The sequence below is a fragment of the Rutidosis leptorrhynchoides genome, chromosome 4 (assembly GCF_046630445.1).
Source record: "Rutidosis leptorrhynchoides isolate AG116_Rl617_1_P2 chromosome 4, CSIRO_AGI_Rlap_v1, whole genome shotgun sequence".
Classification (NCBI taxonomy): Eukaryota; Viridiplantae; Streptophyta; class Magnoliopsida; order Asterales; family Asteraceae; genus Rutidosis; species Rutidosis leptorrhynchoides.
This window is the reverse complement of record NC_092336.1, coordinates 289,410,892-289,482,980: the sequence shown is the minus strand read 5'-3', so window position 1 is coordinate 289,482,980 and position 72,089 is coordinate 289,410,892. Positions and strand designations below refer to the sequence as shown.

Sequence of the window (72,089 nt, the reverse complement as noted above, 5' to 3'; positions counted from 1 at the left end):
GGGATTTCAGGTTGTTAGAGTAGACCTGATAGTTTTTGATGCTCAGCTTTGACTTTAGAACAAGTCAAACATGCTCCTACATATATGGCTATATCGGCCTTCATTCCTGGCCACCAAAAGTTTCTCTTGAGGTCTTGGTACATTTTCCCTGCTCCGAGATGTATTGAATATCTGGTTTTATGTGCTTTATCTAGTACCACTTTCCTCATATCTTCATTATTTGGTACCCAAATTCTTTCAGCTAAATACCTGGTTCCGTCTTCCCAAATATTAAGCTGTTTTTCTAATCCTTTGGGTATTTCCCTTCCAAAAATTCCTTCCTTCAAAACCTCCTGTTGTGCCTCTTTTATTCGACTAGTAATATTAGTATGAATAATCATGTTCATAGCTTTTACTCGAATAGGTTCTCTTTCCTTTTGACTCAAGGCATCGGCTACCACATTTGCTTTCCCTGGGTGGTAACGGATTTCACAATCATAATCATTTAGCAGCTCAACCCACCTACGCTGCCTCATATTTAGTTGCTTTTGATTTAAAATATGTTGGAGACTTTTATGGTCAGTGTATATGATGAACTTGGCCCCATATAGATAATGTCTCCACATCTTTAATGCAAAAACAATGGCGCCCAATTCCAGATCGTGTGTGGCGTAGTTTTGTTCATGAATTTTGAGTTGTCGGGAAGCATATGCAATCACCTTCTTCCGTTGCATAAGAACACACCCAAAACCCATTCTTGATGCGGCGCAGTAGATATCAAAATCTTCCATTCCGTCAGGTAACGATAAAATAGGTGCCGTAGTCAACTTCTTTTTCAACAATTAGAAGGCACCCTCTTGTTCGGAAGTCCATTCACACTTCTTCCCCTTATGTGTCAATGCGATTGAAGGTTTGGCTACTCGGGAGAAATCTTGAATAAATCTCCTATAATAACCGGCTAAACCCAAAAATTGACATATTTGAGTTGGAGTTTTTGGGGTCTCCCAATTTTTGATAGCTTCAATCTTGGCGGGATCAACTTTGATTCCATTACTACTGACTACGTGGCCAAGAAATTGTACTTCATTTAACCAAAAAGCACATTTAGAGAACTTAGCATAAAGTTATTCTTTTCTTAACAACTCTAACACAAGTCTCAAATGTTGTTCGTGTTCTTGGTTATTCTTCAAATAGATAAGGATGTCATCAATAAAGACAATAACAAACTTATCTAAATATGGACTACATACTCGGTGCATGAGGTTCATGAAAACTGCGGATGCATTGGTTAGACCGAATGGCATAACCATGAATTCGTAATGGCCATAACGAGTTCTAAAGGCTGTTTTTGGTATATCGGCTTCTTTAACCCTCAGTTGATGATAACCCGACCTTAAGTCGATTTTGGAGTATACGCTCGAACCTTGGAGTTGATCAAATAGATCGTCGATTCGGGGTAAAGGGTATCGGTTTTTGATGGTTACTTTGTTCAGCTCACGGTAATCGATACACATGCGAAAAGACCCATCTTTCTTTTTAACGAACACAATTGGAGCTCCCCATGGTGACGTACTCGGTCGGATAAAACCACGTTCTAATAATTCTTGTAGCTGACTTTGTAATTCTTTCATTTCGGTGGGCGCAAGTCTATATGGAGCACGAGCTATTGGTGCAGCTCCTGGTACAAGATCTATTTAGAATTCAACGTATCGGTGTGGAGGTAGTCCCGGTAATTCGTCCGGAAACACCTCCGGAAATTCTCTTGCAACGGGAACGTCATCGATTTCCTTTTCTTCTTTTTCAACCTTCTCGATGTGTGCTAGTAAGGCATAGCAACCTTTTCTTATTAGTTTGCGCGCCTTCAAACTACTAATAAGATTTAATTTTGCATTACCCCTTTCTCCGTACACCATTAAGGGTAATCCGTCTTCTCTCGGAATGCGAATCGCCTTCTCATGACAAACAACTTCGGCTTTCACCTTGGACATCCAGTTCATTCCAATAATTACGTCAAAGCTTCCCAATTCCACCGGTATTAAATCAATTGCAAACGTTTCGCTAACTAAACTAATTTTTTGATTTCGGCAAATTTTATCAACCTTAATTAGTTTACCGTTTGCTACTTCAACTATACACTTTTTATCCAAAGGCGTTAACGGGCAATTTAATTTGGCACAAAATTCTCTACTCATATAACTTCTATCGGCACCCGAATCAAATAAAACATAAGCAGGTGTATTGTTGATAAGAAACGTACCCGTAACAAGTTCCGGGTCTTCCTGTGCTTTCTCCCCATTAATGTTGAAAGCTCTCCCACAGCCTTGCCTATTTCCATTCCGACACTGGTTTATGGTATGGCCCGGTTTTCCACATCCATAGCAAACAACGCCGTTAATATTTGTTCCGGCATTATTTGCTCCTCTATTTCTATTTGGTCCCTAGACTTCACACTTTGCCGCAATATGACCATTCCTATTGCACTTGGTACATAATTCTCTACAAAACCATTCTAGATGAAAGATATCTCACCTTGGACATATAGTCCTTTGCTTTTTGTTGTCGTTGTTGTTGTTGTTGTTGTTAGGGTTATTGTTGTTGAGACATTTGTTGTTGTTATTGTTGTGATTGGGATTGTTGTTGTTATTATTATTGGGATGGTTGTTGCAGTTATTGTTGCGGTTGTTGTTACGATTATTGTTGTTGTTGGGGTGGTTGCGATTGTTGTTGTAATTGTTATTTTGATTGTTGTTGTTGTTATACTGGTGACCCTGATCACCGCTTTCCTCCTACTTTCTTTTCCCCTGTTTCATTATAGCCTCCTCGGCCGCTTCTTTCTTTATCCTTCCTGTAATTTGGCCTATCAATTTGTGGGCTATACGGCTTGCTTTCTGCATTGTTGCAGGGTCATTAGCACCTACATGCTCTTGGATTCGTTCCGGCAACCCTTTTATGAATGCTTCAATTTTTGCTTCTTCGTCCTCAAATGCTCCAGGACACATTAAAGCCAGTTCATTGAAACGTTGCTCGTAGGTAGTGACATCTAACCCTTGGGTTGTCAGTGCTTTAAGCTCTGTCTTGAGCTTGTTGATTTCGGTTCTGGGATGGTACTCTTCCGTCATCATGTGCTTGAAAGCGGACCATGGAAGTGCGTAGGCGGTATTCCGTCCTACGTAATCCATGTAGGTATTCCACCATGTCAAAGCAGTACCCCTGAAAGTATGTGTGGCATACTTAACTTTATCCTCTTTTGCGCAGTTGCTGATTGCGAACACAGCTTCAACCTACTCTGTCCACTGCTTTAGTCCAACGGGTCCTTCGGTTCCTTCAAACTCATTGGGTTTGCAGGCCATAAAAGCTTTGTAGGAACATCCTATCCGATTGCCATTGTTTCCTCCACTGCTGGAACCCGATTGATTATTGTTGTTTATTGCATTCACCACTGCAGCCACATTTGCAGCGAAAGCTTGAAGTTCTTCTGTGTTCAATTGTTGTTGTCTAGTAGCTGGAGGAGCCATTTCCTTCAAAAATAGCCGAATGAGTTAATCATATAGAATTTTTAGAAGTAGCCAAAAAGTATTTTGTAGCTTAATATGAACTTATTATTATAAAAGCCTTTTCTTCATATTAGCGTTTTATAACTGTAATAATGTTCATACTTAGCAGCTAACACACAAATTAACTACTAAAATTCTAATATGAAAAACTATGGTAAGTTATTACGTTACTACGTAATAATAAGTTGTAATAATAATAAACCTTCCATGCTTATTCTTATTATTATACAATCATAAGGAAAAATTACATTGCGGATTTTCTTACAAACTTAAACACACAATATAATACATATTTCACAATGCATGGAATACAGGATAGCTGCCGATGGTTCAAGAACGGCGAGATTTCTTAGATGTTGACGTTGTTTCTTTCTCGACCAAACGTTTGGATTTTCGTTTGGATAGTTCTTTTTCCAATTCCTCCCAATTGGTTCTTTCGGCTAATTGTTTGGGAGCAAAACCAACAGTCGTTATACGAGCGGTCATTTTATAAACTGGTCTCTTAGGTGGTTCAGGTGGATGATCACAAACATTTTGGGTCATAATAGGTTCATCGGGTTTGGGATCGGGTACAACAGCCAAAGATTTTCCCAAATTATGTTGTGGTTCGGTAATTTCCACAACTTCTTCAGGATCCTCTTCTTCGGGTTCCTCTTCGGGATCTTCTTCTGGATCCTCTTCTGGAACCTCTACTGGCAATTGTGAATCTTCCTAATTTTCCCAACAATTTTCCACTTTAATGGTAGCACCAAAAGTTAACTTTTCAGTTGGTTCATAAGTCGTATGCTTTGACTCAGCCTCCGAATCACTTGATAAGTAAATAAAATCTGAATCACTAGAGATGCTTATATGATCGGATGAAGTCATCTATCACATAATAGCAAGCATGTTAAGCGAATGATATATCTTATAATATTTATATGTTAATAATCTTATGTTTCCAACAATTATATTAAGCAATCATTTTTAAAACAATTACGGTCGAAGTCCAGACTCACTAATGCATCAAAAATCAGTTAGACACACTAATGAAAAATTTTCTGATTCTCTAAGACCAATGCTCGGATACCAACTGAAATGCCCTGTTCATATTAATTATAAACGTTTCATATTAATTGGTTACTTTGCGAGGTTTTGACCTCTATGTGAGACGTTTTTCAAATCTTGCATTCGTTTTTAAAAACAACCATAACCTTTATTATTGAATAAAGGTTTTAATGACATAATTTAGATTGTCTAACAAAGACAATCTACTCAAATAAATAAGTTTTTACACAACCCATTACAATATAATCAAATATATTACAACAAACACTCCGAATGCAAGTTTAAACAATATAAACAATTATGCCGACTCCAAATCTTGACCTTGGGTTGGCATACGATAGCGGAAGCGTTTTTAATATTCACCTGAGAATAAACATGCTAAAAATGTCAACAAAAGTGTTGGTAAGTCATAGGTTTAATTTCTATACAATAATCATAATATTTAATAAGCCACAAGATTTCATTTAATTAAATGTGCAGGATCATTACAACTGCAAAAATCATTCATACGATGAGTCACCTGGTAACCGACCTTAACATAGAGCGCTTAAAATATCTGGCATCATACATTCCACTATTCAAATGTATGACAAGAACCCTTCGAAGTACTAAAGCATTTCCACTATTCGAAAATGGGGGTGGTTGGTGCCCGTAGATCTACCTTTAGGATTCGCGTCAATTAGTGTTTTTCACTAATTCTTAGGTTACCAAGCATAATAATAATAATAAGTACAGATATCTAGTATAACAAAACAATCGTAGAATGTAGTTTCATGAACTTGTGCTTATTTTGTAAAACATTTATAAATTTTCATGTATTCTCATCCCAAAATAATTTAGATAATAAAAATGGGACTATAACTCACTTGTGATGATTTTCGAATAGATGGTAATAAGACTTGGCCTTTGACAAATTCACGAACCTAATAATAATATTCTTGTGTCAAGATATATATATATATATATATTGTGATAATTTTAATTGTCCAACGTTCGTAATCCAATAGTTCAATAGTCCAATAGTCCAACAGTATAAATATATGTATAAATATAAATGAGTATATTGTGTTAGAATTCACTAACACTATAATATATTGTCTTAATATAATAAGACACATAATATGTATATTGTCTGAAGCAATCCGCGACCCATTGTATACATGTCTCAGGCTCGATCACAACTCAAAGTATATAATATTTTGGAATCCACTTAGACCCACAGCTAACTCGAGATTACTGCCAATGGTGTCTTATAGTTCGTTCCAATAATATATATAGAAGAAGTCAAAATGATATGTCAAAACTTTGTATACGAATCCACGGTGATCAAGTCATATATATATATATATGGTGCCTTACGATCTTTATTAAGACTATAATATATTGTCGTAGAACTTAATCACGACTATTATAAATTGTATTTCCATAAGTTCGGGAACAAGACATGTATAAATACATGTAGGATACAAGGTGAGTTAGCTAGGATAAGGTTAGCATCCATTTTTATGAATCATGTCCGTAGCTAAAAATTAAGAAAAATATCCAATTTTGTTTTACCCATAATTTCTTCGTTACAAATCCATTTTGAGTGATTCGAGTTGCCATGGTTTCGTATCGAAATCAACATTATTAATCTTAATAGAAAAAGTATAGGTTTATAGTCGAAAATACAGCTTAGGTGTCAAATAAGAGAAGATAGTCATATCCTTCGTAAGAACGACATCTTGATGACCCTTTTGAAAAACATACTTCCACTTAGAGTATAACCATGGATTTTGGATATATTTCATATCCATATAAAATACGATTTTTCACCAAAGGAAATCTTTTAATTCAAAGTTTAAGATAGGTTTTTAAAATTAAACCCAAAACAGCCCCCGTTCGACTAAGACGGCGTATATTCGATTTTATGGTGTTCTTCGTGTTTACAAGTTTTATATCCTTATGTTAGCTTGACATATAGTCATAATACATGTGCTAAAGTATTTTAAAAGTCAAGTTAGAAGGATTAAGTTTATTTGTAAACAAGTTTAGAAATAATCTAAACTATGTTCTTGTTGTTATTAGTTATAACTCAAAATAAGATAGCTATGTGAATATGAATCGAATAAGATTATGAATAAGGCTACTACCTCAAATCAAATGAACAAAGTTTCTGGAAAAATAAGGAGAATATCTTGAGTTCAAAGATACCCTTGATGGCTTGGAATTCTTGAAGTAAAATCATGAAATGAACAAAAGTTCGAATAAGAATTCTATCTTGAAATAAGATAGTTATAAGTATATGAATTGAACTAAAGCTTATATGTGATTCTTACCTTGATTATAAGATGAAAATCTACTGGAAAGAAAATAGAATTAGTGATCCTAAAGAGTTGTTGAGTTAGCTTGAAAGATTAGAAGTAAACTTCTTCATGTTGGAAGGTTATCTTGATATGTTCTTGAATGATTCTTGTTATGATGTTTTAAGCTTGTTCTTGAAGTGGTTTATGAGATATATGATGAAAGGTTGATGAATACTTTGAGTATGTGTTTAAGAGTGAGTTAAAATGAAGATGTAAATGAAATGAGATGTGTATATATACAAATACATACATACGTGAATATAGATATAGATATATGATATGTATAGTTTTGTTTTGTTACAAATAAGTCATGGTTAATGACAAAGGATGGTTCCCACAAGTCTCCATCATGTTTATACATGTCTAACAACTGATTGAGAGCTTCTAAGATCAATGATTTGGTATGTATATACCAATAGTAAATACGTTTAGAAGCTGGGTATGATACAGGTATAAATACCGAATGAATACGAGTAGAATTCTTGATAGAATTGAATGAGATTATGAGTATAGCTATCTTTTTTGAGTATAATTATGTTGATATATGCATTTAAGCCTTTCAAAAGTGTATTAATACATCTTAATACAATACATATACATTTAGTTTAAATTAGGGTTTAAGACGTCGAAAAACGTTACATATATGTATATTGTTTCGAAGTCTTTAAGTTAGTAGTCTCATTTTATATATATAACCAATTTTTAATATACTTGATGAAATACTTAAATATCATTTTAACATGTCATAAATATATATATCTAAATATATATTCTATTTAATGATTATCACAAATTATGACGTTCGTGAATCGTCATACAGACTGGGTGGTCAAACATTTGCATAAAATCCGTTCCAAATATATATATCTTGACAAGTTTGATTTCTTAACATGTTGGAAACATTTACTTATGTAAATATTAATCTTATATATAGTGGAAAAATCCGGGTCGTTACACTGGTGCTATTAAGTCGTAGGACATAGTCTCCGACATTGTACACTGAAGGTTTGACTCGCTTATTGTAGTATTTTTCAATGGTTTTCTTGTAGGCAGCTTCCCGAATCAATTCAGCTTCCCTTCTTTCCTCCATGAGGTCGAGGTTGAGGCGAAGGTTTTCTTCATTTTCTTCGAGGTTTGTGGTTCTGTTAGTCAATACCTGTATCTCAGCGGGCAATACTACCTTGGTAGCATAAACCAAGCTATAGGGGGGTTTCTCCATTACTCCTCTTTGGTGTGGTTCGATGAACCCATAAGACTAGAGGGAGTTCTTCCATCCACCCTTGGTGGCACTTCCCTAACCGCTTTTCTAAACCTTTCAAGAGGTCTCTGTTGGTGACTTCGACCTGTCCATCCCCTTAAGGATGGTATCCGGAGATAAAGGTTTGCTTTATCTGTAATCTTTCACAAAATCTAAGGAAGATACCTTCGGCGAACTGTTTTCCATATTTAGAAACAATTTCTTGGGGAATTCCGAATCGACATATGATGTGTTCCCAAACGAATTTTTCGATATGCTTCCCGATCGTCGTACTTAATGGTTTCGCCTCCGCCCACTTCGTGAAGTAATCTATGGTGACTACCAACTACTTGTAGCCTCCCAATGCTTCAGTTAGTGGTCCAACTATGTCTATACCCCATTTTGAAATAATCCATGTCGAATGAACCGATATTAACTCTTGTTTTGGCTGCTTTTGGACTTTAAAGTGGATTTGACAAGGCTCACAGGTTCACAGGAGTGTGACCGTGTCTTCGTGCATTGTCGGCCAGTAGTATCCCATTCTTAATATCTTTGCTACAATCGACCTTGGTCCGGAATAGAGCCAACATATACCTTCATGCATCTCTTTGATAATCATTGAAGCTTGGTTCGGTCCAACACACCGGAGCCATGGAGTGAGGAAGGATTTTCGGTACAGACCTCCGTTCATTAGCTTGTATGACGGTGCTTTGATTCGAACCTTTTGTGCTTCTTTCTTATCTTCGGGCAAGATACCAAGCTCTAAGTATTCTTTCAGGGGTTTCATCCATGTGTTTTCTTCTTCTATGATGAGGTCATGAACTTCTTTCACCTCATTGGATCTTTTCTCCAAGACCTCAACCAAAACTTCTTTGGCTAGGTGGGCGAAGGTAATGGAGGCAAGTTTTCTTAAAACATCGCCTTTTTATTTTGACTTCTCTGCACATGTTCAATGTTTCTATTAACTTTAGGACTTTTGAAAAGTATAGTTGTATGGTAGGTTGTCTTACTTTAAAGATACCTAGGACCTGATTGGCTACGAGTTGAGAATCCACAAAAGCCTGTAGGATCTCGATTTTCATTTCTTTGGCTATTCTAAGTCCAGCAAGCAAAGCTTCGTATTCAACTTCGTTATTGGTTGTGCTGAATTCAAAGCGGAAGGCATATGTGAACTCTTGCCCTTCAGGATTAGCTAACATTAGCCCTGCTCATGAGCCATCAAAGCTAGAAGCTCCATTGGTGAACAACTTCCATTCCTCTGTTTCAACGGAGGGAGTGATGATTTGTGCGAAGGTAGGGCTACTTTCTTCTCCTGTCCCCGTTGTTTTTTCCATGAAATCCGCTAGTACTTGGGCTATGATTGAATGTCGGGCTTGGAAATCAATGTCATATTCCCCTAGTTCGATGGCCTATTTGGCCATTCATCCCGACTTTTATAGCTTCATGAGTACCTGCCTAATCTATTTGTCAGTTAACACAATAATGGGATGAGCTTGGAAGTACCTTCGTAGTTTCCTGGCGGTATGCACCAAAGCAAGGGTGAGCTTTTCAAGCTCTGGGTAGTTAGTTTCTACTCCTTGAAGGACTCGAATGACAAAATATATGGGGACCTGCATCCTTTCTCGTTCTACCACAAGTATTGCGCTGATACATTCCTTGGATGTTTCCAGGTAAAGATATAGCGTTTCCCATTGCTTTGGGGAAGTAAGAGTTGGAAGATTTGCTATATGCGCCTTCATGTCAGCGAAGGCCTGCTCTGTCCTTCGTCCATATTATCTTCTTTGCCCCCAGACATCCTTTTAACACTTCAAGGAAAAGCAACTGTTTCTCGGTACCCAGGAAGCGACTTAGAGATGATAGCTTCCCATTCAGACTCTACATTTCTTTGACCATGGTGGGTGTCTTGAGTTGTTGAAGCTTATCCACTTTCTCCGGATTCGCTAAGATTCCTTTCTTCGTGATGTAATACCCCAAGAACCTTCCTTCCTCCACCCCGAAGGAGCACTTTTTTGGAGGGAGCTTCATGTTGACTGCCCTAAGTGTATCGAAGGTTTACTGGATATCTTTCAAGAGAGTATTTTCATCAACCTTTTGATTACCATATCAACGACATAGGCTTCCAAGTTTCTCCCGAGCTGCTTGCGGAAGACTTTATCTACGAGCCTTTGGTAGGTAGCTGATAATGCTAAAAATGAGCATATATTTCATAGCATTATCCCTTAAGAAAGACAAGCTTTTAGTTGCAATTGTTCTATTTAAAAGTGATATTCGTTTAAATAATAAAAGGTGAAGACAAAAGACAGATTCGACGAATTGAAGACGCAAACGACCAAAAAGCTCAAAAGTGCAAAATACAATCAAAATGGTTCAAATTATTGATGAGAAACGTCTCAAAATTACAAGAGTACAAGTCGCAAAACGTAAAATACAAGATATTAAATTGTACGCAAGGACGTTCGAAAATCCATAATCGGGACCAAAGTCAACTCTCAACGCTCGACGCAACGGACTAAAAACTATGAGTCAACTATGCACAAGAATATAATATAATATATATAATTTTATATAATTATATAAATATTATATTATATAATAAAAAAATAACGTCGACAAGCAAGAAAACAAAGCAATGTGAGCTGTCCCAGATGGCCATGTGATCGCATGGCCTGGAAGCACGATTCTCATGCGATCGCATGAGCCCAGAATACTGGCACATCTATAAATTGCAACGAATTCGGCCAGAGTTATATATATATATATATATATATATATATATATATATATATAAATATATATATATATCTTTTTCTTTTCTTTTATCCTATGTATCAAATATCACTCCAAATATTAATCTCAATTTGTAATTTTAATTTTAAGTTAGTGATAATAATAAGGTTAGGTTAGTCGAATGTCTTAAGGTTTTGCAAGTTGAAACTCTGTCCGTGTACCACTACGTTATTAATATCCACTGTAAGTTATGTTTAATTTTATTGTTAAATTAATGTCTCGTAGCTAAGTTATTATTATGCTTATTTAAGACGAAGTAATCATGATGTTGGGCTAAAATATTAAAGATTGGGTAATTGGACTTTGTACCATAATTGGGGTTTGGACAAATGAACGACACTTGTGGAAATTAGACTATGGGCTATTAATGGGCTTTATATTTGTTTAACTAAATGATAGTTTGTTAATTTAATATAAAGATTTATAATTGGACGTACCTATAAGTAACCATATACACTCGATCGGACATGATGGGCGGGATATTTATATGTACGAATAATCGTTCATTTTACCGGACACGGGAATGGATTAATAGTTAATAGACTTATTAAAACAGGGGTGAATTATGTACAAGGACACTTGGCATAATTGTTAACAAAGTATTAAAACCTTGGGTTACACGCAGTCGATATCCTGGTGTAATTATTAAACAAAGTATTAAGACCTTGTTACAGTTTAAGTCCCCAATTAGTTGGAATATTTTACTTCGGATATAAGGATAATTTGACGAGGACACTCGCACTTTATATTTATGACTGATGGACTATTGTGGACAAAAACCAGACGGACATATTGAATAATCCAGGACAAAGGACAATTAACCCATGGGAATAAACTAAAATCAACACGTCAAACATCATGATTACGGAAGTTTAAATAAGCATAATTCCTTTATTTCATATTTAATTGCACTTTTAATTATCACACTTTTATTTATTGTCATTGTATTTAATTGCACTTTTAATTATCGTACTTTTTAATTATCGCAATTTTATTTTATCACATTTTTATTTATCGCAATTTCATTATCGTTATTTATTTTACGCTTTAAATTAAGTTATTTTTAATATTTTACATTAGGTTTTAACTGCGACTAAAGTTTTAAAATCGACAAACCGGTCATTAAACGGTAAAAACCCCCTTTTATAATAATTATATTACTTATATATATATATATATATATATATATATATATATATATATATATATATATATATATATATATATATATATATATATATATATATTTGTATTTTTACAATTAAAACTAATATAGCGTTGAACTAGTTTAAGTCTCCCTGTGGAACGAACCGGACTTACTAAAAACTACACTACTGTACGATTAGGTACACTGCCTATAAGTGTTGTAGCAAGGTTTAGGTATATCCATTTTGTAAATAAATAAATAACTTGTGTAAAATTGTATAGTATTTAATAGTATTTTGTAGTAAAAATATAACTATTTTATATACGCCTCTACGCACATCAGTAGCTTCAACATTCTTTAGCCCGAAGGGCATCTTTTTGTAGCAGAAGATACCCTTTCTTGTGAAGAATGATGTCTTTTCTTCCTCTTCCTCGGCCATTTGGATCTGATGGTAACCTTTATAAGCATCAAGGAAACACTTGTACCTATATCCGGTTAAGGACTCTACCTTCCAGTCAATTTCTGATAGGGGATAACAGTCTTTTGGACAAGCTTTATTGATGTTCGTGAAGTCAACACACATTCTCCAACCTCCATCTGATTTTTTGACCATGACAGGATTAGCAACCCCGGTCGGGTACTTTGCTTCCCTGATTATATCGGCTTGAAGTAACTCTTCTACTTCTTTACAAGCTGCTTGCTCCCTTTCCTTAGCAAGGTTTCTTTTCTTCTGATGTATCGGATCTAGATACTTGTATTCGTTACGCCGATATTCTGTGGAGAATGTTGAACCTTCTATGTTGAGCGTTCGAGGGATGGCAGTCATGTCTCCATATTTCCAGGCGAAGATATCAACATTGGCCTGTAGTAGCTTACGAAGCTTTATCTTTACTTCCGGAGGTAAAGAACTTCCGATGGTTACTTGTTTCTCGGGAAACAAAGGATTGATGGAGATCTTTTCTTCCTCTAGGTTTCCCTCATTGGTTTCTAGGATACACTCCCCCGGTCTCTCCTCTGTCTCCTTGATCGCCATGATCACCTTTTCACGATCATAGTGTAGTGACCCGAACTTTTCCATGTTTATATATATTAATTGAGATTGATGTTTACATGATTAAATGTTTCCAACATGTTAAGCAATCAAACTTGTTAAGACTTGATTAATTGAAATAGGTTTCATATAGACAATTGACCACCCAAGTTGACCGGTGATTCACGAACGTTAAAACTTGTAAAAAACTATATGATGACATATATATGGTTATATATATAGTTAACATGATATTATGATAAGTAAACATATCATTAATTATATTAACAATGAACTACATATGTAAAAACAAGACTACTAACTTAATGATTTTGAAACGAGACATATATGTAACGTTTATCGTTGTAACGACATTTAATGTATATATATCATATTAAGAGATATTCGTACATCATAATATCATGATAATATAATAATTTAAAATCTCTTTTGTTATTATAAACATTGGGTTAACAACATTTAACAAGATCGTTAACCTAAAGGTTTCAAAACAACACTTACATGTAACGACTAACGATGACTTAACGACTCAGTTAAAATGTATATACATGTAGTGTTTTAATATGTATTTATACACTTTTGAAAGACTTCAATACACTTATCAAAATACTTCTACTTAACAAAAATGCTTACAATTACATTCTCGTTCAGTTTCATCAACAATTCTACTCGTATGCACCCGTATTCGTACTCGTACAATACACAGCTTTTAGATGTATGTACTATTGGTATATACACTCCAATGATCAGCTCTTAGCAGCCCATGTGAGTCACCTAACACATGTGGGAACCATCATTTGGCAACTAGCATGAAATATCTCATAAGATTACAAAAATATGAGTAATCATTCATGACTTATTTACATGAAAACAAAATTACATATCCTTTATATCTAATCCATACACCAACGACCAAAAACACCTACAAACACTTTCATTCTTCAATTTTCTTCATCTAATTGAACTCTCTCAAGTTCTATCTTCAAGTTCTAAGTGTTCTTCATAAATTCCAAAAGTTCTAGTTTCATAAAATCAAGAATACTTTAAAGTTTGCTAGCTCACTTCCAATCTTGTAAGGTGATCATCCAACCTCAAGAAATCTTTGTTTCTTACAGTAGGTTATCATTCTAATACAAGGTAATAATTATATTCAAACTTTGGTTCAATTTCTATAACTATAACAATCTTATTTCAAGTGATGATCTTACTTGAACTTGTTTTCGTGTCATGATTTTGCTTCAAGAACTTTGAGCCATCCAAGGATCCATTGAAGCTAGATCCATTTTTCTCTTTTCCAGTAGGTTCATCCAAGGAACTTAAGGTAGTAATGATGTTCATAACATCATTTGATTCATACATATAAAGCTATCTTATTCGAAGGTTTAAACTTGTAATCACTAGAACATAGTTTAGTTAATTCTAAACTTGTTCGCAAACAAAAGTTAATCCTTCTAACTTGACTTTTAAAATCAACTAAACACATGTTCTATATCTATATGATATGCTAACTTAATGATTTAAAACCTGGAAACACGAAAAACACCGTAAAACCGGATTTACGCCGTCGTAGTAACACCGCGGGCTGTTTTGGGTTAGTTAATTAAAAACTATGATAAACTTTGATTTAAAAGTTGTTATTCTGAGAAAATGATTTTTATTATGAACATGAAACTATATCCAAAAATTATGGTTAAACTCAAAGTGGAAGTATGTTTTCTAAAATGGTCATCTAGACGTCGTTCTTTCGACTGAAATGACTACCTTTACAAAAACGACTTGTAACTTATTTTTCCGACTAGAAACCTATACTTTTTTTGTTTAGATTCATAAAATAGAGTTCAATATGAAACCATAGCAATTTGATTCACTCAAAACGGATTTAAAATGAAGAATTTATGGGTAAAACAAGATTGGATAATTTTTCTCATTTTAGCTACGTGAAAATTGGTAACAAATCTATTCCAACCATAACTTAATCAACTTGTATTATATATTATGTAATCTTGAGATACCATAGACACGTATACAATGTTTCGACCTATCATGTCGACACATCTATATATATTTCGGAACAACCATAGACACTCTATATGTGAATGTTGGAGTTAGCTATACAGGGTTGAGGTTGATTCCAAAATATATATAGTTTGAGTTGTGATCAATACTGAGATACGTATACACTGGGTCGTGGATTGATTCAAGATAATATTTATTGATTTATTTCTGTACATCTAACTGTGGACAACTAGTTGTAGGTTACTAACGAGGACAGCTGACTTAATAAACTTAAAACATCAAAATATATTAAAAGTGTTGTAAATATATTTTGAACATACTTTGATATATATGTATATATTGTTATAGGTTCGTGAATCAACCAGTGGCCAAGTCTTACTTCCCGACGAAGTAAAAATCTGTGAAAGTGAGTTATAGTCCCACTTTTAAAATCTAATATTTTTGGGATGAGAATACATGCAGGTTTTATAAATGATTTACAAAATAGACACAAGTACGTGAAACTACATTCTATGGTTGAATTATCGAAATCGAATATGCCCCTTTTTATTAAGTCTGGTAATCTAAGAATTAGGGAACAGACACCCTAATTGACGCGAATCCTAAAGATAGATCTATTGGGCCTAACAAACCCCATCCAAAGTACCGGATGCTTTAGTACTTCGAAATTTATATCATATCCGAAGGGTGTCCCGGAATGATGGGGATATTCTTATATATGCATCTTGTTATTGTCGGTTACCAGGTGTTCACCATATGAATGATTTTTATCTCTATGTATGGGATGTGTATTGAAATATGAAATCTTGTGGTCTATTGTTACGATTTGATATATATAGGTTAAACCTATAACTCACCAACATTTTTGTTGACGTTTTAAGCATGTTTATTCTCAGGTGATTATTAAGAGCTTCCGCTGTCGCATACTTAAATAAGGACAAGATTTGGAGTCCATGCTTGTATGATATTGTGTAAAAACTGCATTCAAGAAACTTATTTTGTTGTAACATATTTGTATTGTAAACCATTATGTAATGGTCGTGTGTAAACGGGATATTTTAGATTATCATTATTTGATAATCTACGTAAAGCTTTTTAAACCTTTATTGATGAAATAAAGGTTATGGTTTGTTTAAAAATGAATGCAGTCTTTGAAAAACGTCTCATATAGAGGTCAAAAACTCGCAACGAAATCAATTAATATGGAACGTTTTTAATCAATAAGAACGGGACATTTCAGTTGGTATCCGAGCGTTGGTCTTAGAGAACCAGAAAATTTGCATTAGTGTGTCTTATCGAGTTTGTTAGGATGCATTAGTGAGTCTGGACTTCGACCGTGTTTTCTTTAAAAATGATTGCTTAACATTTTTGTTGGAAACTATATATTTCTAACATATAAATATTATGTGATATATTAATCTCTTAACGTGTTTGATATTATGTGATAGATGTCTACCTCTAGAACAAGTCCCATTGACTCACCTAATAATAATGAAGAGTCAAATGTAAATTGGAATGATTTGTGGACTGATTCACAAGTTCCCGAAGAGGAACCGGAAGAAGAGTCGGAACCGGAAGAAGAATCGGAACCGGAAGAAGAATCGGAACCGGATGAAGAAATAGAACCGGTGGGGGAAATAATAAAACGGTTAAGTAAAAGAAAATCCTCAACCAACCGACCAAAGTTAATTATGGTCAATGGTGTTTCCGCCAAGGAAGCAAAATATTGGGAGGATTACCAATTCTCCGATGAATCGGATTCCGACGAGAATTCCGATGATGTTATAGAAATTACCCCAACTGAATTTAAAAAGGCAAAAGAAAATAATAAGGGAAAGGGCATAAAAATAGAGAAATCTAATTCCAACCCCGATGAACTTTATATGTATCGTCAACCCCCGAAGTCCTTAAGTTGTAACAATGACCCGGGAACCTCTAAACCACCAGGTTTTTCTAAACCAATGTGGACAACGACGGCTCGTATTAGGGGAACATCATATATCCCTAGAAACTTGGCAAAACGAACCAAAACCGAAGAAGAAGAAACGAGCGAGTCGGAATAAGATAGTTGTATTCGTGTGGTGTAATATATGGAATATAGTGTTCTTATGCTTTATGATATATGTAAAAATTGCTTGTATTAATAAGTATTTTTTTATGAATCTAACTCTTGTCTATTTTACAGTTTAAAAACACAAAATGGATAGACAACCCAATATTTTAAGAGACCTACCCGGAGACATGATTGATGAAATCTTGTCTAGAGTCGGCCAGAATTCTTCGGCACAACTATTTAAGGCGAGATCAGTTTGTAAGACATTCGAAGAACGTTCCAAGAATGTCTTGGTTTATAAGAGACTTTCGTTTGAAAGATGGGGGATATCACATTGGGAAACCCATAAGTTACGATGTGTTTACTTTGACGCATATATTGCGGGGAACCCAAATGCTATTTTACGCAACGGGTTAAGAAATTATTTTGACTCAATATATCCGAATATTGGACTTCGTGATTTAGAAAAAGCGGCTAACATGCAACATAAAGAAGCATGTTATGCTTACGGATTAGTAATGTTCGCTTCTCACCAAAGTGAGAACAAGAACATCGGGCTACAACTATTAAACAAAACGTTTCCACAAGTGACGGAGTCGGTAATTGGGGTAAGAAATGAGGTTTTTAGATTATTACGGGACTGTTGGACATTACGTAACCCTCGTCCCTTTGATGACGTTACAACACGCTGTCTTATCAACGGCCATAACGGTTATGTTGCACAAGACCAAGGATGGGAAGTAGTCCTAGTAAAACCAGAATGCATGACTTGTTTCTGGACGTATGAATTACGTGTCTTTATTGCCTTTGCTGAACGACTTGTGTACTAGCTAGAATTGTCTTCACAACTATCTTGTATCAAAGTTATTGTGTGCTATATTTCATACTTTATGTAAAATAAGCGGTATTGTAAGTTTGTAAAATATTGTATAAAAGTTTGAACGCGAAATATTATTATAATCAGTTTTTCATATAGAATTGTAGTAGTTGAATTGTATATTAGCTACTAAGTATGAACTTAACGGGTAGGTACTACCCGAATTTAAACTTATAAAACGCTAATATGAAGAAAAAGCTTTTATAAATGAGTTCATATTATGCTACGAAATACTATTAACTACTCTTAATATTCTGTATGATTAACTTGTTCCATTTAACTATTTTGAAGGAAATGGCACCGACTACTCGACACACCGTGAACATGAATGAAGAGGAATTCCGTACTTTTCTAGCTTCAAACATAGCCGCAGTACAGGCTGCGCTACATACCAACAATAACCTTGGATCTAGCAGTACAGGAAATCGTGTAGGATGCACCTACAAAGAATTCACTGCCTGCAAACCTTTGGAATTTGATGGAACCGAAGGACCGATCGGATTGAAACGGTGGACCGAGAAGGTTGAATCGGTGTTTGCCATAAGTAAGTGTACTGAAGAGGACAAAGTGAAGTACGCTACGCATACCTTCACAGGTTCTGCATTAACATGGTGGAATACCTATCTAGAGCAAGTGGGACAAGATGATGCGTACGCACTACCGTGGTCAGCATTCAAGCACTTGATGAACGAGAAGTACCGTCCCAGAACCGAAGTCAATAAGCTCAAGACAGAACTTAGAGGGTTACGAACCCAAGGATTTGATATTACCACGTACGAAAGACGATTCACAGAATTGTGCCTATTGTGTCCGGGAGCATTCGAAGATGAGGAAGAGAAGATCGACGCATTTGTGAAAGGATTACCGGAAAGAATCCAAGAAGATATAAGTTCACACGAGCCCGCCTCCATACAACAGGCATGTAGAATGGCTCACAAACTAGTGAACCAGATTGAAGAAAGAATTAAAGAACAGACTGCTGAAGAGGCCAATGTGAAGCAAGTCAAAAGAAAGTGGGAGGAAAACGGTGATAAGAATCACCAATACAACAACAACAACAGCAATTACAACAATAATCGCAACAATTATCCCAACAATCGCAACATCAATCGCAACTACAACAAACGGCCCAACAACAACAACAACAACAACAACAACAACAACAGCAACTACAACAATCATCCCAACAACAATAATAACCGCAACAACAACAACAACAACAACAACAATCAGAAGCAACTATGCCAAAGGTGTGAAAAGAATCACTCGGGGTTCTGCACCAAATTTTGCAACAAGTGTAAAAGAAATGGTCATAGCGCGGCGAAGTGTGAGGTCTACGGACCAGGGGTTAATAGAACGAAAGGAACAAATGGTGTCGGAACGAGTAATGGCAGAGCAAGTAGTGTCGGAGCAAGTTATGCCAATGTAGTTTGTTATAAATGTGGAAAACCAGGCCACATTATTAGAAATTGCCCGAACCAGGAGAACACGAATGGACAAGGCCGTGGAAGAGTTTTCAATATTAATGCGGTAGAGGCACAGGAAGACCCGGAGCTTGTTACGGGTACGTTTCTTATTGACAATAAATCTGCTTACGTTTTATTTGATTCGGGTGCGGATAGAAGCTATATGAGTAGAGATTTTTGTGCTAAATTAAGTTGTCCATTGACGCCTTTGGATAGTAAATTTTTACTCGAATTAGCAAATGGTAAATTAATTTCAGCAGATAATATATGTCGGAATCGAGAAATTAAACTGGTTAGCGAAACATTTAAGATTGATTTGATACCAGTAGAGTTAGGGAGTTTTGATGTGATAATCGGTATGGACTGGTTGAAAGAAGTGAAAGCGGAGATCGTTTGTTACAAAAATGCAATTCGCATTATACGAGAAAAAGGAAAACCCTTAATGGTGTACGGAGAAAAGGGCAACACGAAGCTACATCTTATTAGTAATTTGAAGGCACAAAAACTAATAAGAAAAGGTTGCTATGCTGTTCTAGCACACGTCGAGAAAGTACAAACTGAAGAAAAGAGCATCAATGATGTTCCCATTGCAAAAGAATTTCCCGATGTATTTCCGAAAGAATTACCGGGATTACCCCCACATCGATCCGTTGAATTTCAAATAGATCTTGTACCAGGAGCTGCACCAATAGCTCGTGCTCCTTACAGACTCGCACCCAGCGAGATGAAAGAACTGCAAAGCCAATTACAAGAACTTTTAGAGCGTGGTTTCATTCGACCAAGCACATCACCGTGGGGAGCTCCTGTTTTGTTTGTCAAGAAGAAAGATGGTACATTCAGGTTGTGTATCGACTACCGAGAGTTGAACAAACTTACCATCAAGAACCGCTACCCACTACCGAGAATCGACGACTTATTTGATCAACTACAAGGCTCGTCTGTTTATTCAAAGATTGACTTACGTTCCGGGTATCATCAAATGCGGGTGAAAGAAGATGATATTCCAAAGACTGCTTTCAGAACACGTTACGGTCATTACGAGTTTATGGTCATGCCGTTTGGTTTAACTAATGCACCAGCTGTGTTCATGGACCTTATGAACCGAGTGTGTGGACCATACCTTGACAAGTTTGTCATTGTTTTCATTGATGACATACTTATTTACTCAAAGAATGACCAAGAACACGGTGAACATTTGAGAAAGGTGTTAGAAGTATTGAGGAAGGAAGAATTGTACGCTAAGTTTTCAAAGTGTGCATTTTGGTTGGAAGAAGTTCAATTCCTCGGTCACATAGTGAACAAAGAAGGTATTAAGGTGGATCCGGCAAAGATAGAAACTGTTGAAAAGTGGGAAACCCCGAAAACTCCGAAACACATACGCCAGTTTTTAGGACTAGCTGGTTACTACAGAAGGTTCATCCAAGACTTTTCCAGAATAGCAAAACCCTTGACTGCATTAACGCATAAAGGGAAGAAATTTGAATGGAATGATGAACAAGAGAAAGCGTTTCAGTTATTGAAGAAAAAGCTAACTACGGCACCTATATTGTCATTGCCTGAAGGGAATGATGATTTTGTGATTTATTGTGACGCATCAAAGCAAGGTCTCGGTTGTGTATTAATGCAACGAACGAAGGTGATTGCTTATGCGTCTAGACAATTGAAGATTCACGAACAAAATTATACGACGCATGATTTGGAATTAGGCGCGGTTGTTTTTGCATTAAAGACTTGGAGGCACTACTTATATGGGGTCAAAAGTATTATATATACCGACCACAAAAGTCTTCAACACATATTTAATCAGAAACAACTGAATATGAGGCAGCGTAGGTGGATTGAATTATTGAATGATTACGATTTTGAGATTCGTTACCACCCGGGGAAGGCAAATGTGGTAGCCGATGCCTTGAGCAGGAAGGATAGAGAACCCATTCGAGTAAAATCTATGAATATAATGATTCATAATAACATTACTACTCAAATAAAGGAGGCGCAACAAGGAGTTTTAAAAGAGGGAAATTTAAAGGATGAAATACCCAAAGGATCGGAGAAGCATCTTAATATTCGGGAAGACGGAACCCGGTATAGGGCTGAAAGGATTTGGGTACCAAAATTTGGAGATATGAGAGAAATGGTACTTAGAGAAGCTCATAAAACCAGATACTCAATACATCCTGGAACGGGGAAGATGTACAAGGATCTCAAGAAACATTTTTGGTGGCCGGGTATGAAAGCCGATGTTGCTAAATACGTAGGAGAATGTTTGACGTGTTCTAAGGTCAAAGCTGAGCATCAGAAACCATCAGGTCTACTTCAACAACCCGAAATCCCGGAATGGAAATGGGAAAACATTACCATGGATTTCATCACTAAATTGCCAAGGACTGCAAGTGGTTTTGATACTATTTGGGTAATAGTTGATCGTCTCACCAAATCAGCACACTTCCTACCAATAAGAGAAGATGACAAGATGGAGAAGTTAGCACGACTGTATTTGAAGGAAGTCGTCTCCAGACATGGAATACCAATCTCTATTATCTCTGATAGGGATGGCAGATTTATTTCAAGATTCTGGCAGACATTACAGCAAGCATTAGGAACTCGTCTAGACATGAGTACTGCCTATCATCCACAAACTGATGGGCAGAGCGAAAGGACGATACAAACGCTTGAAGACATGCTACGAGCATGTGTTATTGATTTCGGAAACAGTTGGGATCGACATCTACCGTTAGCAGAATTTTCCTACAACAACAGCTACCATTCAAGCATTGAGATGGCGCCGTTTGAAGCACTTTATGGTAGAAAGTGCAGGTCTCCGATTTGTTGGAGTGAGGTGGGGGATAGACAGATTACGGGTCCGGAGATTATACAAGAAACTACCGAGAAGATCATCCAAATTCAACAACGGTTGAAAACCGCCCAAAGTCGACAAAAGAGCTACGCTGACATTAAAAGAAAAGATATAGAATTTGAAATTGGAGAGATGGTCATGCTTAAAGTTTCACCTTGGAAAGGCGTTGTTCGATTTGGTAAACGAGGGAAATTAAATCCAAGGTATATTGGACCATTCAAGATTATTGATCGTGTCGGACCAGTAGCTTACCGACTTGAGTTACCTCAACAACTCGCGGCTGTACATAACACTTTCCACGTCTCGAATTTGAAGAAATGTTTTGCTAAAGAAGATCTCACTATTCCGTTAGATGAAATCCAAATCAACGAAAAACTCCAATTCATCGAAGAACCCGTCGAAATAATGGATCGTGAGGTTAAAAGACTTAAGCAAAACAAGATACCAATTGTTAAGGTTCGATGGAATGCTCGTAGAGGACCCGAGTTCACCTGGGAGCGTGAAGATCAGATGAAGAAGAAATACCCGCATCTATTTCCAGAAGATTCGTCAACACCTTCAACAGCTTAAAATTTCGGGACGAAATTTATTTAACGGGTAGGTACTGTAGTGACCCGAACTTTTCCATGTTTATATATATTAATTGAGATTGATGTTTACATGATTAAATGTTTCCAACATGTTAAGCAATCAAACTTGTTAAGACTTGATTAATTGAAATAGGTTTCATATAGACAATTGACCACCCAAGTTGACCGGTGATTCACGAACGTTAAAACTTGTAAAAAACTATATGATGACATATATATGGTTATATATATAGTTAACATGATATTATGATAAGTAAACATATCATTAATTATATTAACAATGAACTACATATGTAAAAACAAGACTACTAACTTAATGATTTTGAAACGAGACATATATGTAACGTTTATCGTTGTAACGACATTTAATGTATATATATCATATTAAGAGATATTCGTACATCATAATATCATGATAATATAATAATTTAAAATCTCTTTTGTTATTATAAACATTGGGTTAACAACATTTAACAAGATCGTTAACCTAAAGGTTTCAAAACAACACTTACATGTAACGACTAACGATGACTTAACGACTCAGTTAAAATGTATATACATGTAGTGTTTTAATATGTATTTATACACTTTTGAAAGACTTCAATACACTTATCAAAATACTTCTACTTAACAAAAATGCTTACAATTACATTCTCGTTCAGTTTCATCAACAATTCTACTCGTATGCACCCGTATTCGTACTCGTACAATACACAGCTTTTAGATGTATGTACTATTGGTATATACACTCCAATGATCAGCTCTTAGCAGCCCATGTGATTCACCTAACACATGTGGGAACCATCATTTGGCAACTAGCATGAAATATCTCATAAGATTACAAAAATATGAGTAATCATTCATGACTTATTTACATGAAAACAAAATTACATATCCTTTATATCTAATCCATACACCAACGACCAAAAACACCTACAAACACTTTCATTCTTCAATTTTCTTCATCTAATTGAACTCTCTCAAGTTCTATCTTCAAGTTCTAAGTGTTCTTCATAAATTCCAAAAGTTCTAGTTTCATAAAATCAAGAATACTTTAAAGTTTGCTAGCTCACTTCCAATCTTGTAAGGTGATCATCCAACCTCAAGAAATCTTTGTTTCTTACAGTAGGTTATCATTCTAATACAAGGTAATAATTATATTCAAACTTTGGTTCAATTTCTATAACTATAACAATCTTATTTCAAGTGATGATCTTACTTGAACTTGTTTTCGTGTCATGATTTTGCTTCAAGAACTTTGAGCCATCCAAGGATCCATTGAAGCTAGATCCATTTTTCTCTTTTCCAGTAGGTTCATCCAAGGAACTTAAGGTAGTAATGATGTTCATAACATCATTTGATTCATACATATAAAGCTATCTTATTCGAAGGTTTAAACTTGTAATCACTAGAACATAGTTTAGTTAATTCTAAACTTGTTCGCAAACAAAAGTTAATCCTTCTAACTTGACTTTTAAAATCAACTAAACACATGTTCTATATCTATATGATATGCTAACTTAATGATTTAAAACCTGGAAACACGAAAAACACCGTAAAACCGGATTTACGCCGTCGTAGTAACACCGCGGGCTGTTTTGGGTTAGTTAATTAAAAACTATGATAAACTTTGATTTAAAAGTTGTTATTCTGAGAAAATGATTTTTATTATGAACATGAAACTATATCCAAAAATTATGGTTAAACTCAAAGTGGAAGTATGTTTTCTAAAATGGTCATCTAGACGTCGTTCTTTCGACTGAAATGACTACCTTTACAAAAACGACTTGTAACTTATTTTTCCGACTAGAAACCTATACTTTTTTTGTTTAGATTCATAAAATAGAGTTCAATATGAAACCATAGCAATTTGATTCACTCAAAACGGATTTAAAATGAAGAATTTATGGGTAAAACAAGATTGGATAATTTTTCTCATTTTAGCTACGTGAAAATTGGTAACAAATCTATTCCAACCATAACTTAATCAACTTGTATTATATATTATGTAATCTTGAGATACCATAGACACGTATACAATGTTTCGACCTATCATGTCGACACATCTATATATATTTCGGAACAACCATAGACACTCTATATGTGAATGTTGGAGTTAGCTATACAGGGTTGAGGTTGATTCCAAAATATATATAGTTTGAGTTGTGATCAATACTGAGATACGTATACACTGGGTCGTGGATTGATTCAAGATAATATTTATTGATTTATTTCTGTACATCTAACTGTGGACAACTAGTTGTAGGTTACTAACGAGGACAGCTGACTTAATAAACTTAAAACATCAAAATATATTAAAAGTGTTGTAAATATATTTTGAACATACTTTGATATATATGTATATATTGTTATAGGTTCGTGAATCAACCAGTGGCCAAGTCTTACTTCCCGACGAAGTAAAAATCTGTGAAAGTGAGTTATAGTCCCACTTTTAAAATCTAATATTTTTGGGATGAGAATACATGCAGGTTTTATAAATGATTTACAAAATAGACACAAGTACGTGAAACTACATTCTATGGTTGAATTATCGAAATCGAATATGCCCCTTTTTATTAAGTCTGGTAATCTAAGAATTAGGGAACAGACACCCTAATTGACGCGAATCCTAAAGATAGATCTATTGGGCCTAACAAACCCCATCCAAAGTACCGGATGCTTTAGTACTTCGAAATTTATATCATATCCGAAGGGTGTCCCGGAATGATGGGGATATTCTTATATATGCATCTTGTTATTGTCGGTTACCAGGTGTTCACCATATGAATGATTTTTATCTCTATGTATGGGATGTGTATTGAAATATGAAATCTTGTGGTCTATTGTTACGATTTGATATATATAGGTTAAACCTATAACTCACCAACATTTTTGTTGACGTTTTAAGCATGTTTATTCTCAGGTGATTATTAAGAGCTTCCGTTGTCGCATACTTAAATAAGGACAAGATTTGGAGTCCATGCTTGTATGATATTGTGTAAAAACTGCATTCAAGAAACTTATTTTGTTGTAACATATTTGTATTGTAAACCATTATGTAATGGTCGTGTGTAAACGGGATATTTTAGATTATCATTATTTGATAATCTACGTAAAGCTTTTTAAACCTTTATTGATGAAATAAAGGTTATGGTTTGTTTAAAAATGAATGCAGTCTTTGAAAAACGTCTCATATAGAGGTCAAAAACTCGCAACGAAATCAATTAATATGGAACGTTTTTAATCAATAAGAACGGGACATTTCACATAGGTTGAAGCTAGAGTTCCAATTCCTTCAGGAGTGTGAAACTTTACCAGTTGATGTACAGTCGATACAATTATCCCCATCTTCATCATGGCTACTCTCCCTAGCAGAATATTGTGTGGTGAGGTGGACCGGAATACTATGAAATCAAGTGTCTCCGTTCTTGACAAAAGTGGTTCTCCGATGGTAAAATCAAGATCTATTTTTCCGATGGGCCAACACCTTTCTCCGGAGAATCCAACCAGAGGTACCCTTGGAGGGCTTAAACGAGCTTTGATGGAAGGACTGAGCTGATCGAAGCAATGTTCATACATGATATCACATGCACTCCCATTATCTAGGTATACTCGATGTACATTTCTTTCGAAGATTCGGCCATTGAATGTGACATGTTTATCAGAAGGTATGATCGTGTCTAATGTTGGGAAGGAGATTTCTTCCCAATCCATTACTCCGTAGGTTCTCTCCCTCTTGTAATTTCTCCAGGACTCAATGGCAAAACAATCAGTTACCGATAGTATGGCGTTCTCGGCGTTCGGCTTTTTCTCCTCAGGCTTGACTTCTTGTTTGGGTACCTTCGGGTTACGTATACCCTTCACTAGGTGTGATAGCTTCCCGGATCGCACGGCCTCTTCGATGGCCTACCTTAGCTGTATATAATCATCTGTTTTATGCCCGTAGTCGTTGTGGATGTCACAGAATTTGCTTGTATCCCTCGGCTTACCCTTTGCTAGCTTCGACGGAGCTTTGAAAGCTTGGGCACCTCTTTCGGTAGTGAGGATTTCTTTGGGTGATTTTATCAGGGTCCCGAGGATACCGGAGGTAGACTCTCGTCTATATGGAGAGAATCTTTTCCTCCCATTCTTCTTTCTGGATTTATCTTCTCGATGACTTGATTTTTCTTTTCGTTTGAAGCTTTGTGCTTCTTCGTAGACGAAGCTACTGGCGGTGTCTTTTGCGTCCAACCAAATGTATGGCCTGTCTAGCAAGGCTTTGTAAGTATCTGGAAGATCCCGACTGAGATTCTCTACCAACGATCGGGTCCTATAGCCATACAGGAGTCCCGATATTCTTTGTGACTCCGGGAGTCCAGGGATATGCTGGGTTTCATCAGTATATTGGGAGAAAAAAGCCCTCGAACCTTCGCCATCTTTCTGCCTAATGCTATGAGCCGCAACATGATTTTTCTTGTGCTTCTTTTCTTGGCTAAACTTTGACCTGAAGAGTCATTTGAGGTCATCGAAGCTCGCGACAGAGTCTTTCGCTAGGGAGTCGAACCAAATCCTTGCATCACTTTTGAGCATGTATGAGAATGCGTGGCAAGCTGCAGCCATGTACCATCTTGACATTCTAGCTGCACCTTCAAAGATATTCAGATAATCGTATGGGTCATCTTTTCCTTCTTAATACCCTAGGTGAGAGGGTATTTTCATCCCGTTTGGTAGCAGGTGATTCTGTATCGAAGGTGTGAAAGGAGTTTTCTGGTTCTTCCAGAACTGGTCTATATCTCTGTTAATGCTGACATTAGCTCCGTTAAGATGATTGTTTACCATAGGTGAATTTCCTCCGTACATATTCTGGTAAGGGAAGCCTACCCACTGGTTCCCTCCGTTCTAAGTTTGTGACCCCATTGGTAATGAAGCGTTCTACTGATTCATCACTGGAACTATTCCTGCCGATCGTATGACAGTGCTAACATTTTGCATGTTTTGTGAGAACATGGGGAACGGGCTCCCGAAGGTATATTGTTGCATGACTGGACCTCCGGAGTTGCTCAGTGGAATGTTGGTAGTGATTATTGATTGTACCGGCTGAGACTGCACCGGTTGGGAGATTATAGGCTGGGATTTCGCCGGTTGAGAAATCACGGGCTGATTGGCTGGGGGAGGATTTCCCCTAGGTCGGGCCTCCATCTCCATTTTTTCGTCAACATCTTCGCTGTCATATGTGAGGGTTCGACGGCTGTGCAAGTGATCCACTTCTCGCAGCTTTTTATTAACAGCGCGTATGTTATCGTAATTGTTGAGTATGAAGGTTTTATCAATTAACGGTGGTGGTTTGGAATCGCTCCGATCCGTAATTATCAGTATTGTGGGGGTTATTAGTGTCTGTGTGCCGGTTTCCTGCGGGTTAGCTCTTGATTGTATGAAAAACCAGGCGGTGGGTGACCGAGATCTGGCATGATCTTGCTTTTTTCTCAAACAAAATGAATGTTAATGTGTTGTCCCACGGATGGCGCCAATTGTTTGTACAATTCTTGGGGATCCTTGTTGAAGGAACAAGGATGTTGAGATCTAATCACTTGATGTGAGGTGTTGAGGTGTATGATGATGAATGTATGCTTGTTGGCGATTCCCCGAAGGTAGTACGAAGGTATTGTACTTTACGCCACCAAGATACGAAGGTAACTCATTGTGAGTTATGTGTGTGCGCGTTGTTATGACTTAGAGTGAATGTCATCTCCAGAGATCATGGTCTCCTTTTATAGGGCCAGTTTTTTATAGCTCTTTCTCCAGTTTTTTAGGCGGGGATCAGTCTCCAAGGCAATCTTTGATAAGACAAAGGGAACTTTCCCTTTGGCCGACTATGATCCCTGCTGTTGAAGAAAGTTAGCCTGATGCATTCCTCTTTTATCATTTGGACGTTAGTAGAAGCAAGCTGGTCAACCCGTTTACTTCTCTCCTTCAGCCTATGTGATCTTGTGACCTCGGGATAAGTCTCTATCCATTGGTAATCGTGATCTCTTCGTAACTGTGTTCCTTCGGGACTATAGCTTCGTATAACGGATACGGTTCCTTGTTAAGTCTGAATACCAAGATCACATTTTGGGAGTATTCATCTTTTATCATTTGGGCGCCAGTATTTGAGTTTGAAGGTATCCCACCCTTAACTTGTATTTGACATATGTATTCTTGTGACCAATCCTTATGTCATCAATCCTCAATAAACGTGATACCTTTGTTAACGTAGCTTCGGATGTTTGCTGGTTGAGGGGATACACTATCAAACGTATACTAGTTATTATCTAGATGGTATAAGCGATTAAATCTAATACAAAATGAAACATCCCCCACCAAAGATCTTTCCAAAACAATGTGTCGTACCCATTACCGATCCGTCTTTGTAAAGAATTGCAAGTGATAATATTTCTATCCCCTACACATTTAAACGAATTAACTATCTCGGTTCAAAGACTTAGTGTCTTTAATTCTTGCGGTTGAATACCCATATCCACACCATGTACCGCTTTAATAACTTGGGACCAAAAATCATTTATACCAGTGTTGTTGTGTTCTTTGTGTCAATGATGCCGAAATTCTCATCTTTACTTGTTCTTTGATTGTTGCTTCTCTACTCTGGGAAAATTTGTGATAAGTCAAAGTAGGTTTTTTTTTTGTTTTTTTGTACGAGCAATGATTGAAAATCTTTTGTGGAGTTTATTTCTCTATGGGCAACTAGTAACAATGCTCAGTTTATGGTGGCTAAGAGTGAGTTCATATTATGGTGGCTAAGAGTATGTTTTCACCAACGGTGGATTTTATTTGCCAAAACTAGTATAACTGTATGTTTAAAGGAAAACATTGATAGATTGGTAGGTTATTTCAAGATATTTATTATGCTATAGTTCGGTTGAAATTGATGTCGAGTTGAAAATTGCATAGAATATATCCTAATCGTTGTGTTTGGGTTTGGTCGATATCATGTTTTTTTTGTTATTTGGTGACTTCAAGATAAAATTAATTCTTTTATTATTATCATTAATTGATAAAATTTATTTATATTTATATTTATATTTATATTTTATATTTTATATTTATAATTATAATAATAAAATAAAATTTACATGGGTAATACGTACTATTTACTAAAAAAATATTTTATTATAAGAAAAGAAAGAAAAGGTGGGATATCAATTTCCTACTAAAATTTAAAAAGTGGTTGCTTTTCTACCTCTCGCGATTAAATATATATATATACCCTAATTAGGGTTACGTCTGTGATTTTGCCGGTGCAATCCATTCAAATTAATCCGTCTGAAACCCTCAATTTATCAGGTTATCTCTTCCCCTTGATCCAATTTTATTAGCTATACTTGTTTTATTGCAAATTCTAGGTTTAATTTCGCTTCTTATGCACACGTTTTTTATATCCCGAATAATTGGTATCTTTGACTCAATTTGAGCTATTTTAAGTAAATTAGGGCTTTGGTTAGCTTATAGACGTTAATTTCTGTGTATGCTGTGAGATTTATTGAGGTTTAAAGTGTTTTCTTTTTCTTTATTTGGTATTAACATTTTCCTCTGAATTTCTGTAATGGATACCTGCTGTAGAGATTGTGTACTGTGTATAAATGAGGGCCTGATTATGTACGATAATTAAAGTTTAAGGGCTAAACATATAGATTTCGTTTTAGTTTTAGCCAGTGTTACACATAACTTTGGTGCTATCAACATCACATCTAATAATCCATGTATTATTGTATGTATTACATGTAATCTGTATGTTGAATGTTGTACACTGCCTAAATAAATTGTGTTTTTCAGGGTAAATTGAGTGCGGTTACTTTTGTAATAATATAAATGGGACTTTGCTTCTCCTCGGTGAGTTTTCCTGTAAACTTGTATATAGTTTGTTTACATCTGTTTACACTTGTATGCATATTTTGTTCCTATAATAATCTGAGGTATCTTGTATACTCTGATCAATTTGGATATATTTTGTACTAGTTGCTTTGATAAATGAAAATGCTTAAAGTGAGGATGTGGTTGTTTTGAAGGGTAGGAGGCTAGTTGATGATTCACGAGTCTATTGACACTATCAATTAAGATTAATTACCGTGAACATATACTATTTGATCACAAAGATTAATGCGATAGATGATATTTAGTAGATGGTTTATAGAAAATTAAATGTGGTATTATGGTGGTACAGGGTATGTGATGGAGGGTAGGATTCTTAGCTCTATGTATTTAATATATGTATTTCTTCGTAATTTATTTAATAGAAGCCTATTTGATTACGTCTCATCTGAATATGTTATGTCAAGTATACGGGAATTGAGTTAATCAAGAAAAATTGTTTGAAAGTGATGTTAAATCTGGATCTACAAGTTTTAAAAAGTAAATCTCATTTGATTATCTGTATCATAACTTTTTCTGTTAAAGTGATTTGCGAAGATCATCACACCGTATAAGAGACATATGTACATGAGAAATACCAACTATTCTTACGGATAAACCTCTTTACATCAGGGGATCAATCAAGTCTTTAATTCTCTTGCAATTATTTACAAAATTCTTTCTTTTCATGAGTTTAAAATCTTTATTTTACAAATACTGCGACAAATTGAGACTTTGCGTAACTGGTCAAATGGTGTTTGTAATTCCACTCTAATAAAATTCCATTTATTTTAGTTAATTAAAAGATCCCATAATTGTAATTGTTTTTGACCATTCCCATTTCTCTTGTGTCCCTTTTATATGGTGTGAGATAAGGTAGAAGTGGTTCTGCTTCTTATCTACCTGTTTTTTTTCTTCTTCTTAGTCTTGAAGGTCGAACCCGTCCGTTTATTGGTTGTTGGTTATAAATGTAAAACTTATATATCTTGTGTTTTTGAATAAATCATGAGTTTGGTGGTATAAATATATGTAGAGTCCACCTGAAGAAGATGAGTCTGAGAATCAACCTCATTTTGCGGGAGGTAATGTGACACTTATCACTACCATGGATGCTTGGGACCGAAAGCTGTCAGAAGCAAAAACGCAAGGCAAAATAGTAAGTCATTAAACAATATTGTCTCCCTCGTATGAATATTTTTATGGATTTTTATTTGGATTTCTTCGTATCTGATAAATAAGGAGGCTCGGAAATTTATTACAATTGAACTTATGTAGTTCAAATGAAGATACCATTATTGTCCGGACAATCTATTTAGTTATGGTTAGGTGGTTGTAGTTGAACTATTTTTATTATCATGTAAAGAGAAATATAATGAGCATCATTTGTAAGCAACAACCAAGGTTGTAAAAGCCAGGAACAAGTCAGTCAGGACCTTTAGTAATAAATAGATTATATAATACACACACACACATAGAATATATATATATATATATATATATATATATATATATATATATATATATATATATATATATATATATATATATATATATATATATATTCAGACATAGATATAGGCCACAAAATCTAATTTTAAAAAATTATCAAAATTTTGATTAACTTTGACATTGAAAACAGCCAGGAAGTGATACTGCTGGGCTGCCTACATCAAAGTATGGGGTCGGATTACTCGCCCTCCCGGGTAGCCCGAACAGGGAAAACCTTCTGCATTCTATTGATCGACTTAGTCCGACTTTGACTCAAAATTTTAGGCGTTTTTGGGTGAAACAGGACGGGCAACTTCGTGATCTCTTATTTTCTGTCATTTTTTTTTTTTTTTTTTTTTTTGCTTATCTTGAATTGTAGTTTATTATATTGGATACAATTATTGTTAGGAGAATCTTTAGAAATACTGTTAAGGGTGTTGAAGGTGAACTATTCTTATTATCATGAGAAGAGAATTGAAATAGTGAGCATTATTAATGAGCATCAAATTTTTTATCTCTTATTTTTTTATTATATTTTTGTTTATATTGCACGATTAATAGGTGATAGCCAACTTCAGTGCATCTTGGTGTGGTCCTTGCAAATCAGTTGCACCTTACTACATTGAGCTTTCCGAGAAGCATCCTTCTCTCATGTTTCTAACGATAGACGTAGATGCATTAACGGTATGTTACGTCCTTTATCATGTTTTAACTTACTGATGTGACAACATCAAGCCAGTAAATAGCCAACAAATTCATAATTAAAATTTAAAGGTTCAGAAAGTATGTTATCCCCCTTCAGTTAACGTGTATTGATGTAGGAATTTCTGTTACGAACCTAAGTTTAAGTTTAGATGTTACATGTGATGAAATGAAATTGATACAGGAGTTTAGCACACAATGGGAGGTAAAAGCTACACCAACATTCTTCTTCCTTAGAGATGGGCAGCAATTTGATAAACTTGTGGGAGCCAACAAGGTAGAACTCGAGAACAAGATAACCACCATTGCCGCCAGTCAAAAGTAACTAAAATTTACTCCAGGGTTGTTTGTTGTTCATTGTTATCGATCGATCGAGTACAGAATGCTTGTACTTTAGAATGTGAGAATGTGAGTATTGTATTCTTATGTAAAGCTTAAATGCATTGTGTTTCATTGTTTAGGGTACATGCATTTCACTTCAAACAAGTGTAAGAACATATTGTTTTGTTACCTTTTTGGTGATATAGTTGAACTTCCAATTATTTTTATAAGCCAAACACTAAATTGGTTACATTATTCAGAAATTTTGGTCATTCTGTTAACTTTTTTTAAAATTTCCCTGAAATTAGCGTGTTAGTTCATTTTGCTTTCTCATTGTATCACAGCATAGTTGCTCCATTTATACTTTTGTTTTCACTGATTCAAGGAGGAGCAAAAACAGTCTGGATGAAGATCCTACGAATTAACAAAGAGGATCATGCGTTTTCAAGTACGAAATGCATGCATCAAGATCTTATGAATTAATGCTGAACAGTATTTTGAATATGATGCGCGTGCATCAAGATCTTACACATTAATGATTCAAGGAATTCACTACAATAGCAAGAAATTGTTATTCTCTTGTTATTACTATTGTTATGTTATTGTTATTATTGTCATATATCATTTATGTTATTGTTTCTACTTCAATGCAATTATCTTTACTTCAGGGTACCCAATTGGTTTCCAATATTCCATACAGCTCAGCTCATATTGGATACCTAATAACTTTTACTACAACCAGTATACATATCAATTATGGTATTAGTATTTTTTTTTTTACTAAGTGAGAGATAAAGATGTATAACCAATGTCTTTTATAGTTATACATACAATAAATAAATGGTAGCTCAATAAGGTAACTCTGTCAGTTCAGCATATTTCAGTGTTTTGCTTAATTCATCAACCGATATATAAATACTATGAGTAAAAATAGTCGCTTTGCTGTTTTGCTCAAAAAATGTTTTCCTGTTGCAACTCCCCTTATATATATATACTTGTTGAACACTATTTCATAATGTAACCAAATATCAAATGACTATCATTCATAACACAATATTCATATTGGTGACACTTATAATCTACAATCACAACACCAACTGTTGTGTACTTGGTCTTGATGAAGATAGGTACCATCCTTAAAAAGCTTCAAATTTTGTATTATATTATAATATTGTTATAGTTTATATGATTTGACCATTTATAGGTGTTGCAGTATTGATGAGATGGAAAATGAACAATGGACAATGGTACAGAAAAATGGGAATCAGTTTGTTTTAAACGGTCAACCGTTTTATGTAAACGGATTCAACAGTTACTGGTTAATGACATTTGCTGTAGATGAGTCTACAAGAGAAAAAGTTACCGAGTTATTTAATCAAGCATCGAGTGTAGGATTAACAGTGTGTCGAACATGGGGTTTTAACGACGGTGATCAGGAACATGCTTTGCAGATAAAACCTTCCGTTTATGATGAAAATGTTTTCAAGGTTTTTTATATCCCACATTTATATCTATAATTTATGATATGTTCATGTTTTTGTCTAATAGGTGAAAAGTTGTAGGCTTTCGATTTTGTGGTGAGTGAAGCAAAAAGATTCAAGATTAGACTTATTTTGACATTGGTCAACAATTGGGTTGACTATGGTGGTAAAGCGCAGTACGTCAAATGGGGCAAAGAAGCTGGCTTAAATTTGACACACGATGACGATTTTTTCTCTCATCCAACTCTTAGAGGCTACTATCAGTCTTATGTCAAGGCAAGTTTCTAAAGTTTTAGCCATTCACTTGTGCAAAGTATTGCAAAATGCATAAATATTACAGTATTAATAAACAAAAAAAAAAGATAAAACCAAAAATATTCAGATCATGTCATAACATCTGATCTAGACCTTTTCACGGGCCACTCGTAGGATCTGATCTATAAACTCTCCGTTTAAAGTTGTATTTTGTAAATGAGTATGCTAACTTCTAAATCTGTAATGTAACTATTTTCTGTTATATAAGGGTGTTACGAAAATGCTAACAAAATATTTACAAATGGTTTCTTGGGTGTTTAGACGGTGTTAAATAGAGTGAATACGATAACCAACATAACTTACAAGGATGATCCAACTATTTTCGCTTGGGAACTGATGAATGAGCCGAGATGTCAATCAGATCCTTCAGGAGATAAACTGCAGGTACGTTTAAACTAATAAGAAAAAAACAAAATTTTCGCTAAGTGGTCTGAATTAAGTACGTAAATCATATAGGAATGGATTGAGGAAATGGCATTTTACGTGAAAACTATTGATCGTAAGCATCTAGTAGATATTGGTCTTGAAGGATTTTATGGTCCTTCAACACCTAACAAGGTTAAACACAATCCCTACAATTATTCTAAACAAGAGGGAACCGATTTCATCAGAAACCATCAAGTTCTTGGTGTTGATTTTGCTTCAGTTCATATGTATGCCGACTCTTGGTAAGTTTGAAAATAGCCTCAACTTACCAAAAACTCACTCCGTACCAAAATAACATTTTGACTGTTCAAAGTCTTTCTTTTTTAACTTTGACTTTAAATATCCCTATTCATGTTGTATGATACTCGATGAATATTATACCAATAAAAACACGTTTCAAACCCAGTCGTTTCATATAAATTTCATCAAAGATTATATAACATAAATAAAAATATTTAAAGTCAAAGATGAAAAACAAAGACTTTCAAAAGTCAAAAGTGGGACATTTATTTTGGGACGGAAGGAGTAACTACACATATTAACGTACACTTTAACATTTGAGGATCTCATGTAGGATTGAACGACCAATACCAAACGCCCGTATCACTTTCATAAAATCATGGATGAAAAATCATATCCACGATGCTGAAAAGTACTTGAAAATGCCGGTGATTATTGGCGAATTTGGTGTATCTACAAAATATACGGGGTACAACACATCACTAAGGAACAACTTGATGAGCTTAGTGTACAACATTATATTTCATTCGGCTAAAAAAGGTGGCAGTGGAGGTGGGAGTCTTGTATGGCAGCTTTTTCCCGAGGGAATGGAATATATGGATGATGGGTACGGAGTTTATTTAACAAAGTCTGCTTCAACGGCGAATGTTATTTATCGACAAAACACAAGGCTCTCGTTATTAAACTCGCTATGTAAATGGACATGCCGTTGGGGTTGTAAAAAGAAGCATGGAGTTGATGTTTTAAACTACAAGGACGAGCTTTAGACTTGTATTCCCTCTTCATGTAACACGTTATATTCAGAGAGATATATGTAAAGGAATATCAGTGTTGAATATTAAAAATTATTCTCTCTTTGTGGATGATTTTGCAATCAAGTAATAAAACTAGTTGTCCTAAAAGATAAACCACAAAAAATCAAATTTAGTTACTTTTTTCTGATCTTCAGAAAGCTGGTTACCGAAAAATGAAAACTGGCGGAGTTGATTAACGCTGCACGTTAAGTTCATTATGACTAGTGATCAGAAAAAGTGAAATGGTCAAGTGCACTAAATGAAATGGTGCCTGCTCAAGACTAAATAATGTACAACAGGTTACAAAATAGAGTCATCAATGTAATAAATTTAGGAATTATAAGACCTGATCAGAGCGAAACTGACTTTTACTAAGGGAGATTTTGCTTCAGAAAACATAAATCAATATAGATTGGCATACTGCACTAACTTCTGGGCTTTGTCACCGTACTAAGAATCTACATTTGAATTTTAAATGTCAAATAAGAGTAGGTTAGTTTAGTATAGCCTGGCCTGTTAACATCACCAGAATATATATCACGGATATGTTAGTTTAGTATAGCCCGGCCCATTAGTATAGCCAGCTCGTTAAATGTTATAATGACTAGCTGAACCGCTACTACTTCCATCATCTGACTATTTTTCCTAAACTTTATACTCGTATTATAAATTATAATTATATCCTTTTCATAAATTTTTATAAATAGATAACTACCTATACTTACCCGATTATGCTCAACCCATGTCCAAAATGATTTTGTCTTCTGCTGTATATCAAGTCAAGATGATGATATGGTACAAAATCTAATGCATGTTGCACAAGTTTATATCTATAAATATACATGTATCACATAATCATAATTCACGAGGGTTTCAATAAGCGTTTTCACTAGATCGAAAGAAAGAAAAGGAAAGCAAAATATCTGCAATTTCAATGAACTTGTTTGATAAAGCCATCCTAAGGTAACATGCATATTGCTCATTCTTGATTTCTTATGTTGCAAACATTAGCATGCGTCTTTTGTATTACTTGCATAATTAAGTTAAGTTTTAGTTTTCGTTCTATGTATTGTGTTAAAGGTTATACATTCCTTTTGTTAGGAAATAACACAACACTTCCACTTAAGACAAGGGGGTTAATCCCTTGAATAGTCAAATTTCTCCTGAAATATTTTAATGTTTAAACATAATAATACAACTCATAGAGCTTTAAAGCATTGGGCTGTTGAAGTTATGGTATATATGGGCTTGAAAAAGGCTTAAATGCTTAATGAACTTTATATATTAATTGCTATTGTTATTAGGTCATGTTCATAGCATCATTATTTTTCTTCAAAAACAGTAAAAAGGTAGCTTTCGTTGATCATTTTAACAAATTTTAGTACAAATAATAAAATAGAAACCAGAAGTGAAAGTTTGTATGTATGAGAGAGACAAAAATAATATAATAAATAAATAAAAAAACAGAGAGGGAGGAAGAAGTACCAAAGCAATCACTCCAACTTAGCTTTGAAGGTAGCAGAATGGTTTCCTCCACAATACTTCACTTGAGTGTCACAGCAATTATACAATAATTCTGATTATAACAAAAACCAACTTTTTGTCTGAATTTCATATAAATATTTGTTCAAAACAAACTGAAAATGTAACCAAATACACAACAATGGAAATCATCCATAGAACAATCTTCTTTTTGGTCATCATTTTAATCTACAATCACAACACCAACAGTTTGTTACTTGATCCTAATGAAGATAGGTACCGTCTTTAATAGAGCTTATAAATTTATCTTTACTAAAATGTTATATTAAAGTTTCTTTATTTGACCGTTCACGGGTTTTGCAGGATTGATGATATGGAAGATGAATCATGGACAATGGTGCAGAAAAACGGAAACCAGTTTGTGGTTAATGATCAACCGTTTTATGTAAACGGATTCAATACTTACTGGTTGATGGTATTTGCTGTAGATGAATCTACACGAGGGAAAGTTACTGAGTTATTTAAACAAGCTTCGAGTGTGGGATTAACAGTGTGTCGAACATGGGCTTTTAACGACGGTCAATGGCATGCCCTTCAGAAAAAACCAGCTGTTTATGATGAAAATGTTTTCAAGGTTCTTACTTTATATTCTTGAAATAGTTAGAACCATGTTTTGTGATATATTCATGTTTGGTTTCTTATTTTTAGTTACTGATAGAAAAGGGTTAATATATGCAGGCTTTAGATTTTGTGGTGAGTGAAGCAAAGAGATTCAAGATTAGGCTTATATTGTCATTAACTAACAATTGGGATGCTTATGGTGGTAAACCACAATATGTCAAATGGGGCAAAGAAGCTGGCTTAAATGTGACCGATGATGACGATTTCTTCTCTCACCCTACTCTTAAAAGCTACTATAAGTCCCATGTCAAGGCAAGTTTCTAACATCTTGCATCATTAATTAATTTGATTTTACTAACGACACGCGCTTTAAACAGTTGTACATAGCGGTTACTTGTTAAATTAGTGGTGGTGGTAACATGAATGTACAACTGTTTAAAACGCTTTAACGACAACCCTCCTTAGACTGTCGTTAGCAAAATCCCAATTACATTCTGAACAATGTTAATAAATTTGTACTAATAGTTTCTTGAATGTGTAGACTCTGCTAAATAGAGTGAATACGATCACCAACGTAATATACAAGGATGATCCAACCATTTTCGCTTGGGAACTGATTAACGAGGCGAGGTGTCCATCAGATCCTTCAGGGAATAAACTGCAGGTATATTTTGTTACATAAAACCAGAACATTTTTAAGTGATATGAACCAAGTAAATTAGAGTATGTGTAATCTTCAGGAATGGATAGAAGAAATGGCGGTGTGCGTGAAAACAATAGATCCGAAGCATTTAGTAGAGATTGGTGTTGAAGGATATTACGGTCCTTCGACACCTAACAAGGTTAAGTACAATCCAAACGATTACGCTCAACATGAGGGAACTGATTTCATCAGAAACCATCAAGTTCTTGGTGTCGATTTTGCTTCAGTTCATGTGTACGCTGATGCTTGGTAAGTTAATTACATCTTCAACTTTCCAAAAATAACAACTACAAATTTTATTGATTTTGCTAACAACAGTCCTTAGGGTTGTCGTTAACATGTATTGAATTATTGTACATAGCGGTTATCCAATATTTTTTAATTGGCAGTGGTTAGCATGTTAACGACAGCATTAAGGGCTTAGGGATATCGTTGGGAAAATCTTTATTTGTATTTATACTTATACAATCTTGTAATGTTCGCACGAAGGATTTCACAATCAGAAGCCGATGCTTACATCGCCTTCACTAAATCATGGATGCAATCACACATCGATGACGCCGAAAGATACTTAAAAATGCCAGTGATTTTCAGCGAATTTGGTTTATCAACAAAAGACCCCGGTTACAACACATCATTTAGGAACAACTTGATGAGCACAGTGTACAATACCTTACTGGATTCAGCGAGAAAAGGAGGAAGTGGAGGTGGGAGTCTCGTGTGGCAGCTGTTTCCTGACGGAACGGAATATATGGACGATGGGTACGCACTTATTTTATCAAAGTCTCCTTCGACTTCAGATATCATATCTCGACACTCAACAAGGCTCTCGCTTTTTAACTCGTTATGCAAATGGAAATGTCACTGGGGTTGCAAAAAGAAGCATCACATTGACGAGTTGAACTACCACGACGAGCTTTAAACTTGTAATTACTTGTTACTACTAAATGTTATATAAATCAGAGCGAAATCTGTAAGAAAACGCTAATCAATATTGAATACAAAGCATGCTCATTTTGCATACGATTTGCTTGCAAGTAAGTAAGTAGGGGTGTTCAGCGGTTCAATTTCGATTTCCTCTATTTATTCGGTTTTGTTTTTTTTTTTCTTCTTCACAAAACCGAAACCAAATTCAATTTCAAAACCTAAATCGGATCAAAAACCGATCATAATTTACCTAAAATAATCATAACATATCGATTTTAAATTCGACTTTTTAATATTGATTTTTCGTCAAAATAAATTAATAATATATAATATAATATATTATTGGTTGGATCTGGTTTTCTTTTAAACCGAATTCTGAAAAGTAAAACCGAAAACCGAACTAATTTTGAAACCGAACCGAACACCGATTTCAAATTCAGTTTGATTTTTCTTTGGTTTTTATCCGATTCGGTTTTGAAAACAAAAATGAACACCCCTGTTTTTAAGTGCACAACAGTATGTTAAATTTCTTTTCTTAATAGACTTTAGTGAATTCTGCTGGAAAACTGCATATTAACTTTCAGTTTCAGACGAATTATCACTTGATTGCATTGTTAGCAAATATCAGCATGAAATGTATTTCATCCAATGATGCATTTAACAAATAATTACAGGCATAGAACACAGTAGACAAAAGTACTTACCGAAGTAATTGGTTATTAACCATAACAAGACTAACAGCATGCCAATGAACTAAAATCCCAGTTTCACAAACGGAAAAAAAAATCCAAAATGCAGGGCAAGTATTACATACCATCCATAATAGTTTCGCACACAAAACAAACAATATAATAAGAAACTAGCAAGAGTACTTGCTCGTATCAAAACTTCAGATTAGCAGACTGGGCTGTTTCTCTGAAGAAACGAGGCTGCCGGCTTGACATAAGTGAAGCCTTGAAAGAGGTTAGTGGACCCACTTGGGCTGGATGCGGGAGAGTCAAGTAGTGACATATCAGTCCAGCGTTTATCAAAGTTGGCAATGCATTGGTTTCCGGAAACTTCCGGAATAAAACTCGGTTGAATTTGTCGTGCGTCAAGTTTCTTCCAGTTGATTGGTTTGAACCACTTGTGATGCTTTATATCATCACTTCCCATTAACCCGTTGCCAAGCCTCTTGTTTGGATCCTTTTGCAGCAACTATAAATAACAAGTGTGAAACTAATAAGCCATCTGATCTTGAATATCTAAGTGTACATATATTGATTTAAATGGTAATAATAACAATAAGAGGCAAATTGCACTAAAAGGTAGAGAATTTGGTCAAATTTCTCTTCCATATAACCATCATTTTTACAGTAGAAGGCGCCATGTCAGCACATTAGCACCATACCAACCGGAGTGTGATGCTTTATGATATTGTACTGTACAGCACTATTAAGCATGTTTGGTTGTGTACGACTAAAATTTAGTTGTGTACGGATCATCAGCCCAACCAAAATATATTAACAGTCAAAAGTTACCAACACATCAATATTTTGGCCATTCTGGTTACCTTAAATCAAGAGTGTAAAAGTAAGTATTCGGGACGGGATCTTGTAGGGACTAGTCGGATGGTGATCAACATTGACTTTGACTATCTTAAACCAATTTTGACCAAATAAATCCGGTGTTTGACCCGTTCACCAGCGACTTTTAACAGACTTGGCCTATTCGGGATGGGCTACTTCAAATCCCAACTAGTCGGCGTAATTTTTACAACCATTCCTTAAAACAAAACCTTTGAAAGTTGATTCAAAGTATTTAAAACGGTTATTTCTACTCTTAAGAAAGCTGGTGTACCGTAAACATAAATCTAAACAAGTCAATTACTACTTTATGCAATTAGCCTATGAAAATAAAAATAAGCATGCAATAAGATGGTAAAAGTTCATTAATGATCGATGATTAGCAATAGAAAAAACAGTAAAAGGCTAACCCCTTTAAGCAGACAGTGTGCTTCGCTAGTCAAGAATGCAGGCATCTTCAATTTATCCTTTACTATCTTTTTCTGTATTTTCTCTCGGTTCCCTCCATGAAATGGTGGCTGTTTCACGTGATGAAACACCGATTATTAATAATGATACTACGTTATAAGAGCACAATTGACATTCACAAAAATATTTCAGTTAAAAAGAACATAAATGACAAATCTATATAGTATAGATTGGCATACATATGGCAACTTTTGACACATCCTCCGGAAATAATCCACATTTGACTTATGAGTGTCAACTAGGGGCATTATTAGCTTCAGTAACATTGGCGTTTCAGATAAAATTAAAACCATTATATCATCATTTCAATTTCAATAATGATAATAACGTTATTTGTCAAGTTTAATGATTATGAGGTTACACACACACACACACACACACACACACACACACACACACACAAAAAACACTTAAGACACGTGCGACCGGTTTGGCCCATTCGACTTAAACATGTTTTTCAACCATTAGAGTCAACATAATCATAATCGTCCTACCAAACATAAATAGGTTGAAGTTGCCACCTCTACACAGTATTCAATTAAATATTATTATTTCATTATTTTTATATTTTTATTAATATTAATATTAATTACAATACACAATAATATGATTAACAATTATGATGATAACTAGTTAACCTGGCCTGTGAGCATCTCAAACAAGAGGATTCCAACACTCCACCAGTCAGCAGCCTTGTCGTGGCCCTTGCCAAGGATAATTTCAGGTGACATGTATTCTACGGTCCCACATAATGAATTCGATCGCGCGTTCTCATCAAATTCTTTTGCTAGTCCAAAGTCTGTAAGCAAAGCCTGCAATACAAAAACACATGTTATAACTGCATGTCTATCAAGCCAAGGACCATTTAAACGGTTTCCTATCAAACCAACTTTTTATTCAAGACGTTTAGATTAAACAGAACACATATCGATCCACTGAAATAAATGGGTTCAAATTACCACCTCTAACTAAAAGGGTGTGTCCGTGACTAAAAAAGAAAGGAGAAGGTAAGTAATAAATACATGGCCATCAACATCAAGTAGAATATTTTCAGGCTTAAGATCCCTGTGCATTATGCCATTTGCATGAAGGTGAGAAACAGCCGAAACAATCTCTGCAGCGTAAATACGGGCCAAATCCTCTCTGAAAGAATCAACAGCGTTACCCATAATCAATTTAAATCTCCAACACGATTTTTTTTTATCATTATTATTTACAGTAAGAAAAAAAAAAAAAAAAAAAAAAAAAAAAAAAAAAAAAAAACTTACCGGAACAAGCCATGGTGATATAACTGGAAAAAAAGATGTCCTCCATTCACAAAGTCCAAAACAAGGTAAAGTCTATATTTAGTCTGAAAACATAAGCGTAGACATTAGGTTAAAGATATAGTTTAAATCATCTATTGTTTATAAATAGGGTAAAAAGGTGGTGTAGCAGATATGTTGAAAAAATTGTTGAAAATTTACCTGAAAAGAGTAACGGAGTTGGACTATAAAGGGATGATCGATCTTTGTTAAAATATCACGTTCTGCTTTCATATATTCAGCATGATTTTTCTCCACAATCTTATCCTTCCTAACAACCTTCATTGCATATATATCCAAAGTATCCCTTTTTCTCACTTGATATACTTTTCCAAATGCTCCTTGGCCCACAACTTTCATCACCTCAAAATCTTCAAGCCCAATACTCTCAACCTTCGAACCCGTCTCTCCGTTTTCAAAACATTCCTCAACTCCTTCGTCTATCACGTCACTAAAATCTTCCATGAGATCCAATGATTCATCGGCCTCACATATGGTAAGCTTTTTAAGATTTAGCAAGTGGCTGACACGCGGTGTGGGACCCACTAACGAATGTGAACGGGTGTGAATGACCACAGGGTCATCGTATATTGTCTCGGTAGAAATTTCAGAATTTCCATGCACCGGTAGAGGTCCAAATGTATCCGAAAAGTCGAGTTCAACATCATCCAATATGCTATCGGGATTGTTCAAATGAAAGTTTAAATAATTCTTTGAGGATTTGAACGTTTTGTTTTCCATTAAAGCGGTTAATTGAGAAGAAACCATAATGGAAAGTAGCAAGGAAGGGCCGAAAGTGATTGTTTGATTATTTGATTATAAAAGTATACTACGGGTGGAATGAAACCAAGATTCGAGCTGATGAAAGAGTTCTACCAATGGCTTTAATTAAAAGAAAATTCAAGTAAACAGTTGGATTCTTAAAGAAACTTGAGAAAATGCAAACAAAAGAAGCGTAAGTAGAGTTGTTCTTGTTTCCCGAGTTACAGGAAACGCTTGATGCAACGTTGATTTTTGAATTCATGAAGATCTGGTTGTCAATTCTGTTTACATCAAATAAGATGGAACAAGTAAGCAAGCAAATGAACAAGTCTAAATCACCAATCATTAAATCATAAAAGTTGCATAGCCCACATTTTATAATTTATACAGCTATAATAGGCAATTTTTATGTTATCATGCACAGTTAATTCATCATTATATTCATATATTGTAAACAATTTATAAAATCTCATTATAAGATGAAGCAAATCATTAACCCAATTGAAATACAATCCTAACTCCATGTTAATGACACTATAATAAAGTCAAGCCAACCACCCAAAGCGTACATGTTACTTTAGTTGTTGCAAAGTCATCCAATTTTGACTTTATTAGTCAAAATTAACAACTTTGTGAGTAATCAATGCTACCAAAGATCTATTTCCAATCGGCAACCTCAAAGAAACAAAAACGCTGCAGTAAAATGCAAGTATTTCGAGCAATTACATTTTAATTTTATATAAACAGATACAATCTATTAATCACCCAAAAAAATCAAATAAATTAAAATAAGAATCGCAATTAGGGTTATTCGGATCTTAGATCCTTTACTAACAAGGTTCGATTTCTACAAGGTTTATAAAGGAAAACCCAAGATTACAAAATTATTCAGCAATTCATCTCAAGATTTTGTTTTTAACAAACAATAAAACTAAAATCGGATCTTTCCTGCAAAACTCAAGAACAAAATTATGGTCAAAAGAAGATGAGAATTGGGGTAGTACAAGCAATATAATAGAAAAAAAAAAAAAAAAACAGTTGAAAGAAAAATAATTCGGTACCTTGATGTTGTTGATTCAGAGATGGTTTGTGGAGGTGAAATTATTTGGTTGATTTTAGAGAGATCGAAAAACGAAATACTCGGGCCGCCAGTTTTATTAAAGGATGATAATTCCGAGAATATGCTTTTTGTCACGTGGTATTTATTTTAATTAAGGAAAAACATAAATACATTATAATTAAATTATTTATTTATTTACTACACTTAATTTTTTGAACAACAATTTTTGTTAACCCTACTAACAAAATGCTAGAGATCCTAAGTCTCCAACTTTGACAATGGTCTTATTTGCAGCTTTATGATAAATATGTTGATATGTTGATTTAATGTGCACGATGTTGATAACTATTTTCGTCTACCGATTAACAAGTATTAGTACAAAGCTAGAACTACTTAGTGTGATGAGGTAGATTGTCGATTGATATTTTACCTCAGGACAGATCCCTGCAGACCCGATTCACGGCCAGAGTGTCGTGGGGTTGCTTTATCAATCTTGCGGAAGCAAACTCTAAGTTGACCCGTCTAGCGATCTGCGATCAAGTGTATATGTTCTAAAATGAGAAAATACTATGTGAGAGAGAAAATGTGTTCTGCCACAAGTCCAAATTCTTGTAAAGTGATGGTCAATGTGGCCTATTTATAGGAATGAATGCTCCGTGATATTCGGAGACACGTGTTATGCTGCTATTGATTGATTTATGTGAGATTTACGTAACTGACTTTATGCTAAATAGCAACGTGGCATGTGTGCTGCTCACGTGCTTACTTAAGGGCTTAAGCATAGAAAGCTACCTTCAGGGCTTACGCAAAACACTTGGTGGCCTGATATGTAATATATTTGTTGTTCATAACGGAACACGTTGAACGGGTAAATATTGAAAAATGCTTTTAACACTATTTTTATGTGTCCCGAACGTTTCTTCCGTATAAAAATGACATTTTTATGCTTGTAAATCATAGGATACCCCATTAAGTCCCCCAGTTTGATGTCTTCATTTTGTGGAGAATGTATAATAAAATGCCTTTTCCTTATGAAGATATATCTGTATCGTCTCTTTTTACTGACTTTATTAGACATTAAATGATGACTTTTGGCAGTTGATTAGACCATTTAAAACGTTTCCTTCTAAATAAAAAAAAATTTGAATTTCAAACCGCAGTTTATGAAATTTCCTTTATTGATCTTCTCCCTACACGTGTCCTCATCTGAACCGTTTGTGTAATTCCACCGACCCTATAAATAACATAGATTCTTATTCTTCACAATCTTTTTCACAAGTTTTTTTTTTTTTGTTTTTTTTTTTTTTTTTTTTTTATCTTTTCCACCTTTTACAAATTTTCCATCGTCATCTTCTCTACCGATTTAACTACGAAGTTTTTTGGTTTTTTCCTTTGCCACTTTAATGTTAGTATTCTACGTCCTCTGCTTTTTATTGCCTCCGTTAAAAATTTACCATGGCCGCTAGTTCAAGTACTGTTGAGTTCCCTACATAATTAAGGATTTAATTATGATAAAACATAAGTATAAACACTAGTGGTAATGTGTAGGCTAGCATAAGTTTATTTATTGTAAACAGCAGTGTATGTTGTGTTTAAGTGTTTAGTGTATTGCCTTCGCTATTAGCATAATATAGTTCAAGATTCAAGGCGTCTTCATGACCGGATGTATGCAGAACCAGCACGAGGATTAAATGAAGAACTAGTAATTGAAGAACCAGCAGAGGCTGGAGCAGCACACAACACCTAGACAAATCGTACTCCATTACAAGCATGATGGTTTCCTATGTTGTCTAGATCATTGGCACTATTCAACTGACATCGAAGACGAAGTTGAATGTAACACCCCGTTTTTCCTTAAACATGGTCCAAAGGTGCGTATTTAATCTCTTGAATGTTTAACTTTAACTATGGTCGACTTTAACGGTTTAAATGTTAGAAAGTGGACTGATCAGGTCACCATCACGTTTTGGGCAGGTACATCGCGTTTCAGGTCGTCACGAAACGCGACTAGGGTGGTTGAAACGCGACAGTTTAAAAAACCCTCGACCTGGCCACTTTGTCGCGTACTGGTCAACCTTGTCGCTTTTGGGGTCGTCGCGGAACGCGACATCATGTCGCGAAACGCAACACGTTGGCAGATCTGGTTTTCCAACTCGTTTTTAAAGGGCATTTTAAGGGGTGTTTTTGTGACGACCCGGGATTTTCCGACCGAATTTAAACTTCATCTTTATATGTTTCTGACATGATAAGCAAAGTCTGTAATGTTGAGTCTCGAAAACCTTGAACTGTGTTCATGTATACATTTGACCTTTGAACTATTCAGTGAACCTTTGACTATTCCCGACGAGTCACGAACATCGGTGTAAATAAATATATAAATACATATGAATTCCATACATAAGTAGTATTATAATATACATATCTATATATTAAAAATACATGTGTGAAATGCGTATATTAAGCATTATTACAAGTTTAGATAAAGTACTATATCAATATTATTATTATTACTCTTGTTATTATGATTAATATTGAATATTGATATTGATATTAATATTATTATTGTATTATTAATATATAATATATAGATATGAATTTAAGGATATAAATTGTTATATTGTTATTTTATTTCTAGTATCATAATAATATCAATGTTATTACAATTAATATAATTAATAAAATAACTAACAATATTTATTTCTATTATCATTACTAATAAATAGTAGAAAAATTGAAATATTTGTTATTATAATCAATATTAGTATTATCAATTTCATTAAAAATCTTATCATTTTGATTTATTATTATTACTACTTTTATTATTTGTTTTATTATTAATTATTAATATTATTATTATTATTATTGTATTTTGATTATTATTAATATAATTATAATTATTAATTATTAAAATCATTATATAAATCGTAAATAAAGAAAAGGTACCTAAATCAGTTTTATATACCCATCATACTATAGTTAATTGATTTTCTGTCTCTAGACTAGTACAAAACGAATCAAATCACAGAACACAAACAAAATTTGTTAGCTTTCACAATCAACTTTTATCTTTCTAATTACCCGTAATTGATTTCTATTTGTCTGCTTTCTTCATTCTAGCATAAGATATTTATTTAATAGATATATAGAATACATATGGGATTACAATAACACACACCCACTACTAGTCTTGTGTTTTCTTCTTCTATTAGGATCAACCACCACGTCCCGTCATCTCATTCAACATCTTTCTCTCATTCATTCTCTCTTATTTGTAACCAAGAACAATCCCACTCTTGAGCAAACCATCTCGCCACCACCTTCTTCATAAATCACAAATCAACCGTCTCCTTCCACTACTCTCTACAACCACACACCACCTTCACCCGGCACCCTACAATCATCCAAGAACCACCACAAACCCAATTTCTATATTTTTGTTTCGGTGAGCAAACAAACCGCCAATACTACACCTTAGCTCACAATCTATATATATATATATATATATATATAAATCACCAACTACATCTACTACTTCCTGTTTTGTGTTCAAAGACCCAACAATAACAACCCACCACCTTTTGAGTCCTTGAGTCCTTTTTGTTTCTGCTGCAAACGGCGAAATCAAACACCACCACCTTTCCTTTATTGGTATTATTTTTTTCTGCACCTGTTTCTCTTTCTGTCGAAACTCAAGACTTCAACAATCATATTCTTGTTATGCTATTAATCGAGAACACCATAAATTGCTATTGTGTGACTGTAAATTACGGTTGCTTGATTGACTCAAACGAACTCATCGCTGCTATTGCAGCTTTATTTATCTGTTTTCCTTCTGTTTAAGGCTACCATTTAATATCACTATTAATCCATCTTCCAGGTTGTACCAAAATCTGAATGCAGCTACATAACCGATACTACCTTGTTTTGATAGTCACCAACACAAACCATGAACCAACCCATAACCAAATAGTTAAATAAGGGTTCTTTTTTTTAAGTTAAAAGTATTAAAGTGACTCTGAATGATGATTATGTGGTCATATGCCACGAGTTTATTAATTGAGTTTAGACCCCATTGATATACTCTGGACCCACATAATCACATGCCTCAATTATCAATCTAGTGGACAACTAAATGATTCATTAAGAGAAAAAGTTAAATCTATATCGGAAGAGAATCAAGTATGGAAACAATTAAGTCAATAAGGTTAATTAATGATGATGTCTAAAAATGAGATCGATGTCAAAGTGGTGATGAGACACGATAACAAGATGATAATGATATCATAAGATAATAAGGATGGTGATGTATATAATCATGTTATGATTGTGATTAAAATTATGGCATGATGATGGATGATAAAAGAGATGATCACGAAGAAAAATGATAATGATTTCAAGATAATATGATATGGCATGAGGATTCTTGTGCGTATCTTTTTATTGCCGTCAATCACTAGGGGAGTAACCCCACCACAGATGGATTTAATTTGAAATAAATTAGTGTAAGTTCATTACTAGGATTGGATTATTGATGGGCTAATGTTCATTTACTAGTTGGGCTGAATTTGGTTTGGGCCAGGTAGTGTTTTTCTAGTTGGGCCGAATATGAGAGGAAGAAGAAGAGGGATTGACCATGACGTAGCTAATATAATATAAACACGGGGTTAATTCAGAAAAACGAGATAGAGCAGGTGGTTTGGGAGTGTTTGAGTGAGCGAGAGGTCATGGGTTCGAGTTTGGTTGCTGCTATTCTTTTTCGAAAACATTTAAGGTAGCCTCCTTAGTTATTATTAATTATTATTATTAATATTATCATCTTTATTATTAATATGATTATTATTGTTATGTTTATTATTAGTAATTGTTATTATTACAAGTATTATTATTATAATTATTATTATTATTAGAATCATTATTATTATTATTATTATTATTATTATTATTATCACTAATAGTTATAATATTGTTATTAGTTTGATTATGATTAGGATTATTATTATTATTATTATGAAAATAATACAAGATATCATTACTCTCATTTATATTAGTAAAAGTATCATTTTGTAACTATTAGTATTATTATTATTAAGCAAAAGTATCATTATTAACAATGTCATTATTATTATTAATACTATCATTTTTTTTATTAAGGATATTATTATTATTATTAATGGATCATTAATATCATAACTATCGTAAACAGTAAAATTAATATCTTTACAAGTATTATTGTTATTAGCACTAATAGAGTTATTATTAACATAAGTATATTATTAAAGTTATTATTATGTATATAAATATTAACTTAGTATAATTAGAACTACTGTTTTGTTAAACAAATAATATATATATATATATATATATATATATATATATATATATATATATATATACACTTATAACATAACAAAAATTTAATACATTTTTTTTAATATACAAAATGAACATATAAAACATCTATATTATTAACATAAAAATGATATAACTAATATATATATATATATATATATATATATATATATATATATATATATATATATATATATATATATTATGTGTTCAATTACAACTATGAATATTAATAAATATACAAATGTTATAGGTTCGTGAATCCGAGGCCAACCCTGCATTGTTCAATGTCGTCATATGTATTTTTACTACAAAATACAAAATTGTGAGTTTCATTATTCCCTTTTTAAATGCTTTCGCAATATATATTTTTGGGACTGAGAATGCATGCGCTGCTTTTATAAATGTTTTACGAAATGGACACAAGTGATCGAAACTACATTCTATGGTTGGATTATCTAATCGAATATGCCCTTTTTATATAGTCTGGTAATCTAAGAATTAGGGAACAGAAACCCTAATTGACGCGAACTCTAAAGATAGATCTATCGGGCCCAACAAGCCCCATCCAAAGTACCGGATGTTTTAGTACTTCGAAATTTATATCATGTCCGAAGGAGGATCCCGGAATGATGGGGATATTCTTATATGTGCATATTGTTAATGTCGGTTACCAGGTGTTCAATCCATATGAATGATATTTTTGTCTCTATGCATGGGACGTATGTTTATGAGAAATGGAAATCTGAAATCTTGTGGTCTATTAAAATGATGGAAACGATTGTTTAAGTTAAACTAATGAACTCACCAACCTTTTGGTTGACACTTTAAAGCATGTTTATTCTCAGGTACGAAAGAAATCTTCCGCTGTGTATTTGCTCATTTTATAGATATTACTTGGAGTCATTCATGGCATATTTCAAAAGACGTTGCATTCGAGTCGTCGAGTTCATCAAGATTATTATCAAGTCAATTATAGTTGGATATATTATGAAATGGTATGCATGCCTGTCAACTTTCGATGTAATGAAAGTTTGTCTTTTCAAAAACGAATGCAATGTTTGTAAAATGTATCATATAGAGGTCAAGTACCTCGCGATGTAATCAACTGTTGTGAATCGTTTATAATCGATATGGACTTCGTCCGGATGGATTAGGACGGGTCTTCACAGTTGGTATCAGAGCGGTGGTCTTAGCGAACCAGGTCTTGCATTAGTGAGTCTAACTGATAGTCGTTAGAATGCATTAATGAGTCTGGACTTCGACCGTGTTTGCATGTCAAAAGTTTTGCTTATCATTTAGTATAGAAAAATTATTTGCTTATCATCCTTAAAGTCTAAGACACGTCTTACTTCCTTTATTGCATAGACAGTGTATAGTTAAATTCATATCTTAGCGTATCTGTTATTGTTACCTTGCCTGATAGCTTCCGTAGATTCCTCCGTAGCTTATGGGATTTTAGTATTATATATGCATATGTAAATTATGTATTGCAGGGTACTAATCTACATCCTATAATCTATTTCTTATCGAAAATCCTTCATCTGATCGTACGAGATGAATCCCTCAACCAGTTCGAGTCCATCAGATTTCGATAGCTATTTCGATAGTTATTCCGACAGCTATTTCGATATGGATTTCCACTCGAGCTCCGAAAGCAGAGTAACCGGAATGAATCGATCAATTAGCCATCATCTATTCTGAATGAATTGGAGATGGGTTCGTAGTCGACTTAATCAATGGAAACGCGAAGAAGGCGATCATTTCCACTAACCAAATTCACCTCTTGACAATGAACCTAAAACGTTTACCGGCGAACCTGTTCGAGACACCATTTTCTCTCTCATTTCCAAAGTATCTCATCACGATCATATACTATCTCAGATTCTAAACCTCATTCATCCGCTCGTCCGAACCGACAATCATCCCGGTGTAATAGAAGAAGTTAACGAACTTCGCGCATAAGTTGTAGTCTTGGAAAATATGGTGCAAAACGTACCAGCTTCATCCAAATCACCGGCACCAACAGTACCACCAACAACCCAAATTTCAATATCACATGCCTCAACATCTCAATCTATACCTCGAGTATAATCATCATTCTACATGACATTCTACATCAGTTATCTTCGTTCGACATGGTGATTATGTAATCTCTAATGTTTTAGAGATTATTTATTCTAGTTCCAACTGAAAACTAAATGAGTTTAATATCATGTTAACTCATTAAATTCATGATTACATTTGAAGAAAATATATATGTATATATGTTTTCATAAAGATTGTAATTAAAAATTCTTGTGTACAAACTGTTAATAATAAAAATATTTTAACGGGTAGGTAATACCCGAGGAATATTTAGATTTCATATTAATAAGTTACAATGTACATTCTTCGAATCTGATTCAACAGTCATTTACTATCCTACTTACTCCACAGGTATACGTATCTGTTCACCAAAGAATAACCATTTTCATTCCAATTAAATTTCACATACGAGTTTCTGCCGATCAAACCCAAGTCAAGATTTGACAAGTGGCATAATGAAGAAAATAATGAACAAAATAAAATTTATTAGTAACTAATTAATTAACTACGTAAAACCTTAAAACTATATTAACTGTTCCTAGCTAACTGTTACTATATGACTATTTCCTTAAAATATACTAGTTATGGTGGAGCTATTGAACTATTGGAATATTGGACTACTATTATGGAAAATTAAAAATTATTAAAAGAGTAGGAAATATTAAATACAATAGTTTTCGACTTAAAAGATTGTAAATAAATTTCATCTTCTACAGTTAAATATTTCCTCAAGTTGCCACTTGATTTCATCTTAAACCTCAATTGTATCTTGACGATTTCAATCCACGTTCAAACCTTTCATGATTCTTGAAAACGCCCCAATCGATAGGATGAACCAACCGCACTTCATTCACGGGAGAAAAGATTGATGCGTATAGTTATACACTTGAAAACTCTCGGAACCTGAGTAAACATTTAACACGTATCAGTGATAGCTCCTTTGGCGTTGTTATTACCGAAAATAATTTTGCAATCCCTCTCCAAATTAGCCAATTTTGTCACAGCTCCAGCAAATCAACTTCGACTCTTCGTTTGAAACAACCTTATTATAACTTTGATATATATGCGTGCTCTTTTATTATTACAGGGGAACCTTCCATATTCCACCGTGTTACCATCAGCGTTTAATCATCTAAAAACACAATTCTCTTGAAAACCACTTCGGAATGATAACCGATGATTCTGATATCGTAGCATTAAATGCAGAGGAAACAGAAAAATTGTAGATGGTCTAAACGGTCAAAAGTTTGATGATAAGGAAGAGAGTGTTGGGAACGCTCGATAGAAAATTTGGTACTGAAAAACAGATTGAGCAAACCATGAAGGAGACCAAGGCTAAATATCAGGACCATATCATATATTCAAAGAATCTAGGTAATTCTGGATCCGATGAAACCTTCAACGAATATCTTGCTCCGTACTCATGTTAAAATCTTGCGGAAAATCTTTCTTCATCAACCATCGAACTTAGAAATCCCAAAATATCATCATAAATATCTTCGATATTTCTGAGGATATTTTCATAACTCTTCTTGTCCGAAATTAGTTATCTCTTCGTGCTATCCGTATTACATCATAAAGGAAACCATTTTTGTTTCTAAATTTCTTTAAAATTCGAGTTTAAATTATGAATGATTTCTGGAGTAGTGTTAGAAATTGATGCATGAGTTAGTATAATATAATGACACTTGATCAACGTGATTATATTACAGTAAGTCATGCTGAGTTTCTAATGGGACGTGATGATTCACAGATTCTAACGTCATCACGTGCCATGTTACATAACTCTTTCATTATGCTTAACTTCTAAACATATCAAGAAAGTATTTTCTTGATAGTTCTATTCTCAGTGATTCTGGTAATTTGATAAATCAAATCGTGCTAATACATTAGTTCTTATTTAGAACACGATGTTTATTCAAAATTCCATACTTATGAATTCTGGACCATTATTCGCTTTACTAGAGGTCGGGAGGATAGTAAAAAGGCAAAGAGCTCTGAAATATAAGAAAAAAAATATAAAGCCCAACAACAACACCGAAATTACAAACCGTGGATATCAGTGCGTATAGCAATATAAAGACACGGGAGGATTATAAATACAATAATCCCTAAAGCGTAGTAGAAATAAACGGATTCCTCCGGTGGAAGTTGGAAAAGGAGAATGATTGTTGCGATAATCAGGATAAGGACAAGGATCAGAACTGGATTAAGCATTTCACGATCTTTTGAATTTGGGAATTGAGTATTGAAGTGGTGAAGATTAATGGAACGGAAAAGGTAAAATTTATAGTGAAAATATCAGACAGAAGAATCAAGGCAGATCACCGCATTTAATTATAGAAATCTAAATTTCCTTATTCGCAGAAGAATCAAATCTTTTAGATTTCGAAGATTTTCTTAAAATCCCTTGAATTCCGAAATTCAACCAAGACGACGTCAAAAGTTAAAGACGAACCTTATCTTCTAAATTCGACCCTGAATACGTCAAAAGTTAAGACAATTTTGACTTTCTACTTTTCCACCTTTTGTGATAACTTCACACGTACGCTTCGAGTAATCGAATATTACTCAATGTTTATAAAACTCTATTTATCAACTCAAATTCGTTATGAAAACATTTTTTATGGTTAGTTATGACCAACCCACTCAAATTTCGGGACGAAATTTCTTTAACGGGTAGGTACTGTGACGACCCGGGATTTTCCGACCGAATTTAAACTTCATCTTTATATGTTTCTGACATGATAAGCAAAGTCTGTAATGTTGAGTCTCGAAAACCTTGAACTGTGTTCATGTATACATTTGACCTTTGAACTATTCAGTGAACCTTTGACTATTCCCGACGAGTCACGAACATCGGTGTAAATAAATATATAAATACATATGAATTCCATACATAAGTAGTATTATAATATATATATCTATATATTAAAAATACATGTGTGAAATGCGTATATTAAGCATTATTACAAGTTTAGATAAAGTACTATATCAATATTATTATTATTACTCTTGTTATTATGATTAATATTGAATATTGATATTGATATTAATATTATTATTGTATTATTAATATATAATATATAGATATGAATTTAAGGATATAAATTGTTATATTGTTATTTTATTTCTAGTATCATAATAATATCAATGTTATTACAATTAATATAATTAATAAAATAACTAACAATATTTATTTCTATTATCATTACTAATAAATAGTAGAAAAATTGAAATATTTGTTATTATAATCAATATTAGTATTATCAATTTCATTAAAAATCTTATCATTTTGATTTATTATTATTACTACTTTTATTATTTGTTTTATTATTAATTATTAATATTATTATTATTATTATTGTATTTTGATTATTATTAATATAATTATAATTATTAATTATTAAAATCATTATATAAATCGTAAATAAAGAAAAGGTACCTAAATCAGTTTTATATACCCATCATACTATAGTTAATTGATTTTCTGTCTCTAGACTAGTACAAAACGAATCAAATCACAGAACACAAACAAAATTTGTTAGCTTTCACAATCAACTTTTATCTTTCTAATTACCCGTAATTGATTTCTATTTGTCTGCTTTCTTCATTCTAGCATAAGATATTTATTTAATAGATATATAGAATACATATGGGATTACAATAACACACACCCACTACTAGTCTTGTGTTTTCTTCTTCTATTAGGATCAACCACCACGTCCCGTCATCTCATTCAACATCTTTCTCTCATTCATTCTCTCTTATTTGTAACCAAGAACAATCCCACTCTTGAGCAAACCATCTCGCCACCACCTTCTTCATAAATCACAAATCAACCGTCTCCTTCCACTACTCTCTACAACCACACACCACCTTCACCCGGCACCCTACAATCATCCAAGAACCACCACAAACCCAATTTCTATATTTTTGTTTCGGTGAGCAAACAAACCGCCAATACTACACCTTAGCTCACAATCTATATATATATATATATATATATATATATATAAATCACCAACTACATCTACTACTTCCTGTTTTGTGTTCAAAGACCCAACAATAACAACCCACCACCTTTTGAGTCCTTGAGTCCTTTTTGTTTCTGCTGCAAACGGCGAAATCAAACACCACCACCTTTCCTTTATTGGTATTATTTTTTTCTGCACCTGTTTCTCTTTCTGTCGAAACTCAAGACTTCAACAATCATATTCTTGTTATGCTATTAATCGAGAACACCATAAATTGCTATTGTGTGACTGTAAATTACGGTTGCTTGATTGACTCAAACGAACTCATCGCTGCTATTGCAGCTTTATTTATCTGTTTTCCTTCTGTTTAAGGCTACCATTTAATATCACTATTAATCCATCTTCCAGGTTGTACCAAAATCTGAATGCAGCTACATAACCGATACTACCTTGTTTTGATAGTCACCAACACAAACCATGAACCAACCCATAACCAAATAGTTAAATAAGGGTTCTTTTTTTTAAGTTAAAAGTATTAAAGTGACTCTGAATGATGATTATGTGGTCATATGCCACGAGTTTATTAATTGAGTTTAGACCCCATTGATATACTCTGGACCCACATAATCACATGCCTCAATTATCAATCTAGTGGACAACTAAATGATTCATTAAGAGAAAAAGTTAAATCTATATCGGAAGAGAATCAAGTATGGAAACAATTAAGTCAATAAGGTTAATTAATGATGATGTCTAAAAATGAGATCGATGTCAAAGTGGTGATGAGACACGATAACAAGATGATAATGATATCATAAGATAATAAGGATGGTGATGTATATAATCATGTTATGATTGTGATTAAAATTATGGCATGATGATGGATGATAAAAGAGATGATCACGAAGAAAAATGATAATGATTTCAAGATAATATGATATGGCATGAGGATTCTTGTGCGTATCTTTTTATTGCCGTCAATCACTAGGGGAGTAACCCCACCACAGATGGATTTAATTTGAAATAAATTAGTGTAAGTTCATTACTAGGATTGGATTATTGATGGGCTAATGTTCGTTTACTAGTTGGGCTGAATTTGGTTTGGGCCAGGTAGTGTTTTTCTAGTTGGGCCGAATATGAGAGGAAGAAGAAGAGGGATTGACCATGACGTAGCTAATATAATATAAACACGGGGTTAATTCAGAAAAACGAGATAGAGCAGGTGGTTTGGGAGTGTTTGAGTGAGCGAGAGGTCATGGGTTCGAGTTTGGTTGCTGCTATTCTTTTTCGAAAACATTTAAGGTAGCCTCCTTAGTTATTATTAATTATTATTATTAATATTATCATCTTTATTATTAATATGATTATTATTGTTATGTTTATTATTAGTAATTGTTATTATTACAAGTATTATTATTATAATTATTATTATTATTAGAATCATTATTATTATTATTATTATTATTATTATTATTATTATTATTATCACTAATAGTTATAATATTGTTATTAGTTTGATTATGATTAGGATTATTATTATTATTATTATGAAAATAATACAAGATATCATTACTCTCATTTATATTAGTAAAAGTATCATTTTGTAACTATTAGTATTATTATTATTAAGCAAAAGTATCATTATTAACAATGTCATTATTATTATTAATACTATCATTTTTTTTATTAAGGATATTATTATTATTATTAATGGATCATTAATATCATAACTATCGTAAACAGTAAAATTAATATCTTTACAAGTATTATTGTTATTAGCACTAATAGAGTTATTATTAACATAAGTATATTATTAAAGTTATTATTATGTATATAAATATTAACTTAGTATAATTAGAACTACTGTTTTGTTAAACAAATAATATATATATATATATATATATATATATATATATATATATATATATATATATATATATATATATATATATATATACACTTATAACATAACAAAAATTTAATACATTTTTTTTAATATACAAAATGAACATATAAAACATCTATATTATTAACATAAAAATGATATAACTAATATATATATATATATATATATATATATATATATATATATATATATATATATATATATATATATATATATATATATATATATATATATATATATATATATATATATATATATATATATATATTATGTGTTCAATTACAACTATGAATATTAATAAATATACAAATGTTATAGGTTCGTGAATCCGAGGCCAACCCTGCATTGTTCAATGTCGTCATATGTATTTTTACTACAAAATACAAAATTGTGAGTTTCATTATTCCCTTTTTAAATGCTTTCGCAATATATATTTTTGGGACTGAGAATGCATGCGCTGCTTTTATAAATGTTTTACGAAATGGACACAAGTGATCGAAACTACATTCTATGGTTGGATTATCTAATCGAATATGCCCTTTTTATATAGTCTGGTAATCTAAGAATTAGGGAACAGAAACCCTAATTGACGCGAACTCTAAAGATAGATCTATCGGGCCCAACAAGCCCCATCCAAAGTACCGGATGTTTTAGTACTTCGAAATTTATATCATGTCCGAAGGAGGATCCCGGAATGATGGGGATATTCTTATATGTGCATATTGTTAATGTCGGTTACCAGGTGTTCAATCCATATGAATGATATTTTTGTCTCTATGCATGGGACGTATGTTTATGAGAAATGGAAATCTGAAATCTTGTGGTCTATTAAAATGATGGAAACGATTGTTTAAGTTAAACTAATGAACTCACCAACCTTTTGGTTGACACTTTAAAGCATGTTTATTCTCAGGTACGAAAGAAATCTTCCGCTGTGTATTTGCTCATTTTATAGATATTACTTGGAGTCATTCATGGCATATTTCAAAAGACGTTGCATTCGAGTCGTCGAGTTCATCAAGATTATTATCAAGTCAATTATAGTTGGATATATTATGAAATGGTATGCATGCCTGTCAACTTTCGATGTAATGAAAGTTTGTCTTTTCAAAAACGAATGCAATGTTTGTAAAATGTATCATATAGAGGTCAAGTACCTCGCGATGTAATCAACTGTTGTGAATCGTTTATAATCGATATGGACTTCGTCCGGATGGATTAGGACGGGTCTTCACAGTTTTGGTCCTTTCACTTTGTGGATGGGTTTGAGTCCATAAAAACTGATCAAGGCTTACCCTTATCTCATTTCTCACTCTTTCACCTACACACTTTCATCTTATAGAGAGAATTAGAGTTTTAGAGAGAGAGAGAGCTCATTTTGGAGACGAAGGAACCTGATTCTTGCCTAAGTCCAAGCTTTAAAGTCATTCCCTACATCTCTAGTTACGTTTTGGTAGTGGTGGTAAGTTTTAACTCCGATTTTTAAGTTAATTTTGATTTATAGCTAGGATTTGTTCATGTGTAGTTTGTAAGACCCATTTTAGTGTTAAAGGGGTGAATTTGGGTAAGTTGATGTATGGAAACCCTAAGGTTTGTAATCTAGGTTTTAGTCTTGTTGATTTGGAGTTTGTAGGGTTAATTGTGTTGTTAAATCACTAACACACTTATGTGTCAGTGGGAAGTTGTTAATGGTGTTCAAGTTTGACCCAATTGTGGGTCTTGACTTTGAAACGGGTCAAATGGGTAATGTTTGACCTAGTTGGACAAGTTGGGTATAAGAATACCCCAAACTAGTGTTAGTTAGTGTGTTGGGCTATAATCACTAGCTATTAGTGATTTAAAGTGGTCTTGACCTAGGATGGGTGTCATTAATGCAAATGGGTCATAATTGCACCTTGAGTCATTAATGCACTATGACTTATGAGTTGGTAGGTAGTCCGACTTGTTTATGTGTTAATTGTGTATTTAATGTAATAGGTACTTTTATTGAAGCTTGCGGAGTTGTATAATCATCACCTAGGCGATAAGGTGAGTGGAATAATTATACGTGTATGTATATAGTTTATTTATTTGTGTGCTATGGTATGAACTAAGGATCTGGTAGTGCCATAGCATGTGCGGGTGTGCTATGATGTGAACCATGAAGCCGGTAGCATCATGGTACGTGTGTTGTATTGTGAACCACAGAGCCGGTAGCACTATAGCACGAGTTGTTAAGGTGTGAACCATGAAGCCGGTAGCGCCTTAACATGAGTATGACTCAAGTCATGATGTGAACCACGGAGCCGATAGCATCATTACAATGTGTATGGTGTGAACCACGGAGCCAGTAGCGCCATGACGCGAGTATGGTTAACCATATGGTGGGTGTGTGTGTATGGATTACTTGAGTATTATTTATATTATATGCTATGGATTATGCTAGCTTGTGACGTGTTGAGGAATTAGCTTTTACTTTGAGATTGTATGCTAATTAAATTGCTAGCATGTATGCGGTATGTGAATAAGTGTTTGCAAATAAGTATGTTATATATAATATATGTATATATATGAATAATTGTTGCATTCACTAAGCGTTTTGCTTACCCTCGCGTTGTTTACACTTTTTAGGTTCCAGCGTGGACAAGGGCAAGGGTATTCGTTTGGATTAGAGATGTGATGACCCGGAAATTTGCGACCAAATTTAAACTTAATCTTTATATGATTTCGACACGATAAGCAAAGTCTGTAATGTTGAGTCTCGAAAACTTTGGAACAGTTTACATGAATGCATTTACCCTTTTACCATTCCCGACGATTCACGAACCACTGTTGTATATATATGTATGTATGTATGTATATATATATATATATATATATATATATATATATATATATATATAAATATAAGTATATATAATAATTTGAAATTATAAAATATAATTTAAACATTAGAAATAAACATTTAAAATAGGATATTATAATAATTGTTATTTACAACATATCTATATATATAAATAAAGTATGAGAATATATATATATATATATATATATATATATATATATATATATATATATATATATATATATATATATATATATATATATATATATATATATATATATATATATATATATATATATATTTTATGATTTCAAATCTATTTAGTAAACGACGGTAACACTCAATCGCCATTCGATGGATATTACACAAGTTAAATTCAAACTTATATTATTTTAAAATAAACGGTGATTCGAAAATGAGTTCTATAAACTTTAGGCTTACTAAAAATGTATTTAGGACCTAGTTATTAAATTTTAAAACTTTTTATATTTTACTTGGGATTGGGAGTGAATAATTAATGTAATTTTTATTTAATAGTTAATGACTGAATTTATACCATAATGACCAAAATAAATAAATGGTCTTAATTTAAAAATTTGGGATTTTTAGGAACACTTTTATATTTTAACTGTTTAGCAATGAACACGATTTGATACCCCTTGAAATAATAATAAGTTAAGAATCCGGCTGCTGAACTGTATCATATCCTGTTTCCTTTCTATTCTCCTTGTGATTAAGAATTATTATGTTATTATTATTATCACTGTGCTTAATTGTTTAACCACTATGCTTAATTTGTTTTTGGTCTTCTTTAGTGAACTCTATCTTCCATATATACATATGCATATGTGATATATTATACATACATATCTGATCAACTATACATTACCTTCAACCTCCTAATTAACCACACCACAAGAATCATCGGGAACCACCTCAATCTCACCTCCTTCTTCACTCGAAACACCACCTTCATTAAGCTCGATCACCACTGCCTTCTCCTTCTTCAAGAACACCGATCACCACGATTTACGTTTCTATTTCAACATCCATCGAATCATCTCACGGCCACCTACAACCGCTACCTTCCACCATATTTTTTTATTTATGTGACCACTCAAGAACACATCTTTAAAACCTTAAAGTGTTGATTCGGTTCATATATAGTGAACACCCATCACCCTCATCTCGGGTTTGATCACCACAAACAACCATCTCTTAAACAACCACCATCCGGCTACTCCATCACCTCACACCACCTCATCAACGACCACTATATAACCCACCAAACCACCATCATCATGGTCATCATTTACGTGATATTGTTCTTATTGTTTCTAGTGAAACCACCATGACCGAGCACCATTACCAACCCATGACTACAAGCGACTTCTATGGGTTTCGGGTTTGAGCCATTAAAACCAACTCAAATCATTTATCGATCATCATCATGCAACTATTATTCAACCCTAATTATTTCGGCTACTAGACCCTCTCTTCTTGCTCAATAAACAAGACCATCAAAACCCCTTTATTAAACGCGTAACACTTCCTCTTTGTTGTCCCCCTATGCTATCAATAAACCCACTTGTATTGATTACTTTTGGTTCAACACGATCACCAACCACCATCATACAACCACCACCACTTTCTTTAATTGTTCACCACCCATAACCGGCACCATTAAAAACTGATGAACTGCTACACGGATACTTCGGTTACTACATTCGTTTTCTATTTTAATCGAGCACATGAACAAAACCGCTACTTGTTTTTTTGTTTTAAAGTCATCACACGAACTGTTGCTCTTTTTCTTTTCTAGTCCCACTTCCTGCTGCCTTTTTCTGTTTAATGATAATGAAAGGAACGTGAGGTTAGTAAATAATGTTGGAATTACACATTTTTTTTCCTTTACAAGTGTGGCAGACAAACACCAAACCCACCCAAAAGATAAAGTAGACAACTAAGAATTCTTGTGCTAGTGGGACGTAAAAAAAATAATAATAATAAATATGGGACTGCATGATTTCCGTTTTCTGCATTGCCTAAACTGAATTCTATTTGATGTTTTATACTTGGGCCGTACAAAGAATTACTTATTTTAACGGGTTGTACTAGCAAGCAGTGTCCCAACTATTTTGGGCCAAGATGTTATACGTTGCAGTGGACTGCCATTTTGGGCCGAGACCCTAGCTTGCTTGCTGTGACTCAATTGTTAGTTTTCGGATGAACCATAGCGAGTGAATAAGTTGAAATGGTGATTATGATCACAAGGATGATCGTCATTAGATTATGATGGTGATAAGGTTATGCTAATGACGATCATAAAGGTTTGATTATGATATATGATGACGAAAACTAGTATGATGATGGTGTATGATTCAACGATGATGAGTATAATTCGGATGATGATGAATAACGAGAACGATAATTGATGATACACGATTAAATTAATGATGTTGATAATAATCGAAATAATCATGAAAGTGATGAAGGAAAATAGAGATGTTGATGATCGTATGATGTAATCACGAATTGAATGATGATGATTGATGATGATCATGATGCATGATTAAGATGATGATTTAGTTTAAGATTTTGATGTTGTTATTGATGTTGATGAGAGAAAATGATTATGATAATGATTAGATTATGATAGAGGATGATGAAAAAGGTTCACGATGATTAGATTATAATGATGGTGGAAATAATGAGATGATTATGATTATTGGGAACGCGTGTGTTGGGTTTAATCGAAAGGTCGCGGGTTCGAGTCCTGTCTGGAGCATTTCTTTTTAGACAAAGCTTTAAGGGTATACACAATTACTTTTATTATTATTATTATTATTATTAGTATTATTATTAGAATTATGTGTATTATTAATTATTGTTATGATTATTATTATTATGATTGTTAGAATTATAATTATTATTACTAATGTCATATTTATATTTATAAGTATTAAAGACGTTATTATCATTAAAATAAGTATTATGAGTAATATTAAAAACTATTATATTTATTATCATTTTTACAAAAATTATCATTTTTATTATTGTTATTAAAATTATTATTATTATTATCATTTCTATTAAAAGTATCATTATAACTAAAATTATCAAAGTTATCATTTTTATTAAACCTATCATTTTTTTTTTAAAACTTAACAATTTTTAGTAAAGTTATTATCTTTATTAAAATTATCATTTTAAAATTAATATTTATATTATTATTATTATTATTATTACTATTGTTACTATTATTATTAAAAATTTTATAGATTTTATTATTAATATCATTTTTATCAATATTAATATTATTTGTATTATCAATATTATTATTATTATAAGTATCGTTATTGTTAATATTATTCCTATAAATAATATTATAACAAATAAATATTAATTATATCAAAATAGATTTAATACATATAACATAACTATATTAGTATTTTTATAATAAATAATAATTATCTATCTAAAGTAAATAAAGTAAATATATCTAACTAAATTATTAAGGAAACCTACGAATTATTAAATATAATAATTATATCACTAAGAATAATACATAAATTTTTTCGATTACGATTATATATTTTAATATATATACAAATGATATAGGTTCGTGAATCCGAGGCCAACCTTGCATTGTTCAGTTTAGTCATATGTATTTTTACTACAAAATACAGTATTGTGAGTTTCATTTACTCCATTTTTAAATACTTTTGCAATATATATATTTTTGGGACTGAGAATACATGCGCTATTTTTATAACTGTTTTACGAAATAGACACAAGTAATCGAAACTACATTATATGGTTGAATGATCAAAGCCGAATATGCCCCTTTTGCTTGGTAGCCTAAGAATTAGTAAACCAGTCTACTAATTGACGTGAATCCTAAAGATAGATCTATTGGGCCTAACAAACCCTATCCATTGTAGCGGATGCTTTAGTACTTTGATGTTGTTTTATCATGTCCGATGGATGTCCCGGAATGATAGGGGATATTCTTATATGCATCTTGTTAATGTCGGTTACCAGGTGTTCAATCCATATGAATGATTTTTATCTCTATGCAGTGCGAAATGCCTGATATGAGATTACATTTATTAGAAATGAAAAATGAAAATCTTGTGGTCTATTAAAAATGATGAAATGAATATTGATGATAAACTAATGAACTCACCAACCTTTTGGTTGACACTTTAAAGCATGTTTATTCTCAGGTATGAAAGAAATCTTCCGCTGTGCATTTGCTCGTTTTAGAGTTATTACTTGGAGTAATTCATAACATATTTCAAACGACGTTGCATTCGAGTTGTTGAGTTCATCAAGATTCTTATTAAGTCAATTATAGTTAGATATATTATGAAGTGGTATGCATACCGTCAACTTTCCATGAAATGAAAGTTTGTCGTTTAAAAACGAATGCAATGTTTGTAAAATGTATCATATAGAGATCAAGTACCTCGCGATGAAATCAACTATTGTGAATCGTTTATAATGTATATGAACGCTTCCTTTCAAGAGACCTCCATCTAATGGGCTGTTGGAGGAAATTTTTGGATGCGACCTAGTTTGGTAGTTTAACCCCAAACGCTGTGCTCGTATTTTGTTTGGAAATTAAACTCATGGGTCGTTATTACATTTTGAATTGTACTAAATTTTTTAATACTCGAAGCGTTGTACGAAACCTTTTATGTCAAGGTGGTTGTTTATTATCCGAGTAACGTATTTGAATGTTGTACAATGTCGTTATTATTTAAAAAAAAATATTTGTCGGGTAAAAGACGGGTTGGGTTGTTTCAAGTAGTATCAGAGCATGGTTTATAGGATTTAGGTGACTTGAGATAAGTGCCTAGACTTAGACCTTATTGTGTGTGCATTTTATGCGGGACTTGTAGTGTAGTGACCCGAACTTTTCCATGTTTATATATATTAATTGAGATTGATATTTACATGATTAAATGTTTCCAACATGTTAAGCAATCAAACTTGTTAAGACTTGATTAATTGAAATATGTTTCATATAGACAATTGACCACCCAAGTTGATCGGTGATTCACGAACGTTAAAACTTGTAAAAACTATATGATGACATATATATGGATATATATATATAGTTAACATGATACTATGATAAGAAAACATATCATAAAGTATATTAACAATGAACTACATATGTAAAAACAAGACTACTAACTTAATGATTTTTAAACGAGACATATATGTAACGATTATCATTGTAAAGACATTTAATGTATATATATCATATTAACAGATATTCATACATGATAATATCATGATAATATCATGATAATATAATAATTTAAAATCTCATTTGATATTATAAACATTGGGTTAACAACATTTAACAAGATCGTTAACCTAAAGGTTTCAAAACAACACTTACATGTAACGACTAACGATGACTTAACGACTCAGTTAAAATGTATATACATGTAGTGTTTTAATATGTATTTATACACTTTTGAAAGACTTCAATACACTTATCAAAATACTTCTACTTAACAAAAATGCTTACAATTACATCCTCGTTCAGTTTCATCAACAATTCTACTCGTATGCACCCGTATTCGTACTCGTACAATACACAGCTTTTAGATGTATGTACTATTGGTATATACACTCCAATGATCAGCTCTTAGCAGCCCATGTGAGTCACCTAACACATGTGGTAACCATCATTTGGAAACTAGCATGAAATATCTCATAAAATTACAAAAATATGAGTAATCATTCATGACTTATTTACATGAAAACAAAATTACATATCCTTTATATCTAATCCATACACCAACGACCAAAAACACCTACAAACACTTTCATTCTTCAATTTTCTTCATCTAATTGATCTCTCTCAAGTTCTATCTTCAAGTTCTAAGTGTTCTTCATAAATTCCAAAAGTTCTAGTTTCATAAAATCAAGAATACTTTCAAGTTTGCTAGCTCACTTCCAATCTTGTAAGGTGATCATCCAACCTCAAGAAATCTTTGTTTCTTACAGTAGGTTATCATTCTAATACAAGGTAATAATCATATTCAAACTTTGGTTCAATTTCTATAACTATAACAATCTTATTTCAAGTGATGATCTTACTTGAACTTGTTTTCGTGTCATGATTCTGCTTCAAGAACTTCGAGCCATCCAAGGATCCATTGAAGCTAGATCCATTTTTCTCTTTTCCAGTAGGTTTATCCAAGGAAATTAAGGTAGTAATGATGTTCATAACATCATTCGATTCATACATATAAAGCTATCTTATTCGAAGGTTTAAACTTGTAATCACTAGAACATAGTTTAGTTAATTCTAAACTTGTTCGCAAACAAAAGTTAATCCTTCTAACTTGACTTTTAAAATTAACTAAACACATGTTCTATATCTATATGATATGCTAACTTAATGATTTAAAACCTGGAAACACGAAAAACACCGTAAAACCGGATTTACGCCGTCGTAGTAACACCGCGGGCTGTTTTGGGTTAGTTAATTAAAAACTATGATAAACTTTGATTTAAAAGTTGTTATTCTGAGAAAATGATTTTTATTATGAACATGAAACTATATCCAAAAATTATGGTTAAACTCAAAGTGGAAGTATGTTTTCTAAAATGGTCATCTAGACGTCGTTCTTTCGACTGAAATGACTATCTTTACAAAAATGACTTGTAACTTATTTTTCCGACTATAAACCTATACTTTTTCTGTTTAGATTCATAAAATAGAGTTCAATATGAAACCATAGCAATTTGATTCACTCAAAACGGATTTAAAATGAAGAAGTTATGGGTAAAACAAGATTGGATAATTTTTCTCATTTTAGCTACGTGAAAATTGGCAACAAATCTATTCCAACCATAACTTAATCAACTTGTATTGTATATTATGTAATCTTGAGATACCATAGACATGTATACAATGTTTCGACCTATCATGTCGACACATCTATATATATTTCGGAACAACCATAGACACTCTATATGTGAATGTTGGAGTTAGCTATACAGGGTTGAGGTTGATTCCAAAATATATATAGTTTGAGTTGTGATCAATACTGAGATACGTATACACTGGGTCGTGGATTGATTTAAGATAATATTTATCGATTTATTTCTGTACATCTAACTGTGGACAACTAGTTATAGGTTACTAACGAGGACAGCTGACTTAATAAACTTAAAACATCAAAATATATTAAAAGTGTTGTAAATATATTTTGAACATACTTTAATATATATGTATATATTGTTATAGGTTCGTGAATCAACAGTGGCCAAGTCTTACTTTCCGACGAAGTAAAAATCTGTGAAAGTGAGTTATAGTCCCACTTTTAAAATCTAATATTTTTGGGATGAGAATACATGCAGGTTTTATAAATGATTTACAAAATAGACACAAGTACGTGAAACTATATTCTATGGTTGAATTATCGAAATCGAATATGCCCCTTTTTATTAAGTCTGGTAATCTAAGAATTAGGGAACAGACACCCTAATTGACGCGAATCCTAAAGATAGATCTATTGGGCCTAACAAACCCCATCCAAAGTACCGGATGCTTTAGTACTTCGAAATTTATATCATATCCGAAGGGTGTCCCGGAATGATGGGGATATTCTTATATATGCATCTTGTTATTGTCGGTTACCAGGTGTTCACCATATGAATGATTTTTATCTCTATGTATGGGATGTGTATTGAAATATGAAATCTTGTGGTCTATTGTTACGATTTGATATATATATAGGTTAAACCTATAACTCACCAACATTTTTGTTGACGTTTAAAGCATGTTTATTCTCAGGTGAATATTAAGAGCTTCCGCTGTCGCATACTTAAATAAGGACGAGATTTGGAGTCCATGCTTGTATGATATTATGTAAAAACTGCATTCAAGAAACTTATTTTGTTGTAACATATTTGTATTGTAAACCATTATGTAATGGTCGTGTGTAAACAGGATATTTTAGATTATCATTATTTGATAATCTACGTAAAGCTTTTTAAACCTTTATTGATGAAATAAAGGTTATGGTTTGTTTTAAAATGAATGCAGTCTTTGAAAAACGTCTCATATAGAGGTCAAAACCTCGCAACGAAATCAATTAATATGGAACGTTTTTAATCAATAAGAACGGGACATTTCAGTTGGTATCCGAGCATTGGTCTTAGAGAACCAGAAAATTTGCATTAGTGTGTCTTATCGAGTTTGTTAGGATGCATTAGTGAGTCTGGACTTCGATCGTGTTTTCTTTAAAAATGATTGCTTAACATTTTTGTTGGAAACTATATATTTTTAACATATGAATATTATGTGATATATTAATCTCTTAACGTGTTTGATATTATGTGATAGATGTCTACCTCTAGAACAAGTCCCATTGACTCACCTAATAATAATGAAGAGTCAAATGTAAATTGGAATGATTTGTGGACTGATTCACAAGTTCCCGAAGAGGAACCGGAAGAAGAGTCGGAACCGGAAGAAGAATCGGAACCGGAAGAAGAATCGGAACCGGATGAAGAAATAGAACCGGTGGGGGAAATAATAAAACGGTTAAGTAAAAGAAAATCCTCAACCAACCGACCAAAGTTAATTATGGTCAATGGTGTTTCCGCCAAGGAAGCAAAATATTGGGAGGATTACCAATTCTCCGATGAATCGGATTCCGACGAGAATTCCGATGATGTTATAGAAATTACCCCAACTGAATTTAAAAAGGCAAAAGAAAATAATAAGGGAAAGGGCATAAAAATAGAGAAATCTAATTCCAACCCCGATGAACTTTATATGTATCGTCAACCCCCGAAGTCCTTAAGTTGTAACAATGACCCGGGAACCTCTAAACCACCAGGTTTTTCTAAACCAATGTGGACAACGATGGCTCGTATTAGGGGAACATCATATATCCCTAGAAACTTGGCAAAACGAACCAAAACCGAAGAAGAAGAAACGAGCGAGTCGGAATAAGATAGTTGTATTCGTGTGGTGTAATATATGTAATATAGTGTTCTTATGCTTTATGATATATGTAAAAATTGCTTGTATTAATAAGTATTTTTTTATGAATCTAACTCTTGTCTATTTTACAGTTTAAAAACACAAAATGGATAGACAACCCAATATTTTAAGAGACCTACCCGGAGACATGATTGATGAAATCTTGTCTAGAGTCGGCCAGAATTCTTCGGCACAACTATTTAAGGCGAGATCAGTTTGTAAGACATTCGAAGAACGTTCCAAGAATGTCTTGGTTTATAAGAGACTTTCGTTTGAAAGATGGGGGATATCACATTGGGAAACCCATAAGTTACGATGTGTTTACTTTGACGCATATATTGCGGGGAACCCAAATGCTATTTTACGCAACGGGTTAAGAAATTATTTTGACTCAATATATCCGAATATTGGACTTCGTGATTTAGAAAAAGCGGCTAACATGCAACATAAAGAAGCATGTTATGCTTACGAATTAGTAATGTTCGCTTCTCACCAAAGTGAGAACAAGAACATCGGGCTACAACTATTAAACAAAACGTTTCCACAAGTGACGGAGTCGGTAATTGGGGTAAGAAATGAGGTTTTTAGATTATTACGGGACTGTTGGACATTACGTAACCCTCGTCCCTTTGATGACGTTACAACACGCTGTCTTATCAACGGCCATAACGGTTATGTTGCACAAGACCAAGGATGGGAAGTAGTCCTAGTAAAACCAGAATGCATGACTTGTTTCTGGACGTATGAATTACGTGTCTTTATTGCCTTTGCTGAACGACTTGTGTACTAGCTAGAATTGTCTTCACAACTATCTTGTATCAAAGTTATTGTGTGCTATATTTCATGCTTTATGTAAAATAAGCGGTATTGTAAGTTTGTAAAATATTGTATAAAAGTTTGAACGCGAAATATTATTATAATCAGTTTTTCATATAGAATTGTAGTAGTTGAATTGTATATTAGCTACTAAGTATGAACTTAACGGGTAGGTACTACCCGAATTTAAACTTATAAAACGCTAATATGAAGAAAAAGCTTTTATAAATGAGTTCATATTATGCTACGAAATACTATTAACTACTCTTAATATTCTGTATGATTAACTTGTTCCATTTAACTATTTTGAAGGAAATGGCACCGACTACTCGACACACCGTGAATATGAATGAAGAGGAATTCCGTACTTTTCTAGCTTCAAACATAGCCGCAGTACAGGCTGCGCTACATACCAACAATAACCTTGGATCTAGCAGTACAGGAAATCGTGTAGGATGCACCTACAAAGAATTCACTGCTTGCAAACCTTTGGAATTTGATGGAACCGAAGGACCGATCGGATTGAAACGGTGGACCGAGAAGGTTGAATCGGTG

The 72,089-nt window shown here is 33.6% G+C and overlaps 4 protein-coding genes across 4 annotated transcripts; 3 read left to right on the top strand and 1 right to left on the bottom strand.

The window, feature by feature from the left end:
- Window positions 1-30,194: 30,194 nt before the first annotated feature.
- Window positions 30,195-33,602, top strand: LOC139843595 (thioredoxin H-type-like). The gene is made up of 5 exons (XM_071833707.1): window positions 30,195-30,326; window positions 30,816-30,872; window positions 31,924-32,046; window positions 32,940-33,062; window positions 33,265-33,602. The coding sequence occupies exons 2-5, from the start codon at window positions 30,852-30,854 to the stop codon at window positions 33,403-33,405; spliced, it is 408 nt and encodes a 135-aa protein (XP_071689808.1). The 5' UTR covers window positions 30,195-30,326; window positions 30,816-30,851; the 3' UTR covers window positions 33,406-33,602.
- Window positions 33,603-34,645: 1,043 nt separating this feature from the next.
- LOC139844677 (mannan endo-1,4-beta-mannosidase 6-like) lies at window positions 34,646-36,630 on the top strand. The gene is made up of 5 exons (XM_071834902.1): window positions 34,646-34,888; window positions 34,964-35,158; window positions 35,459-35,581; window positions 35,654-35,865; window positions 36,198-36,630. The coding sequence occupies exons 1-5, from the start codon at window positions 34,646-34,648 to the stop codon at window positions 36,628-36,630; spliced, it is 1,206 nt and encodes a 401-aa protein (XP_071691003.1).
- A 1,693-nt stretch (window positions 36,631-38,323) lies between these two features.
- LOC139844350 (mannan endo-1,4-beta-mannosidase 6-like) lies at window positions 38,324-40,401 on the top strand. The gene is made up of 6 exons (XM_071834571.1): window positions 38,324-38,415; window positions 38,503-38,773; window positions 38,878-39,072; window positions 39,302-39,424; window positions 39,501-39,712; window positions 39,953-40,401. The coding sequence occupies exons 2-6, from the start codon at window positions 38,513-38,515 to the stop codon at window positions 40,383-40,385; spliced, it is 1,224 nt and encodes a 407-aa protein (XP_071690672.1). The 5' UTR covers window positions 38,324-38,415; window positions 38,503-38,512; the 3' UTR covers window positions 40,386-40,401.
- Window positions 40,402-41,097: 696 nt separating this feature from the next.
- On the bottom strand, window positions 41,098-45,604 carry LOC139843593 (serine/threonine-protein kinase AtPK2/AtPK19-like). The gene is made up of 7 exons (XM_071833705.1): window positions 45,551-45,604; window positions 43,890-44,770; window positions 43,692-43,774; window positions 43,446-43,566; window positions 43,062-43,235; window positions 42,366-42,473; window positions 41,098-41,587 (listed from the first exon to the last, which is right to left on the bottom strand). Exons 2-7 carry the CDS (start codon window positions 44,493-44,495, stop codon window positions 41,285-41,287), a joined length of 1,395 nt encoding a protein of 464 aa, XP_071689806.1. The 5' UTR covers window positions 44,496-44,770; window positions 45,551-45,604; the 3' UTR covers window positions 41,098-41,284.
- Between the last annotated feature and the right edge of the window lie 26,485 nt (window positions 45,605-72,089).

Bases quoted from the DNA above. Each gene is read 5' to 3' on its own strand.
- LOC139843595 (XM_071833707.1), top strand. From the start codon at position 30,852: ATGGGACTTTGCTTCTCCTCG. The intron at 30,873-31,923 runs GTGAGTTTTCCT...AAATATATGTAG, and splicing joins TGGGACTTTGCTTCTCCTCG to AGTCCACCTGAAGAAGATGA. The intron at 33,063-33,264 runs GTATGTTACGTC...AAATTGATACAG, and splicing joins TAGACGTAGATGCATTAACG to GAGTTTAGCACACAATGGGA.
- LOC139844677 (XM_071834902.1), top strand. From the start codon at position 34,646: ATGGTACAGAAAAATGGGAATCAGTTTGTTTTAAACGGTCAACCGTTT. The intron at 34,889-34,963 runs GTTTTTTATATC...GAAAAGTTGTAG, and splicing joins ATGATGAAAATGTTTTCAAG to GCTTTCGATTTTGTGGTGAG. The intron at 35,159-35,458 runs GCAAGTTTCTAA...TTGGGTGTTTAG, and splicing joins ACTATCAGTCTTATGTCAAG to ACGGTGTTAAATAGAGTGAA.
- LOC139844350 (XM_071834571.1), top strand. From the start codon at position 38,513: ATGGAAGATGAATCATGGACAATGGTGCAGAAAAACGGAAACCAGTTT. The intron at 38,774-38,877 runs GTTCTTACTTTA...TAATATATGCAG, and splicing joins ATGATGAAAATGTTTTCAAG to GCTTTAGATTTTGTGGTGAG. The intron at 39,073-39,301 runs GCAAGTTTCTAA...TTGAATGTGTAG, and splicing joins ACTATAAGTCCCATGTCAAG to ACTCTGCTAAATAGAGTGAA.
- LOC139843593 (XM_071833705.1), bottom strand. From the start codon at position 44,495: ATGGTTTCTTCTCAATTAACCGCTTTAATGGAAAACAAAACGTTCAAA. The intron at 43,775-43,889 runs GTAAATTTTCAA...TTATGTTTTCAG, and splicing joins AACTCCGTTACTCTTTTCAG to ACTAAATATAGACTTTACCT. The intron at 42,474-43,061 runs GTTAACTAGTTA...CACGTGAAACAG, and splicing joins TTGAGATGCTCACAGGCCAG to CCACCATTTCATGGAGGGAA.